This window comes from Acyrthosiphon pisum, chromosome X, assembly GCF_005508785.2.
Source record: "Acyrthosiphon pisum isolate AL4f chromosome X, pea_aphid_22Mar2018_4r6ur, whole genome shotgun sequence".
NCBI lineage: Eukaryota > Metazoa > Arthropoda > Insecta > Hemiptera > Aphididae > Acyrthosiphon > Acyrthosiphon pisum.
In genome coordinates, this window is record NC_042493.1 from 74,738,966 (window position 1) to 74,801,122 (window position 62,157).

The window sequence follows — 62,157 nt, forward strand, 5'->3', positions numbered from 1 at the left end:
TAATTTATAAATTCCTTCTTGGTATGTGTCTGTGTAATAAATATAGTTACGAGGAAAAGTTTAGTGCACAATACACAGCACATATATATATAGTCTTATAATTATAGAATATATCATGTGCACTAACTAATTATTGTTAAGAATATATGCAAATTTAGTTCATATACCTATATACCATATTATTTATATATAAATGTTATTATCATACTTGTTTTGCACAAAACTTTTTTGACAGAATATATTCCCCAAGATGGATCATTTGGCCTCGGCATAACTTGGCTTGATACCATTTTTGAATAAATCATTTTGTTCTCAATTAATGGCCAATGACATTTTCTGTGGTCCGCAGTTAGCCAAATTGTAGGGACTAGATTGACTCCATCAGTAAACTCAACAACACTGTACTCCATAATTATATTGTTTATTGTACTGTTATAGGTAATACCTATTATAATATAATTATTAAACACAATTAAAATAGTATAGGTATTAAATATTTACAATTGTTTAAGATATTCCTTTTGGATATGGTATATAATGTATTTACAGTTTAATTAATTTTTCATATTAGATATGTATAGTTGTACACACAATATTATATATAGTAGCATGAATAGCACAAGATTTAAATTATACATATTATAACTAATAACTATATATATATATATATATGTTTATAGTTATAATATGTATAAGTTAAAACTTGTAAAAAGTTAAAATTAAAAATTTTATTTATTAATAGAATGAATAATAGGAAAATGCAAATATTTATTTTTATAAGGCATTAACCAAGACTTGCATTCTATATCGTTAATATTAAATGAAAATAACCCACAAGACCAGTCAGAAGTATTCTGTACTTTACTACAATAAATGCCTAATTTATCAGATTTGCAGGGAGAAGTATACAAGTCATAGTTAACATTTGTTAAATTTTTGCCAATAAAACTAGTTTCATTATTAAACAATATTATATTTTTAATTTGAACAATCTTCTTGTTTTTCAATATACAAAAACAATTTTTAAACTGATCCCGCAAAGAGAAATACAATCTGTCATTTGAAAAAGTTTTATACTGTTTAATATTCAAGTCAACAAAATCAAAGGTTACTGGTCCATCACTATACTCATTTTTATGAATTATTTTTGACTGACATTCCTGTTCATAATTAATTAAAGAATTTTCTCTTTCAATGTAACGTTTAGTTAGTTGCTGCAAAGGATGTTGTGATTTTTGTAATAGTTTCTTGACAAACATCATATTATTTTCAAACTTAAATGCTGAAAATACATCTAAAGCACCATATTTTTTAACATCATTAGACAAATGAAGTAAATTATGGACATTATGAGAAACTAAGTATTCTCCATATAGATTTTGAAACTTGAAAACAAACATCTGTAATAATTTATGAGAATATGTAATAAAATGTTCTGATTTTATTAGTTCAGGATTTACTAAAATAGATATGGCTACATGTAAAATTATAAAATGATCATAATAATCAGATTTTAAAACTGACTTTAAAACAACAGGCCCTGTATATAAAAGAAACTGTCGAAATTCAGTAGCTTTCCAGTTTAAAAACTATATGATATGAATGTAAGCTTTGAATGAAAGTTTTGTTTTCATTGCAAGTTTTAATTGCAAGTTCATTGCAATCTATTATAACACTCAATAATTTAAATAATATTTTTAAACAAATACATTGTATAATATAAATTATAGTTTCGTACTCAATATTGCAATAACTATTTCTACACGACTATACCTGCAGCTTATAGGCTATATTACTATACACATTTTAAACATATTTTATCATCACAATGATACAAATAGGTAAAGCCGTATGCCCGTATAGGTTACTAAAATAAACTAGTCTATGAAGAAATACAATTTTACGAAGATTTACAGGTAATATTTTATTATAATATATTATGTTTATGCACCTAATTTTTAAGAATGTATGCTAAAATATTTATCATAATTTTGAAATGTTAAAAATAATAAAATGTCTATTTTGTAATATTATTGTGAATTGTAATGCATTTTAGTTTTATCATATTATTTTAATATTTTATAATAAGTTTTTCTAAATATAAAGTATTTCCATTTAATTTTTTTATTAAGAAATTAGCCTTTAAAAAAAATGTCGTTAGTCCTAAAATGTATGTACATATATAAATAATTATAAAATTTGAGTTAAAATATAGATAATTACTATTATTACTGTTGTAAATAATGTAAGCCAATAACCGCTATGGCGCTATTAGTTGTAGTCGAGGCTCTAATAAATGAAAATCCTTAGTAATATAAATAAATAAATCATAAAATTCTTAAAAATAACTAAATATTATAAAATTCTATTTAACATTTTCAATTTTTCTTTCATTCTTAGCGCCCCCAAAATTCATATTAACACCTACAAATTTTTGATAATATCATCGAATTTTTATTGACTATACCTAATATTATGCCATAGGCATTTGGATAAAATTATTTCTAAGACCTTATCATTTTCATAATAATAATTATATCAGAAGTCAGAACAATAATAATATAGATCATAATGTATTGTGATTATTTAAAACATTGATTAATATAATATTATACCCAATAAAAATTATAATTATTTTAAGAGTAGGTACGCCACACCCGCATTTGTTGTCTCAGTCTTACAAGTGCGTAACATAGTAAATTTAAGCTCAGAATATCACATATATACATAGATTCTTATTTTTGTATTTTTACACATACATTACTACTAGGCTAACCTATCCTATTACAGATATATTTTTTTAATCAATCATACATAGGTACATTGAAATATTGTATGAGATTACATTAGACTAAAATCATATCTTATATACACATACCTACTTGGATTATAGGTATATAAAATAAAAAATAAATCTCTTTAACTGTTATAATTATTGTACCTACTATTAATCATCAAGTGCAGTGGGAATTATTTATATATGTATAGTATAGAATAGATATATGTATTGATAAGTAAAAACTATTATGGAGCCATCACTATTAGTTCTTCAGCTACATGAACATGTGAAATATAGTATGATATGCAAACCTACATTAAATCATATAACTATACATATTCGACATTACAAACACCTAAAAATATTATATACCTAGATTACATAAATATATTATACATATAAACATATTCATATATACACATTGATAAGTACACACAGATATACCTACTTTTATATATTCTTATATATTTAAACAGTATTCTTACATACAACAATTGAATGCTAATCATATATAATTTACTCATTTTTTCGTTAAATACATAGGTAGAATTTATGTTGAAACCTAAAAATATACTCATCAATGTGAATTTACGTTAAAATTTTGATAAAAACATAGCTATCTGTGTGTAAATACAGAAATCTTGCTAAAATAAGTTCCGATGGCTACCATTAAATACCAATGTGGATTGAATGTTGACTTTCTTTAAAAAAATTGACTAATATTTCTGATTTTTCTTTGAGGGTTGGCTGTCTTCATTTTGAAATTTTGAAGATTTTTTTGTCTAAAATATACATGACACTCAATACCAGTGTGGATTGAATGTGAATGTTGACCTTCTATTACACTAGTCCAATCAAAAGAAGAAATTTAAACCATAAATATTGGATAATATTTCAGATTTTTCACTTCAATAGAAATTTTGAAGAATTTAGCTTTTATTTTCTGATGGCTACCATTAAATACCAATGTGGATCAAATGTTGACCTTCTATTACACTAATTTTACCAAAAGTAGAAATTCAAACTACAAAAATCGGATATTTCTGATTTTATTATTGGGGTAGGCTGTCTTTAATTGAAATTAACAAGTACTATGCTTTTTTCCGATGGCTAACATTAAATAACAATATGAATCGATGTTGGCTTTCTGGTATACTAGTGTTTACTTTAGAAACACAAAAATAAACTTATATTAACAATTTTCCTCTGGGGGTAGACGTTCTCCATTTTTAAATGAGGAAGAATTTTTTAAAATATAGATAACACACAATACCAGGTTGGATCTAATGTAAACCTTCTGTGACACTAGTTTTTAGTTAAAGTAGAAATTTAAACCACAAAAATTGGATAATGTTTCTGGTTTTCCACTTGAATGTCTTCAATTGATATTTTGAGGATTTAATTTTTTGACTGGATATCAAATAACATGTTCCCTAGTATAAATAAATGTCAAAGCATTTCCTTTTCTAAAAACTGAAATTTTTTTTCCAATATTTAACCATTTTCATCTTGTCAGAATTTGTTTTGATCCACTATAATTGAAAATTTTGGAGTAATCTTTGATTCAAAAACTTTTATTTAATTCACATGTAAACACAATGAATAAAAAAAATGTCTCCTTAATTTGGATAGCCAAGTCAAATTTCTCCTATTTTAATGACACTTTCATTTTATAAATATGATTTCTATCTTCTATTATTCTTTGTTTTAAATGCAATTTGTATATACTCAGTCACAATGGCAATGAAGATATTCTCAATTATTATAATTTAAAATCTTTAAAGAATAAAAGAAACTTTCATTCTATTAATTTACTTGATAAGAATATTGATAACTCCTTTCCACTATTCCCTTTAAAATAAATAGGTAGCCATAATATCCAAAATAATACCTTATTCAAAACTAATATTTAATATTATTCATAAAGCTATATGGCATGTTCACCTGTCAACATTTTATTATCCATTGGAGATAAAACTAATGATGAAGAATTCCTTAAATGATAAATGTATATTTATTATATTTATAAATTATTTATCTATCGTAATTGTTTAAAAAAAATAGGTATGTTAGTTATTTAGTTAATATATCTATTGTATCTATAACATATCTATTGTCCACATTGTATATTGGACTAACTGTCCATTAAGTGAAAATAAAATAATATTTATATGAATTGTTTATTATTATTTATTATTTATTCTTATACAATAATTAAAACATGATTACAGAATAAGCATATTTGTGATGTAAGATAAAAAAAAAAATAATAATGGGAATGCTTATGATGTTGAAATCTAATAAATAAAATTTGAGTTGCCTCTTTGAACCAAGTAAACCTGAATTATCTTTTACATTCCTATATATGTTTAGTAAACAAAAAATAACTTCATAAAGTTTAATGATTGTTTGGCTACTTTATTTATTGCAAAAAAAATAAAAATTTGATCACTTAAAATAATAAAGCTAAACATAATGCATTTACAAAACCAGTGTGTTCATATACACAATTTTCATATGAGGTAATATTAAAATGATAAATATAAATATTATAATTTTAATGTAATGAAAGTGTATTTATTTTCATAAATGTTCTATGACATGAGAAAAATCACAAAAACAATATTCTGTGAATTATATTTGAGTAATCCTAGTGCAAAACTAATAGTTTGAAAATTACTACAAAAGCAAAAACAAAAAAAGATAAATAATAATAGTCTCCAAGCTCTTATTAACATTTCAATAAATTAAAGAAAAAAATACATTTCTGATCCATCAGTCAAATGCTAGTAGCTTATGTCTAAACAGTACAATTTAATGTAATTTAAATGTTTCTTTTTACATTTCAACAACAATTTAATGTTTTTTTTTATTAAATAAAGCTATAAAATTAAAATTATAAAAGATAAAATCCTGCAAAAAGTTTTGTGGTGGATAATTAATTAGTTTCTTCTATATTCTAATTGTAACTATTAGTTTAAATAAAAAAAGAAAAACACCAACCAGTTAAAAAAAAAATTAAATTAAACTAGTTGATTAGAAGCACCACAGTGACACAATAAATTACTAAATTTGTTTAATAAAAATGACTAGGTTTCTTGGTAATTATACATTATTACATCTTATAAGAAATAGAAAAAACAAAAATCGATAACATAGTTATTAATTGCAAATAGTTTTCAATAGTGTATACAATTATTTCTTGATTAACAATTTAATAGATTATTACACATACATAATTGTATAAATATTTCTAAAATTGGTGTGAATCTAAATAATACAATTAACTAATACATTTTTTAGCTTATATTAAAGACTGTAAACAAGATTGTCAAACTCAAAATTCAAGTCTTATTGGCTATTTATTTTAATTTAAATTTTTTTTGTGTAAGACTTGTAGTGATTTATGTAGTTGTGAATTACTTACATTATTCACATTTTTGGTTTGAATATTAATAACACATTCAGTTTTCTTAACCGATTATTTCCTAGCAATTATATTCTATTTAACAGTAAAACGAACAAAAAGTATTATGAATTATATAGCAAGTATCCAAATATGACATAAACACATTTAACCTTACTAATTTTTTCGAATAACTTAAATGTAAAAAAAAAATATACGGTGGTAACCAATAATCTGATTAACGAGTTTGACGTCTTTATTTAGTAGCATCATAGGTACTGACAAATACACTAATATAAGTAAAGGTCGAGTAACAAATAGGAACTTGACAATAGTGCGTTTATAGGAGCAGCTTTTAAATGGATTTTCTATGTATTAACTTATTAGTAGGTATGCGTACAGGTCAGAGATCTTTTAAATGTAGAACTATTTTTTTTTCTCATAAACAAATGTGTATAATCAAAAACATGTTATCACCGTGCGCCGTTCGAAATATTTATAGAGCAGGTTAAAACCTTAGAATACTACTTTTATCACAGCCTTTAGGGGTTGTTGACAATATTTGAATAAATTATGTATGTACTAAATAAATAAACAAATTAACACAATGACATATAAGCTGTTTAAGATGTGAAAAAAAAAAATAAAACCGTATACAACACACAAAAAATACCAATGAGATGCAATGGTGTACGTACAACAATTTAGACTTTAGACTAAATTATAAATTCCATTAACAATATTTTATTTAAAAAAATTGAATGAATAAAGTTTTACGATTATTAGATTAATGTTGTTTTCAATGATATATGTATGTAAATAGATTTAAATTTAAGATACTAATACAATAGAATATTGTTAATATTTAATTTAATTAAATTGATAAATTATTATTTTACATTTTGTATAATGCACGTGTGAAATATAATCACCTGGTAAAAAAAAGTTCAAGAACTGTGGTTAAATTAAATTCAAGTTTAGAAAAATAGGTAGTTGCAGAAAGTAATTAAATTAACCGAGTTAAATGGAAAATTGTAGTATGAAAATAAGCCACAGAGAAAATTTGGTCTTTTTTGGATTTGGGTTTAAAAACTCAATTGGCATCTCTTAAATAAAAAACAAAATTATAATATTATATAATTACGTTAAATTAAATAAAATACAATATATGATTCATAAACACGATTTATGCGAGATTAAAAGTTTAAACTAATTATTCAAATACGTTGAAAATAGTTTAAATACCTTCAATGAAAATGAATATAATAATATAATCTATAAATTTATAATATACTATTTTAATCTCTTGCAAGCTCAGTAGGTTTAAAAATTTGGTACCGGCGACATCTGTAAAAAATAATTAATATTTAAATCATAATTTCATACATTATACAAATATATACATATATATACAAGTAAATAAAAATAAAAGTTATTTAACATACCTAGCATTATTTTCAACAAGAGTTTGGACATCCGACGAATACATACTCGGTGGTGGTATCAAGGTAGGAGATGATAAAATATCAGACTCATAATTACGTTCAAGACTTCTACTAGATGAACCAGATACAGGTCTATAATTTGAAAATAATCCAGTATTATCATCTTGACTACCAGAAAATCTATAAAAATATAAAATATGATAATTTCTAATTTACTATTAAACAGTTTAAACATGTATCAAAAGATAGTAACAATAATAATAATAATAATAATAATAATTAACTATCATGTAATAATATTATATTATAAAATATTGATTAATGATTACCCAATTTGTGAAATTCAAAATAAAACATTTTAAATCAGGTAAAAATAATTATTTAATAAAAATGGTTGCATCCAAAAACCGCACATTTTTAATTTTGACCCTAAAAAGGTCGATAGCCAAAAACCGCACAGCTTATCGGTCGTTGTATAACAAATTACCGTACATTTATAGTGGGTTAAAACCGCACACTATTTTTAGTGAAAATAGTGAAAAGGTAAGATTATAAGATATGTACTATTCAATAATCAAGTATTTAGTTGTCACTCGTTATTAGTCAGTCTCGATTCGGTTAGTGTACCTACGTCCATAATTTAGTGTTAAAACGTTAATATCTTAAATTTTTATAATGGATTTTAAAATAATTGAAAGTAACAAAGAGGGCAAGTGCTTATTACTATATAGAGATCATATAAAGTTTTTAAAAACCGTCGGCAGTCGGTTTCAGCCAATCAAACTTTGAAAGTTTTAAATTTTTGAAATACCTATAAATTTTTTGGTTTTACATTTTTTTTTTTTAATTAACATTTTAAATTATTGAATATATACATTTTTTTTTGATGAACTATGAGAATAATGAGAACAAATAATTAATTATACATATACATGTGCGTTTTTTGTTTATCAACCTTTTTGGGGTCAAAATCATAACTTGGATACAATTTTTAAAATTGTGCGGTTTTAACCTATTAAATGTGTGCGGTTTTAACCTATTAAATGTGTGCGGTTTTAACCTACCAAAAGAGTGCGATTTTGTCCTGTATTTTATCAAAAGTGTGCGGTTTTTGGAGTCAACGATAAAAATTACTAAAATAAGTACATTTCAAAAAATTATTGGTATTGTTAAGAGATAATGAAATAAAAAACAATTCTTAACTCAATGACTACTTAATATATTGTAAAATGTAGACATATTTATATTTACCTAGATCTATAGTATGATTCTCTTGACCTTCGCATTTGAGGTCTTTGAAATCGTAAATTTAATTGGGATGGGTCAGTTACATATTTATCTTGAAGTTGTCGTCGTCTTCTAAGACCAGGAGTATACTGATCATCAATTTCTTCAGAAGTTGGTGGTTTACTACGCACTTCTGTAAGTAAATTTTGGCCACGACATTTTAAAAGTGCTTCTGGTAATTGTTTTCCACTATTACTAGTTGCACTAGACTTTGATTCGTCACTAAAAAATAAATAATTTTACAACCAAAAACTTAATTATGTATACTAAAATTAGTTATAAAAATATATTTATTATATTATATACCTGAACATTGTTGAATTTATTTCATTTGATTCTGATAATTTTTGGTTGACGGGTAATGGAATTTTACTGTTTTTGTTAAGAATTATAGGTTGAGGTGGTTTTTTACTTCTAGAATGACACATTTTTGAATGAGTTTTATAATTATTTCATCAGTAAACAAACAAACATGAAAGGTATTTATATTCATTGTACAAATAATAATACTATGACTAAAAATAAAATATTTAAAAAAGAAATAATTAATTGATAAATGTAAGGTAAAACAAATATAAGAATTTGTTCAATAATCAACATATTTTGTAACCACCAATATTAATAATACAATTAAAACAAAATATTAATTGCCTTTAATCAATTAAATGAATCATTAAATATTTTATGTTTATTTTAGTTAATTTAGATATACCTGCTATGATCTGAGATTTTGTTATTTTGATCGGAAGAGGAAAATGATTTTAAACTAATGTTAGATAATTCGTTTTCATCAAAATGTTTCCCATTTATATTCATAATATCACTACTATTTCTGTTTCTAGCCCATTTTCGGTGAGCTGTAAACAAATAAAACAGATTTATTTTATAGTTTTGTATAGTTGTTACATAATTTACAACAAAATTAAAAGTAAAAACAGTTAATTATAACAAAAAAACAATTTTAATATCCAGGCATATAATGGTGTTAAATTTGTTAACAAAACTCATTTCATGGCAATATTAATCAAAAATTAGAATATGGTAAACTACAACATATTAAATTCATAAATTGCTGTTAGGTATTTGTTAATAATTTTCAATTGTTAGAACGGACCTTCATCATCTTTCTCGGTACACACATTTGGTTTTGAGCTGGTTGTGTCACAGTAATTATCATTATCATTTAGATGTCGATCAACGACTCTTATTTCCAATTTTCCAGATACCGTTTCCATTGGACAATTTTCAGATACATCATTCCCTATTTTTGCCGTAATTTATACAAATGATTTCAATTTGACCAAAGGATGTATTATATAAAAAATTATATTTTTATGTCAAAAGAAGAATTTTTACATAGCAACATTGGTTTTCCAAAATACCAAGTAGGACTTCTAGAATTTATAAATACTAAAATAGTTTAGATACTTTAGAGAGTAAAAGAAATCAAAAGATATCGTTAACACTATACTAAAATAAATTATTTGATAAACAATACTTGATAAGAATAAACTACTGTTTAACAAACAAAAACATTTAATTTTAATTAATTTATGTTTTAATTCTTATTTAAATTATTCTAAGGAAGTTTTGAAAAAAGGATTGATTTAATGTATATTAAATTATTATAATAGTAAATTGAAAATAATAAAATATTTTATGAAATAATAAATATAATATTCATTGAAACATGTTTTATTTACAGCTACCAACAATTTATATCAATACACAAATAATATAAATTTAAAATTTATTTATTTTTGATCGAAATATTTTTTAACTGAACATTTCCTAAACATGGGAAGAACATTCATGAAGCACTCACCATTTTTTAGTGATTCATCGGCAAATAATTTTCCCGATAATTCATCACCGTCATTGGAAGATCTGGTTGTGTTAGTGGTAACTTGTAGAGAAGGAACTTTTAATTTCATTTTTGTTTGTTGTATGAATTGAGTTTGAAATTCTTTTTTAGGAATAATGCTCAAACTAATGTTCTATAAACCACAAACAAATACAAACTTTATTTTTTGCCACTATAACATCAAGCTTGGCACATGCTACTGAGTAAACTTACAGCTAGACTAATAGATCTTTGTAATTTCTTTGTAATACTTTTTTCCGTGTTCCTTACAGCTATATTTCTACTTGTATCAAGTTCATACACAATATCATCAAAGACGGCTTCTTGTAACCAGGGTGGTTCAAGGTTTGTTCTAATTAAAAACATAATATAGATATTTATAAAAATATATTAAAAATTAAGACATTTTAAAATGTATTTTTTATGTTAACTTACCTTATTTTTGTAGCGATTTGTATTTCACTCCAAGCTCGTGATAAGAGTGAATTATGTATCAGGTTATCAGTGCATTTTGAAAAACATTGTGCTAACTGATCTCTGCCAGATGTCTTATCTGGTGTCTTACAATTGTTAGGGTATTGAGGATAAATATTATCTTTTCCACTCTGTATATATACAATTAAAACAATTTTATTTTATTAAAAAATAAAAAAAAAATGTTCTTGCAACTATGTGAAAATACATACCAAAGAGACGCCATGCAAACTTAATCTATGTTCAGGGCTTTGAAGATTTTCTGCCTTCCACTCATTATCAGTTTCTTCAGAGTCATCGAATTGTGATTTCCATTGTGACATAAGAGTTAGCCCTACATAAAAACATTAATTTATAATTAAAATGCCATGTTGCATAAACAATTATTCAAGGTTTAATAAATTAATATTTTGCTTAAGGTTTTTAAACATTATTTAGTGGCCGATGATTGGTCCATTACATTTTAGTGAGTCATTACATTTATTAATTTTTTATGCAACTTGGCATAAATAATTTGAATAATATTGTCAAATCAAATGTGTGTACCTCCTCCACCACGTGTCACTTGTTGCATTGCAGATAAATTATCATCATCAATCACTGCAAATTGAGTATATGTAACATCCCTAGCAGTAGTGGCAGAAGATTTTAAGATTTGCCTATTAGGAGTAGCTTGTCTCCTAGCAAAATGTAAACTGCGTTGTTCTTTTTTTATTTGATTTACAATACTATCTGCTTCAACCACAGGAGAACTAGCTGTTGTAACTAAGACAAAATTAAAATATAAAATCTTGTTATATAGTTTTTTTTAAATTTAAATTTAAATTTTACCTTTATTAGCTTCTTGAGTTGCAATAACTGAAGTATTCAAATTACCCAGATCTGAATTAGGAACACCTTCAATATTTAATGGCGTTGGTGGAAAACCAGAATCAACAGTACAGTTAGTTTGGGAAGAATTGCGCTTAGCAGCATTTAACATTTCTGTTTCTCTTTCCAAACCAGGCATAGAAACAGCTCTTCGCTGAACTACTTTCTTAGGGGAACCTGCAATAAATAAAAATGATAGTTACATCAAAATCTATTTTTTTATGATTAAAAAAAGTAGTACTTTTTGGAATTGGTAAATGATCTAATGGTGTGCTAGATGTAGCATTACAATTTTTATCAGTAGAAATAATTTTATTAGAACCTGAATTATTTGCATCAGATTCAAGTTTTTGGGCACGTCGGTAAATTATATTATTATCACATTGTATTTGCTCCTGTGAACAGGAAAAATTCAAAACAGTTAAATTTTTAACTGCTGATTTAATGACATATTTAGTAAAAAATATTTACCTCTGGAGTATTTTTTTTATTGTCTGGTTCTTCTTCTTGTCCATTATCTACAGTAGAAGTGACTAGTTGATTGTTGATGTCTGCACCATAGGATGTGCAAGTGATTGGCCTAGAAATAACTGGTGTGGTATTATTTGTAATAACACTAACAGTAACTGCCGGTTGAACTGTTTCAGTAGTTTTCTCCCAGTCAAAATGGTCACATTCTTTAACACCGCGTCTTTTCATACATCGTTCAAAAAGACCCGTTAACATATTATAATCTGGTTTGTCAGCATATTCAAGAGACTAAAGGAAAAAAATTAATTAAAATGTTATCAACTTTGCAAAGTTTAAGACAACTTTTCAGATTTTTTTTTAATGTTGTAAGGTTTTTCTTAACTATCAATTGTATACTTGAACATTTAAGAAATGGAGCACATATGAATAAAAAGTTACTTGCGTTTAACACTTTTTAATAAATTATTATTTGACAATATAGGGTTTTAATAATAACAGTATGATGTTTTAATAATATGAGAATCTAAAAGAACCATTATAGTTCTAATTGACTAAAAAAAATTGTATTTTAATATAAACAAGTTTACACGTTACGAAAAGATGAAAACAAAAAGTAGCTTTTGGCTGGGTGTCCCATGACCCACACAGCTTTTTCTAATCCATGGCAATTTGTGTTAAGTTAAAAAAATAATTTACAAACAAGAAATTTACAATTAACAATTAAACAGTACTAAATAAATTAGGTACCTAATATATATATTTAATATTTTACCTGAATATGCTCAAGAAACTGACGCAGATCTGATGGTAGATGTTTAAGAAGTGAGCGATGATCATAATTTTCTTTCATAACACCAACTTGCTCTTTATCTTTAATCTTCCGCCAAGGTAACTGACCATTAACAAACTCCGCCAACATATAAAACAATGACCATAGGTCGTCATGCCTTCCCATTTCCTAAACAAAACAAATGCTAGGAATTAAAATTAAAATTTTTTTTTTTTTTGTAAAATATCTTATCGTTAGCATTTAAAATTTATAATATAAATAATATATAAAAAATAATTGCTATAATTCTTAGATTCTGATAAAATAACAATCAACTTCGTAAATTGTAATAAATCCTAATTAAGATTACAGAGGGATGGCGTTATTGATATATCAATACCGGTATGTTGTTATTTATGTTAATACTGGCATTTCAATATTTTTGAAACTTCTATACTCTCAAATAAAAGTAGCTTCAAGGAGTAACCAATGTTCGTCTGGTTTGGTTAAAGCACAACCATCAATTAAATTACTTTTTGCTACCCACTTTTGTTCCCCATGATTGGCAGTATTGGTAAATAATTACTAAACCGTACTTTTTGATATACTAAAATATTGATAATCAAAAAAGAAGTATACTAAATATACCACCAGCCCTAGATCATACTATACAGTATTACTATTTAATTTTGTGAATGGGGTTTTATGATTTAGGTAGATAGGTACAAACAAATAAATGATACTTACTTTATTTTTGTGGGCATTCAATGAAGCATATCTTACAGTACCACGGAAGCCAGCTGCAGTTCTAGGAGTTCTTACTTCTCCATTAGCAGTTGTGAATTGTCTAGCTAGACCATAATCCAACATGAAAACACAACGGGAATTTTGATAAAGTCTTCCAATAGCAAAATTTGACTAATTATAAAAATTATACAATAATTAAATAAAATTTGTAAAAATTATTTTATTATTTCTTAAAAGTTATAAAGTAATCTTACAGGTTTTATGTCTCTGTGTAAAAATCCAACTTCATGGATACTTTCTATTGCTTTTAAAATTTGTACACCTAATCTTAAAGTGGTAGATAGAGAAAAAGCGCCTCTCGGCTGCGCTCTTCTCAGCTCAGCTAAATTTTTTCCTTGTAGCTGCATTACAACATAATTGAAACGTTCATTTCTTCCACAGCCAATAAAACGACATACGTGTTCTTTACCTAAAATAATATTAAATAATTATTGTATTAATATTAGTATTATGCGTTTGTATAAGAGAAAGTTTTTTTTTAAGCGCCCTGTGCCAATATAATTTTGTTCATAAAAATATGTTCTCTCGGAATAATGATCCTGTTCTATAGAATCAACAAAATTTGAAAATTTGTTTTAACTAATACAGGGTAATATTCAACAAGCCGAATTTAACTCCGTTTTTCAATATTTTAATCTCAAACTTTATAATATTTCTTCAAAAATAATACAATTTTAAGCTTTTTTCTACAAATTATACTATACCATTATTTAAAATAAAATAAAAAATCAGAGATTGATGCGTCCTGTAAGAAGACTTCTTCTTTTCTTTCTTCTTTTAGATAAAAAAAATAGTTATCAAAATCCTACAATTCTACAAGGCTTGAAAATTATTCAGTAATTTTTCTTTAGATATAATACTCAGTATCAACCCCTTCCAATAAATGGGTATCAGGAAGTGAAAAAGTATTATAATTTAAGTGGCAACTAAAATATAAAATATAATTTTCAAACTGTATAGAACTGTAGAAAATTTGAAAAACTGGCATAAGGTGCCCGGTGCCAGTCTCTATATTATATTATAATGTTTTAGGAATTGGATTAATAGAATGAAAAAAAGCTACATTAATAAGAATATATATTGATATATTACATATATATATATATATATTGATGACATTTGATATTATAAGAATACAAATAATCAAATTATCAAGTATACCTATTATATTAAAAACAAATCTAGGTTAAATTAATATAAATTGAGTTATATTTTTCAACAAAATATGAAAAGTAAGGCCTTAGTTATGGCTGATCCGTACAAATTAAAACAATGCAAATTATATTTAAATGGATTAACAATTATAACAAAAAAATATTTAAATGTTTTTAAACAGGAATAAAGAACTAATAAGATCTAGTTTGGCAAAAATATATACAAGCACTTCAAACACAGGACTAGATATTGAACAGTGGCACAGTTAAGACTCATATCTGAAATATTTTTGTATATTATTATTATTAATAGAGCAGAAGAATTTAAGCATTTTTATATTTCTTTTGCACAACTGTAAAAAAGACCAATTAGAAACAAATGAGTTTCATGTTAAGACAAAACAATATTTGTAATTGTATGTCGCATACTTAGATTTTTTTGAGACATACATGTCTTGAGGTCAGTTTTTTATGTTTCAGGCATATTTCTATTTTTTGCAAATTTTCTATTTAACAACATTTAAAACATCAAACAGTTATTAGGTAATTAGGGCACAAGACTCATAGCATTTGAATATTATTTTTTAGAACTTGACACTATAACAGAGTAAACTACTAATTAAGTTTATACTAAAATTAGTTCAGAAACAAACATCTTTAATGCATAATTTTAGGGTTTAATTCATTCTTTTTAAATATTTTTATGAAAATGTTGCAGTTTTTTTCTAAATTAGGCCATTCCATTAGATACTACCATTTGTTATGATCATGCCTTGAAAAAGTTTGTTTTGCACAGTTATGCGGCGACCTTCCGATGTAAATGTACACATGCCATGCGACTAAATTATTTCAGTGTGAAAGTATATTTTATGTGATTGCCGTATTGGGTTTTTTCCTAATTACTAACATATATCTAATCATATTGTGTCTAATAAAATCCAATTGCAAGTATTTACAACTATACAAGTGTGTACTAATTTTATATTATAGAATTACATTATTTAGCAGTGTTATGGTTTAATTTTTTTATGCCTAAAGAAAAGGAGTTAGACATCTTAGAAATTATGTAAATGAGTTTGGTATAAATACATTTTCATATGATTCTTTAATGGTTTATTAGTAAATATTGTGACATTAAAATAAATTGTGATTAATGATTTAAAGTGATCCAACATCTAACAACAAAAAATCAATTAAATGTCAACAAACAAAAACATGGTAGCAGCTTCTTACAAATTCAAGTAGGTAACAATCTATTTTCAATTAAGATATTTTATAATGCTTTAATATCTTCTAATATAGGTACCCTAAAAAAGTTTCACATGATAGATTTAATAATTTTTTAACTACATATAAAGGAAAAAAATTACGATGGGGTCCACTCTAAGGCAGGGTTAGCCACTATCTGACTCAATTCAAATAATTAAGAATGTTGGAACAACATTTAAAATACAAGGTTAGTCAAAAAAGGAATAAAAAGTTGAAAACAGTTTTGGGAATAAATGTTGGTCTATCACTTCTGAAAAAGATATTTAATATTTTATTGAGCAACATAGAAAATAAAACTATAATGGCTTCCCAGAATACATTTCCAGTGAAGACAATATAATAAATTTTAAGTATGTTCCCATTGCTTTAGTTGAAGTAGAACATTAATTTTCTAAATACATGGAAATATTAAGCAGTAACAGAAGACCAATCAAATTTTAAAATATTAACTGATATGTAATTACTAATTATATAATGAGGAATTGTGAAGGTACGAATTGTTTGATTAGATTATAAATAATTCGAATAATTTGATTATATTTTTCAGTAACATATTTAAATACTTAAAAAAATTCATACATTAGGTATACACTTTTTCAATAAATTGTCTTTTTTATTGCATATTAAAACACATTATTTATGGTTTTTCAAGCATATTTAGTTGCTGTTTATGGTTCATCAAGTCCCTAGTACTGCTTATTATAAAATTTGAAGATATCAAAGACTCAACATTATTATTGTTGGCTGTCACAGTATAGGTTATTATAAAAACATTGTCATAATATAAATAAAATACAAAAATATGACCATTTTTATTACAATATAATTTGTTTATTAGTTTGAAAATAAATATAGCAAAATTAATAGTAATTAATAAATGTTGCTGTTCATTAGATGGTATAATTATTTTTGTTTTATATATATAAAAATATTGAATATATAAAATTCACTGCTAATTATTATTTTTATTTGCCTACAAATAGATCATTATTTTTATTATTAACCTTAATATTTTGGAATCAATAATTTGTAAGACATGTAAATATGTATACTTAAATAAGATATTTACCTTGTAATTTTTTCAACACAGCTACTTCCATTTTTAAGACTTGTTTAGGTTGACGAGCTGATTCTACTTTCAAAGCTATAAGTTCTTTTGTTATAAGATCTTGACCTTCATATATTTCTCCAAATCCACCACCGCCAATTTTTCTTGCCTAAACATGTATAGTTAATTGGTAGGTACAATAGGAATAAAAAAAAATTAGATACAGAATCATGTTAAACCTAAAAAATGTATGGATAAAATGGTTAATTTATTCAACAAATAGTTATATTTCATCTAGAAATATTTTATTAGAAGTATTTGATATAATTTAGGAATGTCAATAAACTTTAAATTATTTACCTCATTAAAACAAGATGACATTGTAATAATTTATATTGTAAATTGTCAAATTTCTTATAGGTATGAGTCAGTGGCGTAGCCAGGGGGTGGCTATGGGGGCTATAGTAGGGCGACCTTAGTTCCTGTTTTATACAGGATTGTTCTTTATTTCAGCTTTGTGTCCTGTTGTCCTGACAAACTTCTCTCAGGACGCTTTTTGTCCCGTAATTTCAAGTCTGTTCCATATTAATCCCGTTTTTTGCCTTACTGTTAATTTATAATTTTTGAAATTTTTGAAATGACATTATTGAATACATAATATAAAAATCTATACTTTTCAATTTATTTTTGGATTTTTGTTCCATTATTATTGTTGCATTATATAATAATATTATAATATTTTAGTCCTGTATTTAATTTTTTTAAATATGGTCACCCTTTGCTATACCCCCCTCTCCCCCATTGATTGTGCTGACCTTAGAATTGTATCAAGATTAATAAAATAAATAAAAAGAGTAAATAACACATATTGTATTTGTATTTGTATTTATTTCATTTTTTTGTGAGACAGCCCCCCCTCCATACCAAAATGCCTACACCACTGGTATGAGTGTATGACATTTTTTATAACAATAAAATAAATTATTATAATTGATGATACTTAATTACCTACTGACAAGACTATGTAACAAAATAAATATCTTAAAAATAAATGATACATATATTATTACAAAATAAGTGTTATTGACACTAATAGGCTATTATACTTTCTTCATATAATGTTTTCTGTAATGAAGGAGAGCTATAACAATAATTTGGACTTTGTCCAAAATTTAAGTATATCAGTATTTGTTAAATATTTAAATGGTAATAATTTTATCAACAATTCTATATAATTCTTAGACTTTTTTATTTATTATGTTAATTAACTTTTTTTATAAGTATATTTAATGCATGGATATATTTTATTTATATCAGGTATATCCATATTCAAATATGGTTGAGTTTCATTAATTTCACATTTTATACCTAACATTAGTTATTATTTTTATATAATTATAAAATGAATAAGGTATACTGTAATAAATGTAAATAATTTGGTTGGTCACAAATTTAGAATAAAACCACTTATTCAAAGGATAATTAATTTAGAAAATTAATCAAGATATAAAAAAAATATCAATGAAGTACTAACATTAAAATATATATATATTAACTGTTTTTAATTCCATGAAAAAAACAAATATATTTTTAAATTATTTTGTAATTGTATATTCTTGTATTTAAAATAAAAACATGTACGTTCTATACATTCCTAAACATTTATTTTGATGAAATTAACATCATTGCACTATAGTTTATTATAGACAATTTATATTTTAAGTTTGTTTTATATAAGTGGGTTAAAATAAATTTCTAGTTTGAATTATGAAAAAAAAAATAATAATACCAACATTATTTAGAATAAAAAATAATAGAGTAGTGTTGACAAGATGGACAATGAAAATTATAAATAGAGACAGAAAATAAGTGGGAGACAAAATGTTTACTTACAACTTTCCACCTTTCTTTAACTATATGTCCTGGTTGTAACAGATCTTCGGAAGACATCTTAACTTATATATGCTCAAGTTACACTATGATTTGTTACTCGCCGTTTTTTACCAATGATATTTGGTCATTACTGAAAGAGACAGAAATATAATAATTACACAAGGTTAAAAAATGGTATCAAGTTACATTTGTCTAAAAATACAAATAATTGGTGTATGATTCCACAAAAAAATATACAAATATACAATTAATGGTATTATGGTTTTAAAAGACTTTTAGAATATTAAATTACATTTTTAATTTTCAAACATTATTTTTTTTATTCCAAATTAAATGTTATCTAAAAATTAATTTATCAAATAAAATAGATACCTATATAATACCTAAATTATTTTAATTTTAAAATAACCTACCTATAATAGCTGTAAAGAATATTTTTGTAATGCTTCTAAATTATATGAATATTTTTTTCTTGAATATGAATATGAATATAATAACTATAATATAATAATATAATAAAGAAATGTTTTTCTTCGTTCTCAATACATCTTCAAAAAAAATTTATTCTCAGACATTCTCATTTTAACAGTACTATGAATTTATAACCTATTGACTATATTATTTCTTTAAATAACTGTCAATAACTAAAAAAAAAATCTAAAGCATTTATATTTAAAATTTATAATATGAATGTATGAAAAAGTCCCGGAAAAAGTATATTGAACATTTTTATTTACCTAATATCTGAAATAATATATGGTTTAAACATTTTAAAACCTCCATTTAAATTTTTTTAGGATACAAAAATAATAAATTTTAAATTTATTGTTATTACTTACCTACATACCTGTTTAACCTCAAACCCAATACGGGTAGGATAAGTTATATTGTTTATTACTTTAATTCAATCACCATTATTATGAGGAAACTTAATTTATCATGGTATATTATGACACTATAGACGTATTAGAATAAAAGTAAATTTTCTAGGTAATTATAGAAGAATGAAATAATTTTATTTTTAGTATAGATAAATCTTATATAAGTATAAAAATAACTGAAGTAAGAAATTCTGCAAGTGTGTAAGGTAATTTACATTATTATTTACTTAAGTATTAATAATAAGTATACCTACAAGTATCCTGTAAGAATAACCTCTTTAAAAATAACATACCTACCCAAAATAAGAATGAAGAAAAAGAATTAGGTACACAGAGCATGTTCCATACAATATATCAATATCATAATATAGTAGATATACTAATACAGTTTTAACTATTTACAAATAATTCAATTTGAGTTGAATTTTTGTTTTTTTTTAATTTTAATTGATATTTAATGTGTTATTGTAATTATTTATAACATATTGCACTTATGTGTTATTAAATTTAACTATTAGATTATAACTTCATAAGAGAAAAAACAATTGTAATCATATATTATGTACCTAAAATAATTTATTACATAATAATAGGTAATTTAATAATGCTAATATAACTGTCTGATATTGATATACATTAATACTGGATTCATCTCACAAATATTTTTATTGCTGTGAAATATAAGATGTCTATAATAATATTATTGTCATTAATGTTATGACAGATAAATATGATATTTAATAACATTGAAAAGGCAAATATTGCAAAAAAAAAAATGTTATTTCTTAAGATTAGTTTCACAAAGTTTCTAGGATTTCTATGATACTGAGCTTAAAGAAATATAATAATTTGTTGGTATAGGTACTAGTTGAAGCATAACTATGCCATAAAGAATGTCATAAAAAAAAGAATAGATACCTGTAGTGGTCGATTGGCGACATTGTGGGGTCAATAGGACAAATGTATTGAATTTTAGTTCAACCAAAAATAAAACTATCATTTAAAATATATACGACAGACCTAAAATATAATTAAATACTTTAACAGATTCACAAAGTAAGTACTTATTTTCAAAACAAATTATTAAGTTAAATTTAATAATTTGTTTGTAGATCATCGATAGGTACTTAATATATAATATTTTCTTAACTGTCAAAAATGTATTGTCATTGATAGCTTAAGTTTAATAAAGATGAATTATTTGAATTGACTACCTAAGTAACAAAAAACCTTTTAAAGTAATACATTATATGACTTGATAAAATTAATAACAAAATAATTGGTGCTAAAATAAATTAAATATTATAAAATGTATTACCTACCCGTACCTACCTAATCTATCAACACATTTAAAGTCAATAAAGTATTTAAATTAATTAAGACCATATTAGTTACAATAGGTAATATAATTTAAAATTAATTTTATACCTATTCTACTATTAAACCTATAAGGTTGGTATAGGTACACAGTTCAATATTTTACAACTAAATTGTATGTCTTTTATTTCTACATAAATAATAAATATTAAATGCATAGGTTCACAAATTAAAATTAAAAAAGTGATACAAAATTTGAAAGAAAAATTGTTCAGTAACTTTAGCATGGCCTTATTATAAAAGATTCCTTTAAATAGGTATCATATGCTTAATATTAAAGAATTGAATTCCATGACTTTTTTAAATTATTACTTTGGGTTGCATCATTTTATAACTTTATAAGTTATGTTTACCTAACTTTATAATAATGCAATATGTAGTTATTGTATTTCATAATTTGTATGTAAAATTAAATATATTTTCTAAAAGAAAATTACATTAATTAAAATCATTATTCTTTACTCATAACTGTAAATGTATTTAATAAAAATATATATAAATTAAATCAAGTGTTATTAGTACTGAAATACTGAATAATTTAGATCCTTAATCCATAGTCAATTATTATTTTTTAAGAATCTTAGGAATTGTGACTGCATTTACCTAGACCATGACATGCCAATAGTGTCTCAGTACACTTATGTTATCTAATATTATATATTATAAACAATAGAACCTCACTAGGCAGACTTAAATGGGACCCGGTGTAGTTGGATTATAGAGGGTTTGACCAAAAAAAAGCAACATATTATTAATGCAAAATGTATACCTATATCTATGTACGTATATTAAATTTATTGGATAAACTCATCAATTTTTATTTTTTACTTTTTAAAAAATATTTAAGGTAAAATAAAATGTCGAATTACTGAGATTGTCGGATTAATGAGAGTAGTATTAGCGAGGTCCTACTATACTATGCAATAACTGGGTTTCATTTACCAGCCAATATCTATAAAAATCGAATAGAGCTATTGGCTCAGCCTTAAACTGGATTAAAAAATGCAGTATAACTGTAAGCATGAGTTGTACCTAATGGATATTTGGAAAAAAAGAATCAATAATAATGAAGGTACCTATATGTATAGTGTACTATACAAATTATGTAGCCGAAAAACCAATTCATATGTTAATGGGTTATTATCTTTAAGTCTGGTTGACACAATTTTTTTTGGTGCATATAAAACTGATGCAAAACTTTTCCTGAGCAAAACAAAAATTTAATAAAAAAGATATATTCATATTGTATAGAGTACCTAATCCATAGTAGTATGTATATTGTATATGTAGGTAGGTAGAAAACCATTAATTACATCAGTTACACAATAAACTAAGTACCTACCTAAATACAGTTTTAAACTAAAGGTGCGATTAAAAAATTGCATCTATAAATTCTTAAGTAACAACAAATTATTGTCATAATTTCCACCTAAATAAAACAATATACACAGGTATGTAAATATGAGGTACCTATTATACTTCTACGGAGAGCATATATTTTATCATAAATCCTCCTGGAGTCAGCAAGCAAACATATTGGATGTTTGTTTATTGTCTTCAGCGGTAACAACACAAATCCAATGGAACCCGAACCCGTAGGACAAGGTATTGTTCAGTGCTCGGGTGGAATGGAATGCGGCATCACTATTCTCAACCCACAGCAGCCGGCTACATATTATGGGCTTAACTGCCTATTAATCTAACTACACAGCACACAATTTTTCCACCGGTGCACACACGACAACTGACAAGTCAAACTATTATGAAATCCAAACTAGGTATGTACAATAGTATTACAGATCGGACTATGGTCGTTGTCGTGCGAAATGATAAATTGATAACGTATGATCGTCGGTGGGCTGAGGATCGGTAGGACGGATGGCGAAGACGGATCAGGGCGGGTTAGATAAATATTACCCTATGTTGTATGAAATATTAATACTTACAGGGGAACAGCGGACAGCGACTACGTGCGGGACTGACCGGTCGCCGCGACCGCGGGCAGCTGCTGTCGGTCTGCGGATCCGACCGGCACGAAGAGACTCAGTGAGACGGCCGTTGGGCAGCCACGACCGACGTACGACCAACGCTGTTGGTAATAATGACAACAGTGACGGTATCGATACGGCTGCGTAACGTCGTCGCCGACGTAACAGCCGTCATGATAAGACGCGGAAGAGATACGGTGGTGGGCCGACGGAACACCCTCGGCGGCGGCGGAACGAATATAATATCGATAATATTATTATTATTATTATTATTATATATCGTCGGGAGCGTTGTTGGGGAGTTGCTAGGCGAGGGTGAAACGGGTTGGCGGGCGGCGGTACGCAACGTTACACGGTGAAAAACAACGGACGACGACGACGACCGCGGTTGTTGTGATGTACGACGCGACGCTACTACGCTAGGCGCCCGGTGGTATTGATCGACCCGTCCGTCCGTATCGTCGCGTCGTTAGTTACTGCGTGATCGGAGCGCGCGACTTAACGACGTGCGTCGACGGTCGCGTAGTCGGCACGGCGGCGGCAGCTTTGGCCGTCGGACACGCGCGCGCGGGTGTCAGATTGCACTCGGCGGGCGGATTATGTTATTATGATATTATTATTAAAATTGTTTCGCACGCCGACCGATTACCGCCGCACCTGGCCAGCAGCACTATGTTGGCACGGTGTGGTCGTTGAAACGGAAAGCGTAGCTCGACGGCCGGTCTGGAAGACGGCAGATGTGACGATCATTGATTGTGCCTTGAGCGCGATTTTTTTTTCCACTCGTTTCCCTATTTCCTCGGTTCCTCCCGGCCGGACGGGTTATCAGGCACGGACACGCAGGCGCGATCCCTAACCCTTGGGCGCGTGCGCGCCGAATCCACGCGAATAAAATACGATCAGCTGTTGCCCCAATTTCGCTACTCCTCGACAATAGTTAAACGGGTGAAGTGTATAATATTATATATATATATATATATTATATATATATTACTATAATATAACATAGTGTCTGTGTGGGTGTACGTGGGCTAACGAAACGGCGGACGATAAATCGATTGTCCAAAACATCCCCAGACCATAATAATCGTTTCGATCGTCTTGATGGAGGACGACGCATTTGCCCATCTGAAGCACCGCCAATGGTGGAGGGGATGATTTATAGTTTTTAATACAACTCCTACGCATTACAACAGAGAGGGACGCTCCACGCCCAACATAAATCAACTTTTTTGAAATTTGTATTATTCAGCAGTTAAATTAATTTTCATTTTATCTATAAATTATAATGCTAATCCAACAATTTTATACCTTTTGTTATAAATATAAAAATTATAATAAAGGTAATTTGAATAAAATAAAGGTACCTACTAGCCACTAGGTACCTACAAATAAAAATATCAAGCCTTGACCTCAAGTGGTGGGAGAAGGGTGATCCATTCATCGTCCGCTAGGCGCTGGCAAGTACGCCACTGCACACTGTCATGATGAACATGGATTTGTCGTTGCATTGGCGTTATTATTTTATAATACGTATTGCTTACTGCTTAGGTCTTACAATCTTATGCAATATCACTGATATCGACTATACAACAGTAGATATAGATTAAAAATGTACTGTCATTTAAGACTATATAATATAGGTATTCAGCATTCATATGATAAAATTTAAAACGTTTCGTAGCAATGTGGGTGGGCTCCGGGTGGTGGACGTAACCCAGTGCTGTGCAGCGATTAATCCATTCACAAAGGACTTATAGCTTTATTAATAAAAATATATTATAATTTATAAAAAATAATAATTCATTCTAACTATTCATAATCTTTATGAAGATGATGTATTCTTAAAATTATATAGTAAGTATAGCAATGACCCGGGAACTCGGGGGCCTCACATTTTTTAATTTGCACAACTATATACAGCACAAAGCCTGCTGCCGTGGTCTATTCAAATTTCTAGCAAACCCTCTCACGTTCACATTTATTATAAAACATTATAATATTATATTATATAATTTTAACAGTTATATGTGAGGGATTTTATAAAATGCATATTTTGAAGTGTGAAAATTCACCCCTTTTTCAGTTTTATAGTCTCGAGAAGTGAGAACTAAGAACGACAGATAAGTAGGGAACACTCTACGAAAATGTATTTTTCAAATATTTTATGCTGCATTTTGTGGTCACGTCATGATGATTTCCCACATGATGAAAGAAATAAAACCAAATATCGATTTGATCAGCTTATAGGCGTCCACAAAACCCCCTATTAGATTTTTTTTTATTTATGACTTTATGAACATTTAAAATTATAAATTTTTTTTTTAAATACTCATGACTTGCTTCAAAACTAAAATACGTGGAGCTCTAAATAATATACTTAGCTTTATATTTGATAATAATAGTCAATAGATAAATTTAACTTTAGCATTAAGAAACAAACAGAGTAAAATTGATCATGGATGATTCTGAACGTACCTAATATTTCAAATATTTGACGATCGTATAGGTTGTAAGACGGATACAGCGCGTTAGGGTATGACGACGACCTCTCAAAATATACTTATAATACAATTATAACGAACATATAATTCATAATGAGCCATTTAATATTATATATTATACAAAGACCTAGTTCAAACCTTTAATTTTTGTCTCCTCCCCCCCTCCCCACCACAATACAAACGGGTCTAGGGACGCCCCTGACGCAGTCTTGATATCGTTGGCACGTCGCGACCATTCAGACTGACTACGGTCCCGCAGGCCTTTTGGCGTCGCTGTCGCCTGTCGCGGTGAAGGGATGACCGTTGGCCGTGCAGTCCGTGTGTGTCATTGGCACACGGCACACAAGTGGCATACAGAGCGAGCGAGAGGTTTCTACGCCGACTGGTCGGTTGGCGCGTATGCCGGTGGTATATTATTTCGAGAGAGTGTATAAAAATAATAATATACAAATACGAAACACCGTTTTCGCTCGGACGACCAATGCGTATAATAATAATACGCGTGTAAGGAGAATTTTTTTTCGTCGCTCGCAGTGTTACATATTATAGCGCGGTCATACGCGCACTTATAAATAACCCTACCGGCGGTACCGTTTGTGTACAGTTTATTGCCGTTTCTTTAATATAATATTATATTATTAAAAAAAAAAACGCACCACTGCCTGTCTGCCTCTATACCGTCTTTGTCGTTATTATATTAGGTATTATATTATGTATTATTATTTTAATATTGTAGTAGGTAGCTACTATTATGAAGTCAATTACGAATTGAACCGTTTTAAATTGCTGCGTTCCCTACGATCTATACGTACAATATTAAACGTAATATATCTATTCGTCGCGAAAATAAATAATAATCAAAACTCAAAAGCATTTACATATTATAATATTATTCTATAGCACTATAGCAAGTAGCGACAACAATAATAGTCACTGCAAAACTCCATATTAGTGCATCAATATATACGGGCCGCGGTGTACCTATATTATTACAATGTATATAATATGTATATATATTATATCATATAATATATAGCAATGAGATTAAGTCTCTTTACCGCTCGACCTAAATATTAATATGCGTTATAACCATAGGCGAAAATATATAGGGGCTTTAGAGGCCAAGCTCTCCCAAAACTTTTCCTACATTTTTTTTAAAAAATTATTCAATAATAATATTATTGTAATAAGGTTCAGCCCCTCCCCTAAATCTCAAATGTTATTATAGCACCTATGGTTACAATCAAAGTGTATTAACGGAAAGAGACGAGGAGATGATGTATCAGCTACCATAGGCACTATTTTTTTATGAATTTTCTGCTTTGTTGGCCATGCAGCCACGTAGGTATAATAAACATACATTCTTAATTCTCGGTAATAATTTGGTTCAGATTTAATATAATAGGTATAGTGACTAAAATAAATTGTGATGTAGGTACTGATGTGGCCGGTCCTCTTGTGTCCATGGTTCTCGTATGTCACGTATAAATTATTTTAAAACAAATAGGATTGACAATTTAAAACAACGATTCTCATAAATAGTTCATACCGTAACCAAAAAATATATATGAACACAAAATTTTTTAAATGTTTTAAGTACAAATTTGAGCGAAATTACCTACATATATTAAGACCAAGAATAACTATAATTTTAGTTATTTTGTTGTAATTTAAAAATATTATTGGTCGGTATCTGAAACTTTTAAAATATATTTTTATATTTTATAGACACAAAGGACAAAGCCATTTTCAAATTCAATTTTTTCGAAAAAAAAAATGATTTTAACCTACTGCCTATACCTACTAATTCCTAATAGTAAAATAAATTACTTTAGTCACAATAATATTATCAAATTTACGCATTCATTAAATTCAAATTTACCACCATCTATTATAGTGGTCAGTACTTGACACTTGTAACCTACGCTGTACAGCAGAGTGACAGTGTGACACCCACTTTTCTACTTTTTTTAAAGTTAATATTTCAAAACAGAATAATTGTTTGAAAGTTATTATAGTATTATACAATGTAAAAATCTAGTTTTTAACAAGTTATTAATTAGTTATAAGTTATAACTTATAACTAAATAAATTTATAAATATTTGAAGTTTTGATGAGCGGATTTTGATAGCAAAGGGATATCTACCATAAATAACCATGCCAATTGTTGTCCACTTCTCCGCTAATCAACATAGGTACCTACTTCAGATAATACTTACAAGCAAATTAATTGCCCACTCGTTCGGAACTATGCATCAAATTTAAAAAAAAAATCTGTTTAGAAATATTCAATTAAAATGCATCAGGCATTTGTCATTTAAAAAAGGAAATATATTTTGTTGTTGTTGTAATTTAAAAATATTATTCGGGTATATGAAACTTTTAGAGTATATTATTATATCCTAGATAGCAAAGAATTATGCATATTTTATACACAAAATTACATTTTCAAATGTTTTATTTTTTTTTTTGGCAAAAATTAATTTAATACCTAAAGCCTAATAGTAAAATAAATTAGTTTAATCACAATATAATATCATAAAATATATTTAGCAATATATAGGTACACATACTACATACATATATATGGGCTGACTGGTATTCGCTCACAATCGTTTTTTATATACGTACAATGATTTTATATCATTGAATTTAAATTTAACACCATCCATTAGGTATAGCGACCCCCTTGTAACCTACTGTACAGGCGTACAGCAGAGTGACTTCCACTTACCAAATTTTTTTTATTTTACTTTTACGTATTTGTTTTCTTAGAAATTGTTGAAATAACTAGATGAAAAACTAGATATTGGAACGGAGACAGTTATTAGCTCCTAAGCAAATTTTGTAACAATTTTTTTTCAAAATGTGCGTTTTTGCATGCTTAATATGGTGGCTTAAAAAAAGCCGGTCGAATTTTCTTTGGAAGTTATAATCAACAAATTTGAAATTTGTGTTTTTGAGTTTAAAAAATGCGGACACGTTGGTCTAGCCCACACGATAAATTAAACTATATCCACAAAGTTTCACGTTTATAATAAATTTTTAAAAATACCAAAAATAGGATTTAATAAAAAGAAATGCCAACGGCACGTAGTGTTCCCAAGCGGTCACCCATCCAAGTACTAACTACGCCCGACGTTGCTTAACTCCAGTGATCGGACGAGAACTGGTGTATTCAACGTGGTATGGTCGTTGACGGGTGGTTCGTAACAATACAAAATATTTATATTTAATACCCACTACTTTTCTCATAATATATTAATATTTTTACGTCTTTTAATTTATATATCATAGTGGCATAGACTTTATCAGTTATAATTGCTATAACATCTAGTTTGTTATCCCACAGAACGCTTAATAATTATTTTTTAGGTAGATAACTCAATACAATTCTCTCTGAGCTCTGATAGTCCGATTGCAATTATTAAATTATTATACATTTTTATTTAGAATCTACCAAATTAAATTGAATACCCATCTACCTATTTTAAATACTTCCAAACAATTTATAGTGTACACAAAATTAAATATTGTTTAGTACCTATCTAGGGGAAGTCAGGGAAAGTAGGCGCACTTAAGGTGAACTATTTTTTTTAATACTTTTTACGAATACAAGAACAGCAATTGTACTTAAAATATCTTCTTAGTTCTTACACATACCTATAATGATTATATAAAATTAATACAAAAGTTTATTTTTAAGTCTTCAAGTGTTCAAACTTTAAAAGAACTTTCAATTTAAAATGCGTCAACTTGCCCAATTCTTAACCCTAAGAATAAAAAATAAAAAAATTTAAAATGTCAAATGTCTATATAATAGCTGACATAAAACGTTTTTGACTCTTGTCTCTTAATGAAGTTTTACTGTTAAAGTATAGGTACCTACCTATAAATAATAAATTATAGTTATTGGCTTAACTGGGAGTAAATTTCTGAAGGGACAGAATTCCGCATGCGAAGTCGAGTATTTCCTGATTTTGAACTTATTTTTAAATATATATCTCTCGATCTTTTGCTTCCTATGTGAGTGATCAGAATTTAATTAATGCCTATTGGCTACCTATATTATGTTTAAAATGTCTGAGAGAAAATTAGTTTAAAGTGTTTTAACTATTGACCGGCTCGGTTTATGCTTTCCTGTATTAGTTTATTATAACTTTATAAGTATTAAGTATTAAATGTTAATTATTAATTAATAATATTGTTTATAGTTATATTAGGTAATGTACAAGAAAAATATTATTAATGGTCTAATATAATACAATATATATAGGTAGTACCTACTTATCTATAATATATATACGACGACTGACGAGTAACATATAGGGTTTAACTGTTGCTAAGGCAACACCTTAATACCTATGGGTGGTTGGTTATTAAAAGAAAAAAATAGGACATTTTATAGGTAAGTATAAAAAGGCGGGTAAGTCGTGGATGTCGCTCTGCTGTACAGTAGGTTACAAGTGGGTTACTGTAATGGATGGAATTAAATTTGAATCCAATGATATTATATCATTGTATACGAAAAACGATTCTGAACGGAGATGATTTGTCAGTCTAGGATATATTATTTTTAAAGAAAAACTTATGGAGAACCTTGTACCAAATTTTAAAAACTTAGTTATAAAAGAAAAAATTTTTACGATTTTTCAACCACTAAATTACTTGCAAATTTTCGCAATTTTGACATATTTCGTATAAATTTGAACTTTAAATGCTTATAAATAAAAATTGTGACAATGTATTCCTTTTATTTTGCAACTGCTATTGTAAAAATATGTTAGGAGCCTTGTATTAAATTTCCAAATCTTAGAATTAAAAAGAAAAACTTTTATGAATTTCTGTCTAAGATAATTTGAACATTGCCGTAATTTTTACGTATTTAGTCAAAATTTGAACTTTAAATGCTTATAAAAAAAAAATCGTGACTATATATTTCTTTTATTTTTCAATTGCTATTGTAAAAATATATTATGAGCCTTGTATTAAATTTTGAAATCTTAGATATAAAAGGAAAATTTTTTATGAATTTCTAGCATAAAATAATTTACGAATTTTCGTGATTTTTACATAATATGTTGTCAAAATTTGAACTTTAAATGCTTATAAATAAAAATTGTGACAATGTATTCCTTTTATTTTGCAACTGCTATTGTAAAAATATGTTAGGAGCCTTGTATTAAATTTCCCAAATCTTAGAATTAAAAAGAAAAACTTTTATGAATTTCTGTTTAAGATTATTTGAACATTGCCGTAATTTTTACGTATTTAGTCAAAATTTGAACTTTAAATGCTTATAAAAAAAAATTGTGCCTATGTATTTTTATAATTTTTGAATGGGAGTTAGAACAACATATGTGGACCCTTCTATTAAATTTTCAAGTATTTTGTCCCAGCTAATTTTTTTTTATCAACATTTATAAAAAAAAAATCAAAAAAAATCGATTATTTCAATTGCCTATAAATAGATTAAAAATTAGTGAAATATTTTGAAAATAAAACTATATAAAGAAAATGTCAATTTAAACAATTGGTAAAATTTTCAAGTGTCTACGACTCATACTTTTTGAATAATAACAAATATCAAAAATCGTTTGAGGCTAAACCGTTATTTAATGCGGTTTTGTAAAAATTTAAATTTCAAACACTCCTAAAAATTTTTTGTCTTAGTCCGGTTGAGTTTTTTTTACAGATATTTAAAGAAAAACTTATGGAGAACCTTGTACCAAATTTTAAAAGCTTAGTTATAAAAGAAAAAAATTTTACGATTTTTCAACCACAAAATTACTTGCAAATGTTCGCAATTTTGACATATTTCGTATAAATTTAAACTTTAAGCACTTATAAAAAAAAATTGTGACTAACGATTTTGGATTTTTTTTTATCACTGTGAGAACAACTTATAAGAAACCTTGTATTAAATTTTCAAAGTTTTCTATCCAACCAAAAATTTTTTATCGTTATTTTAAAAAAAAATACTTAGAAAAATTGAAAATTTCATTTGTCTATAAATAGCTCAAAAAAAGTCGAAACACTTTGAAAATTTAACCCTGTATAGACAACGCTAATATAAACATCTGTTGCAAATTTCAAGTGCTTACAATAATTATTTTTTGAGTTACAGTAAAATTAAGTTTTCGTTTTTGTCAAAAATTGGTTTTGCGTAAAAATTCGCGTTTTTCCGTTATTTTTTTAAGGTTTTTCCTGCCGCTTTTGAAAAGTATTGGGAAATTTTCACTTTTGACCCCCCAAAGTACCAACTAGATTCACTTTCCTTTCAGAAAAGGTACAACTTTTGAAAATCGAAGCATTTTTACTGCTCCAAAAGTTGTCGTCAGACACAAAAAAAAAAAAAACACACATCATTGTAAAATCAATACATTCATCACTTCGTTCAGAATCTAAAATATTAATTATTATGAGGGGCAAGACACCTAAAATTATTTGAGCAACACCAATTTTGTTATGATGCACGCCAATGATAGTCACCATATTATTATCTATATCTCATATTTTTTTTAATAATACCTAAGTATTTATAACTACTACCTAATTATGTTGAAATCATTTTAATTATAAATATAATAAATAGGTAGGTATATAATGCACTTTGCAGTTTTAAGAATAATAATTATTTTATAGTCTACCTTGCACGCAATGCAATTGTGCAATATGATAAGTACATTATAATATGTATACAGGGGTGGATAAACCCATAGGGAAAAGGGATTTCCCCTGTGGGTCCCTGTCTATATTTTAATGTTTATGTTGGGGGGCCCCACTCGGGTGTACCTACACATTGTTTTTTTGCAAAATAAAATATTCACCAAATAGAAATAATTTAAATTTAAAACTATTTTTTTTTTATATAAATTATTATTACTGTTACTTTTAACAATATAAATATATAATAATACCACAAGTCAACAATTTGCTTACGAATCTTTAACATAGTATTTTAAATTGTTATCGTTAATCGAAGACCAAAATATCCGACCGACTGTCGACCGCGAACACTGCACGTTCTATCCCGATACGGGCGATACGCCGAAACGAAATTCAAATTTGTCGGAAATGATTGGGTATTTAATAGTGGCGTACGCAGGGGTAGGGTTTTAGGGTTTTAACCCCCCCCCCAAAAAAAAAAAAAAATTCTTTCTCATCTCAAAATGTATTTATTTGTTAAACACTTAAATAATATGTCTATTATCTATAGATTATAGTATTTTTAATAAACAACTAGCTGACTCGAAATTATCACTCAAGTATAAAATTGATAAAGCATAGCTGCAGTGTTATTGATGTTTTCATCTGAAGTGCGGGACGTTATGAAACTTGCTGTAGTCAGTGCGTTGGAAATATTATCTTATAATTCAAGTACTGGATCTATTGAAGAATGTTCTTGGATTTCTAGTAATATATCATCTCAGACAGATCAATTATTATGTGCTATTAAAAAATTACAATTTCAAGTTTCTCTTTACGTTTTAACTAAAGACCTATATATTAGTATTGGTTTAAGTCGTAGTTTGCAACTTGAAAATTCAGATTAAAAAACTGCATTAGATGCTGCTTCATGTGTTGAGAATTTAATTGAACAAATTGAAAGAATTATTTTGTGTTATATAATGTTGGTGATATTTACTAGTTCAGCTATATAGCGGTGGGGGGAGGCGAAGCCCCCCCCCACGAGTCACTGATCAACCTATATTGAAAACCCTAACCGAACTAAAATCCTGCGTACGCCACTGGTATTTAATATCTATTTAACCTAACCTACATATATAATTTTTTAACACATTAAGGGGGCTGGAGCGCGAAAACATAGCTCACGACTTCAATCACTACACCCGATATAATGATCTGATATTAATTTTGAAAGCAGATTTGAATTCGTTACAAAATTATCTATGCTTTAACAATTTAATTTTTCTGATTTTTATTTTTTTACTTAGAAATTGACTAATAAAAAGAGTAAAAAAAAAAGGAGGGTAAGTGGATGTCGCTCTGCTGTACAGTATAGATTACAAGTGGGTCACTGTATAATGGATGGTATTAAATTTGAATTCAATGATATAATATCATTGTATGAGAAAAACGATTCTGAGTGGAGACGGTATGTCAGTCTAGGTATAAGACATATTATATACTAATATCTATGGTATTAAAAAAAAAATTGACCTATAATAGGTACCTATAATAAATTCCAAATTAATCATATCGCAATATCCATAAGGTACTTATAAAGCGTTATACATCAACAACAAACCGTGACTATCATATAGGTATATAATAGTATACTTTAGAAGTTTCATGTACCCACGAATAATATTATACAATCGCAACAAAATAACTAAAATAGTTATTCTAGGTATTTTAATATGTAATTTCGTCCAAATGTTGAACTTAAAATGAGTATAAAAATAAACTGTGCTTATGTATTTTTAGATTTTTTGGTAACAGAATTAACTACTTACATGGAATCTTGTTTTAAATTTTCAATCCTTAGATATAAAAGTTGACCAATTTATAAATTTTTAACTACAAAATAATTATTGAATCTTATATTTGATAAATTTTGTCAAAATTCGATCCTTAAATGCTTATAAAAAAAAATTGTGCCTATATATTTTAATATTTTTCAACTGCTATTGTAACAATATATCAGGAGCCTTGCATTAAATTTTCACGCTTTTTTACCCAACAAGCAACATTTTATTGATATTTATAGAAAAAAAACTAAACAAATTGAAAACTGAGAATGTCCTTAAACAGCTCAAAAAAAGTCAAAATATTTTCAAAATTTTATGGTATATAAAAAATGAAAATATTAACATTCAGTCAAATTTTCAAATATATACAGTCATTTGTTTTTTAATTACAATTAAATAAAAAAATCGTCATGAGATAAATCGAGCGAATATATCAAATGTTGTAAAAATATGAATTTCAAACGCTCATAAAAATGTAATTTGACTTTTTTGTAGACATTTTTTTTTGATAAAGATAGACAATATTATAAGGAATCTTGTATTACATTTTCAAATCTTAGATTTAAAAAGAAAAATTTTTACGAATTTTTAACTAAAAATAATTTGCCAATTTTCGTGATTTTTACATATTTTGTCAATTTTTAAACTTTAAATGCTAATAAAAAAAAACTGTGACTAAGGATTTTTAATATTTTTCAAATGTCATTGTAACAATATAGTAGGAGCCTTGTATTAAATTTTCAAGTATTTTTACTCAACAAATAAAGTTTTATAGAAAAAAAACGAATAATATTGGAAACTGAAAACGTTCCTAAACAGTTCAAAACAAATCAAAATATTTTGAAAATTTTATCATATTATATAGAAAATGGAAATATAAACAACCAGTGAAATTTGCATGTACCTATAGGTACGGTTATTTGTTTTAAAGTTACATCAAAACCAAAATCAATTTTATCGAAAACAGATTTTGCGTAAAAATCCCCATTTAACCTTAATTTTTCTTTTGTTTTTCATGGCGCTTTTGAAAAGTACTGGACATTTTTACTTTTGACCCCCCCAAAGTACAAACTAGATTCACTTTCCTATCAGAAAAGATACTGTTGAAGAAAATCTAAGCACTTTTACTGTCCTAAAAGGTGATGACAGACACAAAAAAAAAATTTAAAAAAAAACACACATCATTGTAAAATCAATACATTCATCGTTTCACTCAGAATCTAAAATTGATTATATTTAACACATTTATAAGACCTATTTAACTTGAAATATAAAATGCCTAGTTTTTCCTCCTTAGAATGGATTACGCTCCAGCCCCCTTAAGGCTTTAAGAGATGAGTTCACAGACTTTATGTCTGAGTGGGGTGAATTCAAAAAGATAATTTTTCGTGAAAATTATGACTACATTAAATATAATTCTGGTAACAAATATGAAGGCGATGACAAAGAAAAATGTTCCCATACTAGTATACTACAGCTGGTAACAAATACTGTGTAGTTTGCGATTTCTTATTAAAGTATAATGTATACACCAACGCTTATCCTGGTCTCTACAACTGCTGCATATTACTATACTTAGTACTTACTCAGCTGTCAGTCACTCAAGTAAGATGTGAACGTGGATTTTCAAAATTAAAATATATAAAAAATTATTTAACGAGCACCTTGTCACAAGATTTATTAGAACGTTTTATGCTCATGCCAATAGAAAAAGAATTGTTGGTTGGAATTGACTCTGGTCAAATTATTAATTAAGTGGCTTTTAAAAGCAAAGTGTTAAGACTGTTAAGAGGACGCCACACCTGTATGTGTTGTCTCCGTCTTACAAATGCGTAACATACCAAATTTATGCTTAGAAATTCAAGTTGTATGCCGTTAGCTTAAAAATTAGAGTGAATGACCTATTATGAAATTTGATGATAAGAATATTATCATTGTTTTGTTGGAAGTTTTTTTACGATTATGCAGTTTTTAAATGAGTTATAGCGTGTATAATAAATGTAAATTAATAATGCTCATAACTCACTTAAAAACTGAATTACGGCCTACAACTTAAATTTCTGAGCGTACATTTGGTATGTTACACGTTTGTAAGACGGAGACAACACATGCGTGTGTTGCGCGGCCCTCTTAACAAAATTATTAATGTATTGAAAATATGATGAAATTGTAAATGATTTATATGATTTGAATAGTTCTTATAACAATATTTAATTTGTAAGTTAAGTTAAGTTGTTAGGTTGAACATGTAATGCGAGCGAAGCGAGCAAATTTTGCTTATGTTAGTGGGCCCCTTAAAATATTTCCCTGTAACAAAAATACTACCTATCCACCCCTGTATGTATATTATAGGCAGGGATGGGCAGTAATCAGTAACATGTATCAAAGTTACGTAACCTGGTTACTTTTGTAACTTGTAACTTGTAATCGAATACACAATTGTCAAGCAACTTTAAAATGTAACGAGTTACAATTCGTTTTGTAACTTGTAAGTTGTAACAATAAATACACTTAACTTCAGTTAAAAGTATCGTCTTGTATCATTATTTTATATTTTGTATCATGGCTGGTTTTGTAAAATACTAAACAATATTATTTCAATTTTTGTTTAGAGCGGAATAATGCGTGTCAAATCACTTATCAGTTATCACTTACAGTTACTAGTTATGTTAGCATTATAATTTATATTATATAATTGTTATACCTACTTATAAATTATAATATATAATATACCTAATACCTATTATACCTTATATTATATAAATTACACGAACTTATTTTAATATTTGTCATGGATTAAGATAATATAGTGATATACTGTCATAAATATATTATCTTATTAACTTGTGGTGTTTATAAATTAAATTATAACGGATTATAAAAAACGAATAAAATAAGATTGAAAATAAACATCATATATGATTAATAGTAATACGTAATAATATTATGATCATCGTAGAAATCAAATCGTAGCCTGGAAAACCATAGATACGATAATAATATAGTCTATAGACTATATAGTAATTGATAGTAATCAAATTTTTACTATGGCCATTTAATTCCTATACTTTATTTTCATTGAAAAGTCGATTGCAATTATTAAAGGAACAACATTTGCGTTTTACTTTCAAGTTAATCGATCCATTAATAACCTCGCTAGAAAAACGATTCAAACTATATTTTGATCTCTCCCCTGAAGTTGATGAAGCAATATTGGCATCTTGTTTTCATCCTACATTTAAATTCAGACGGATTCCTGAACACGATGAAATTATGAAAAATAGAGTTAAAAATCTTTGTATCAATATTGCTGAAAAATATATAGAGAATTCTTCTCACACTGAGTCATCAGTAGATAATGTATACGATGAGAACTTTTTAATATTTTCTTCTCAGGAACAATGTTTTGATTCTAGGGCTAATTTAGAAGTAGTTTAGTTTTTTAATAATAAAAATAAGGCATTAACATGTTTAGACAGTTACCCTACTATAAAAAAATTATTCATCAGATACAATACAAGTTTGCCATCATCAGCTCCAGTTGAAAGATTGTTTTCATTTGCTGGATTTATTCATGCTCCAAATATAAGTAATTTATCGAACGCTAATTTCGAAAAACTTGTGTTTCTTAAAGGAAATTATATTTATAGGTAATATTATTAAAATAATTTGTAAGTTATAGTGCTAATAATATGGACAATATGGTCAGTATGATTGACTCGTTTTTAATTGATTTTTAAAATTTTTTAGGCGATCGCTTAAATATACTTATGTGACCATTAATGATCATTTAAAATTTTAATTATCAGAATATTCCTGACCTTAGTTGTCCTAACTATAGTAAATAATAATATAATATATAATATAACTAACCAAGATAATTTCAATTTTTGATGTAAATTGTGTTTTGTGCATTTAAAATATTATGTATAAGTATATATGTAATGTAAGTAATTATTTAATATATTGTAATTAACAAATAATATATAATTTTAAATACTTGCATAGAATAGTAAACATATATTATATTAGCTTAACATATTGTAAAAATAAATTTTATTGACTGAAAACTATATTATTTTTTTTACAAAAATTTAATTAATTATGTGTAACTTGTAACTTATAATGTACCTAAGTTACAGTAACTGTAACTTGTAACCAGTTACTCAGGGTATATATAACATTTAACTTGTAATCAGTTACCCAAAATTAAAGTAACATGAACTTGTATCCAGTTACACTGTGTAGTGTAACTTGCCCATCCCTGATTATAGGTACACATTAATATATTACACAAATACACAATATATTATGTACTATACATATATGTATTACAATAATTTATATCGAATGATATTGTATTATTGTGACTTGTGACTATAGTTGTGAGGCTATATCAATTTTCACTCTAAATGGTTTATGGTACAATGTAATCTACACGACTACATAGCTACAATTAAGTTAATTAACACACGCCTGTCGGCTGCGGGTTATGATATAAGTATTATAGGTTACAAGTTAATACTTTACTAGGCATGTCGAGGAAAATAGGTATAGGTTATTAGCTATAAGCTATAACTTATTAAATATTAATAATAACCTATTTTACCAACTTATTATTGTTGTTTTTATTATGTTAGTTGGTAGTAACAATACCTACATGTTTGAATGTTATAACAGTGAAGCGAACGCGGTAGAAGGTTACTATATCTTGTTGGGTTTTCAATAAGTATTGGTTTTCTTTAAATATATTTTATATTTCCATTTTTTTATAAATAGGTAATATTATTATTTATTATCATACTATTACTATATCATTATCTCGTGTCGGTGCTAGTTTTTCCAATTTTCCGAAATCCTATACAATTTGAAAATTCTATTTTATATTTTAGTTACTACCTTAATTATAATTTATAATATAATATAATACAATACTTTCACACTAATCTACAGCTCTATACCTATTTAGGGGGGGGCCCCGGGGGGGGGGGGTGATAGATGTATACAATGAAAATCACTTAACAGGAAAACCTCTCACACCCTGTAGAATAGTCGGATTTCATTATTTTTTTTTTTTTATTTTAAAGAAGGGAACATTTTTCCGGTCAGATCAAAGGCTGAATTTTTATTTTACTTTCAGTATTGGTAGAAAAAAACGTTTAGAAAAAGAACAAATATTGTACCTACATCATTCAAATGCATATTTTAGCTTCAATAATTATAATTTTCAAAATCGGGTTTTAATCCGACCTAAATATGTTCTCTTCTTTTAAACAAAAAAAATTAATGAAACACGATACTAATCTACAGGGCGTGAGAGTTTTTCAGGTTGGACATGTTTTTGTAGTAAAACACGCATCGGCTCCGACGCCCTTAAGAAAATCGTGTGTAGCATAGATAACATTTGTGAATATCATAAGAACCTATACGGAACTTTGAACAATTATTGAGCTATTCAACTATTCATATCAAAATTAAAAATATTAACTTCATATTAGGTACTTATCTCTTCCCGAAATTGTTGTTGAAATACAATAATTTAATTAAATAAATAATAATGTATTTCACGAAATATCTGAAATATATACATCACTGTACCGGGTCAACAGAGCACCATATTTTGCGTCAATTTGGACAAAAAGAGTTGACTATAGCTGGTACCTAGTATAACTCAGTAGGTATAAGAATTATTTATGACAGATAATTATTTTATATTTCTATAGGTACGCATGTTGCAAATTTCACACTATATATTTTTCGCACAACATTTTAAAGTACCTACCTATTTGTTTTTATAATTAACACGAAACTCTTAACTCATTAAAAAGGTTTATTAAAGCTTGACTAAATATAATATTTCTAAAAATGCGATACTTCTACTATGTCTGTAAAACATCTCACCTACCCAGTGGCCAACCTTTATGAAAAAAATGTAAATATAGGAAGGTACTTATATAGTATGTGATATGTGGTACGTGGTATGCATACACTATTAAGATGCAATCACACATGCAGAGTACCTACATATTGTATAGGTACATACATTTATATATTTTAACTCAAGTACATAATATATTATAATCACATGTTGTCATATTGAATACTGATTCAGAAAAGTAAAGTACTAAGGGTGCTTATAAGTCGTTGATTTCTACATTATTTACATTATTTAGGTATAGGTATATAATAATTATTAATAAGTAATAACATAAATTCATTACCTATATCTCACATTGTTAAAATATTTTTATCATATATTTTAGATTCTGATCGGAGATTCAAACTTTTTTATGTCTTTCGTCACTTTTTAAGACAGTAAAAGTGCTTAGATTATCTTCAACAGTATCTTTTCCGATAGGAAAGTGAATCTAGTTGTTACTTTGGGAGGGTCAAAAGTAAAAATGTACAGTACTTTTCAAAAGCGCCGTAAAAAACAAAAGAAAAATTAAGGTTAAGTGGGGATTTTTACGCAAGATCGATTTTTGACTAAATCGATTTTGATTTTTGGTATAACTCAAAAAAAACGACCGTAGAATGTAGATACATGTAATTTTGACTGAATGTTTATTAATATTTGTATTTTTTATACACCATAACATATTTTTCAAAATATTTTGAGTTTTGACTTATTTTGAGCTGCTTACAAATATTTCAGTTTCTATTTTTTTAAGTTTTTTTTTTTTCTATAAATATCAATAAAATGTTATTTGTTGGTTAAAAAGGATTGAAAATTTAATACAAGATTCCTGATATATTGTTACAATAGCAGTTGAAAATTATTAAAAATACATATGCACAATTTTTTTTTAATTAGTAGGTATTTAAAGTTCAAATTTTGACAAAGTTATCAAATTTAAAATTTAATAATTATTTTGTAGTTAAAAATGTATGAAATGTTTATTTTTTATATCTAAGGATTTAAAATTTAAAACAAGGTTCCACGTAAATAGGTTATATGTAAATTACTTTATTCACAAGAATATCATTAGATATACTTAGTAATACGCGCTGTCTGACTGTCTTCGCTCAGAATTGTTTTTCTTATATAATGATAATATATCATTGAATTCAAATTATTTAACACCAACCATTATAGTGATCCATTAGTAACCTACTGTACAGCAGAGCGACATCCACTTGCCCATAGGTGCAAATAGGGGGTGGGGGCTTTAGGGGCTAGGCCCCCTCAAAAATGTCCATAGCCCCCCAAACATTTCCTACATTTTGTTTTAAGCTTATTCATATATTATCAAAGTAAGGCTTTAGCCCCCCCCCCCAAAAAAAAAAATCCCAAACTCTATTTGCGCCTATGCAACTTGCTCGCCTTTTTAAGATTCATAATACGAATTTTGCAAACAATTCAATGATCAACAAATCTGTTTAACTGATTTTTAGCCTGTGGGTCTGAATATTTTCTAAAGACATTATTATTTCTATTTTTTTATATGGTTCTTATAAGATATAGCTATAAGTAATTAATTATTATGAATTTTCAAAAATTAACTTTTTATACTGACAGTGGCAAACAGCTAGTGGGACATACTGTACCTATGCGTGTTAATAGGTATAGGTACAGTGCCTGCAAAACTAGGTTTTGTGTGGCTCTGATGCTAAAAATGTTATGGGGCCCCTGTACAATATAATGAAAAAAAGTTAGTGCCACATATAACCTTTGGCAAACCCCTAATACAAAACAAAATGTATGGCCCACAATTTTTAAAACTTTTCAAGCATTATACGTCTATACTGCTTGTCAATCAGTATAGTATAGACGTATAGTTATGCTAATGTTGGTTATATTAAGCTCATCATATTTTTAAGCACATCTCCAACAATACATCAGTTATCAGTTTTCAAATAATCAAATTAATAAAAACCAATTCATTTATTAAACGATATTATATTCACATTTAAATAACAAAAAATAAACAATCAATATAGGTACCTATTATAAAGGATTTTATTTCATAAAGTTTTTTTTCTTGACTTCATATTTGTAGTCATTTATCAATTTTTCAATATCAAGTTCTTTTGTCCTTGATTTTTCTATGTTCAGTATACTTATGCCAGTTAACAGAAGCGTGCACTACAGGTCACAATCTTCTCATAATAACTTTAATGCTTAATGTTATATAAAAAAAAATTGTGACTATGGATTTTCAATATTTTTCATCTGTCTTTGAAACATTATATTATGAGCCTTCTATTAAATTTTCAAGTTTTTTAACTCAACAAATTTTTTTTTTTGATATTTATTGAATAAAAACCTAAAAAAAATTGGAAATTGAAGATGTCCGTAAACAACTCAAAATAAGTCAAAATATTTTGAAAATGTTATGGTGTATAGAAAATGCTAATATAAACATTCAGTCAAAATGTCATATATCTATAGTAATTTGTTTTAGAGTTACGCCAAAAACCAAAATATATGTATTTATATATATAGAATATGTGATGGTGTGTCTATGGCCCGAGCGCGTGTTTGTGTGTGTACTATGTTGAGAGCTATAAATAAATCTATTTTTAATTTTCAAATGTGAGTTACCATCATACATGTAAACAAAGATTATCAGTTATCAGTGGTCTCAATTTTTATCGGATATTTATTATTTTATTCATCATTTGGCGTTTGATTTTAATGTCAATCTATTATAAAAATATAGGTATATTATAATGTACATTTTCCATTTTTTTTTTAATAAAAACTTGCTTAATTTTTCCTTTTGATGATGCCCCCCCCCCTTAACATAAAACCTGGCCAGGGAATGCGTTGCATACCCTACCTCCCCTATTGTTGCAGCACTGGGTAGGTACCTTTTAATATTAATATAATAAATTTAACTAAAAAACAAAATATAATAATAGTTGGTTAATAGTATTTTGAATTTGTTATAAATGAGTAGGCAGGTAGATACGTAGAGTTCAGTTTATAAGAGGATGTCAGCATAAAATGTGTTTTATCTCTCGTAGACTCATGCACAACATACAGATAAATTGCTTTCACGTAAAATCATTTTTATGATTTTTGAGAACCTAATCTTAGAGTAAAATCACCTAGTACAAAAATTATAGGTACCTAGTTACTAGTTAGATGATAATATTTTTGAGGGTGTGGCATATCAGTTTTGCATTTAATTACAATTTGACATTGTATTCGACTTTCAAAATAAAAAACAATGTTTGTAAATATAAATTAAGTTTAAATATTTTTGATACCATATATTTAGACAAATCTATATGTTAATATGTTATACCTTCAAAAATATTGTTCCCTATCATTTTTGTAATCGATTTGTACCCTAATATTACTCAAAAACATAATAAAGAGTTTGCGTAAATACGTTTTGTGTATGTTTAATGGGCCAAAGAGAGAAAACCATCAGTGCAGTAGTGCACTAACATCCTCTTAACCTCAAGAAATTAAAATCATTTATAATAAAAACTATAGTAAAAATTAATTATAATGAATTAAAATTAATATAAATTACAATCTCTTACATCGAGTTAGTAGTTACATAGCATTGTATCAATAATTCAAAATAGCACAATATACTGTTGACAGAAAAACAATAAACCAAATAACAATTGGATTATGTCTGGTATTATTAGTACAATAACAGCTACATCATTTAATTAGACAACAGTAATTCAACGCAACACTAATCAATAAAAACTGTAACGTATAAAACGTACAATAAAGAAATATATATAAGTTTATAACATACATGCTATACTGTATATAAGCCATATAGGTAATAAGTATACAACGTAAACAATCTAACAAATATTGTGAATAAACAATAAATAAAAAAATATAAAATCCTATATAGACATCGTTATTTAATTATTAACTAATTTAATATTTACTGTGTAGAAAAAATTAAAAACTATATTATAAAGAACAAACAATAAGAAACAAAGAACTTTATATTATATTATTTATAAAACAAATCAGGTGAATAGTGATATATTTTGTAATATAATAAACTTTTATAAACTAGTAGGTACCTATATAATAGAAAAATATCGGAACAGAATACAAATGAATAATATATAATATATATGGTATATTCCTATACCTACATATAAAATATTAAAATATGTAGATAATATAAAATTTTGTTGGTACCTAATAATATATTATATATATAATAATTAATAAACCTATATAACATAATATGTTATAATATTATACATACCAGTTTCATTAAATAATAATATAGGTATTATCAGTGGCGCAATTTGGGAAAAATCAGGAAAATGGAAATGTTTACGCAGGATTGGTTTTTGATAAAATCGATTTTGGTTATTGGTGTACCTAACTCTAAAATAAATTTGCAATGAATGTTTATATTAGAATTTTCTATACACCATACAATTTTCAAAATATTTTGAATCATGTTAAGCTGTCATGGTAAAATGCTCTAAGTTACACGCTGCCCATATAACCAGTATACCAATCCGACAAATTGGGGCTCAATAACAGTCCATACTGTACAGTGTACACAGTACACTAATTAACTGTGGTGGGGCCACATTTAACTTTCAACATCTACTCACTCATACAAGGTTCCTCGTAAGTTATTGTTAATGAAAAATAAAAAAGAGTTGAGTGTAAATCCACAGTAGTTTGTTATGAGCGTCTGAAGTTAGAATTTTGATAAAGCTCGTAAAAATCACGAACATTTTTTAATTACTTTGAGTTAAGAACTCATAAAATTTTTTTTTTTAAATCTAATATATGAAAAATTAATACAAGAATCTTCATAAGTTTGTCTACCTTTATCAAAAAAAAAAAAAAAAATGTGTAATGGAAAGTTAAATTACATTTTTATGAGCGTTTGAAGTTATATTTTTACAAAATTGGATATTCACTCGATTTCTCATGTAGCGATTTTTTTATTTTGTTGTTATTCAAAAAGCTATATAGTTAGTTACTTGAAATGTACACCATATGTTTATTATATAAATTTCTATACCTACTTGATAAAATTTTCAAAATATTTTGACTCGTTTGAAGCTGTTTACAGACATTTAAAATTTTTTATTTCTTCTATAAACGTCAATAAAATGTTATTTGTTGAGTTAAAAAGCGTGAAAATTTAATACAAGCAGGCCCCTGATATATTGTTACAATAGCAGTTGAAAAATATTAAAAATACACAGGCACAAAAATGTATAAAATATTCAACTTTTATAGCTATGGAATAAAAATTTAAAACAAGGTTCAACGTAAGTAGGTTATTCTGTACCCAAAAAATCTAAAAGATTGTTACATTTTTTTTATAGTTATCGTATGTTCAAATTTGGACTAAATGACATATTAAATATTACCTGCAAGAATAACGATTTTAATTATTTTATTGTAATTAAAAATTTTATTCATGGATACTTGAAAATTCTATAGTATATTGTTATATACAAATATAATAATATGCAAATAAAATTAATTCAACTTATTGCCTACCGGCGAGGTTAATATAAAATAGCTTAGGCCGACAAACCGTCTCCGCTCAGAATCGTTTTTCGTTTACAATGATATTAGATCATTGATTTCAAATCGGTGGTGGATCTAGAATTTTTCAGTGAAATGTTCATGTATCTTTATTTTTTCGTTTTTGAATTACAACAAAATAACAAAAATCGCTCTACATGAGTAATCGAGGGAATATCCAATCTTGTAAAAATATGAATTTCAAACGCTCATAAAAATTTAATTTAATTCGTTTGTAGACATTTTTTTGTTGGTAAAAGTAGACAAACTTATGAGGAATCTTGTATTACATTTTAAAATCTTAGTTTTAAATATGAACATTTTTATGAATTTCCAACTCAAAATAGTTTGCAAATTTTCATGAATTTTACGTATTTTGTCAATATTTTAACTTCAGATGCTTATAAAAAAAAAATTGTGACTGGATTTTTATATTTTTCATCTATGTTTGAAACAATATATTAGGACTATAAATTGGTCTGTCTTTTTCACCTAACAAATAGACATTTATTGATATTTAGGTATATGTGATGAAAAATGATTCTGAACGGAGACGATCTGTCAGCACACCTACATAATATGTATTATATGTCTAATTATATGTCTTCATTCTCCAAGATAGTTTTTATGATTTTGACAATAGTTCCATCGACATTTAAAATTCGAACATTCATATAGAAATGTGATATATTTTTAAAGAAACTTTTATTATATTTTTACATTACAAATTATTTTTCCTGTGGATACTGATATCAGCAGGGCAGAAAATAATAGTTGTGTCGCGGGAACAGGAGAAGTACACACCATGGCGAACATTTCCGTTATATTTTTATATATGCTCTTCAACGCCCCAGTCATACAGCGACAAAAGTCGAGTTGACGACAACAACAGCATTTGGCCTTTATTATAGTGAGCGCCGCCATTCAACTACGAAAGTACAAGATGTTATCCGACGGTATAGGTACAAAGAAGACTATACACTATATATTATTAATATGATGGTAAACCACCTGAACCGTCACAAGCGAGAGGGAGACACCACCCGTTCTATATATAAATAAATTATTATTCGTGTAATAAAATTATAATATTATGCACCTACCTACCTATTATTCATAATTCAGAGAAAAAAGTTCCGAGTATTTGCCGTAGATGGCGCTACCCCGTACGTTTGCTTTCATATAATATTAATATTAATAATATTATGCTCCATAACACCTGTTTGGAGTAATGGCCCTCGACCATTCACATGACATTTCTTTTTTCTAAACCTATAACACAATAATGCAATAATGAATAATATAATAATGTACTAAAATCTAAAAGTACTAAACGCTAAGCTTTTGTAATAGGTATAGTAAATTCCTTCTTCAATATATTTTTATATAGGTACCATATGGTTTTTTACAGGCTCATATTATGTTGATTTTGGTAGTCAGCATGAAATTTTTTTTTAATGTCGCCCAGTGATAATTCCTTAAAAAATCTACTGTTACAATGTTTATTTTAATTTGTATAGTAAAAAAAATATTTGAAATCTCCATAATATATTAATATATATTATAAAACCATTGAACTATTTATATATATTTTTGTAATTATTATACAAGTGAACAACTGAACTACCGAATCAGAATTTTCTACAAATTGTTATTAGTTGATTAAATATTTTTTATGACATTTTTAACTTAAAACCATTATTTTTACAATAATCAAGAAAATTGTTTAAACTAAAATAAGGGGGTGGGGCTTCGCCCTACGGGTTTGTTTGTTATAAATATGCACAGTCTTCACCACCTGTCTTAAATTTAAAATTTTAAATATGAAATTGCTTTTATTATATTTTCCCGAGTATTTTCATTTTTCCTATATGGCTATATGTCACTACTCACATATATTGAATATTGATATTCGTTAAACAGTGCGGGATAATGAACCATGTAAACATCCTGGTGCATTATTTTTCACACCGGTTTAATCTAGCGAATTTGTAGCTAGTTTATGGTATGGTGATATCTATCGAAAACAAATTTATCATATTGGTATATTTTAAAATAGGTAACTATGTTTAAAAGCAGAGACAGGTATCACTGTAGCAGTATAGGTATAGCTGGTAGTTATCTAGTCAATATATTAAACAATATAACAACTTACACAACGTTTCAACACCATATCGTATATTTGTGTAATCGTATTCATCAATATCAGTTGTTATTTATTTGGTACTTAATTTATTGTATTTAAGTAATCGTGGTGACGTGGTGTAGTGAATGGCAATTTATACATAGGTGGCTAGGTCCTAGGTACGAGGTGCAGGCGCTTATAAATTATAATGCTTATTCGTATTTCGGGAGACTGATAAACTTTGATGAAGTCGTCACACTGTTAAATTGTTATTATACTTATTAATTATTACTTAGGTGCCTATTAGTTATTAATTGTCTACGGGTTACGGTTACGGGATTACGCCATTACGGCGTTTAATAATTTTGTTGTTTAAATATTACATTAGTTAGTTTGTATTACACCCGCTGAACGTTTTTTGCGCCCAATTCCATGATGTAAGCAACATGATCGTTAAAATCCGGATTTGGTTCAAGTTCGCGCAAACGTCACCCGCCTGCGGAAGATCTGACCGCGAAAAGTTGTAATATCACCGTACATATTGTTGTTTACAATAATAATAATATGCCTGCACCGGTTTATCTATTCGTTCGAATAATATTATTAGGTTAGGTCGCGCTGATGGTTGGTTACCTACTCATTAATAATAATAATAATTATTATTATTATTTTCATTTTTCGCTTTAAACGTAATTATTACTTTTGAATGAATTAAATCGTAGCGTGCGACGTGCGATACTGTGCAAGCTCTGCAAGCATTACAATACGTATCTATACCTTGACAATCAGTGGCGATCGCTGTACGTCGTTGTTACTTTTAATCGTTATTATTATATTATTTTGAATTTTAAACGTAATGGTGGAGTGCCGAGCGGCTCAGTGACCATGTTTGTCGACGATCTGGTGAAAGGGTTTTACGACGTCGTTTCAAGTAATGTAAGTAAATCGTTCGTATAGTCTTGCGCACGATCACGATTTATGATATACCTTAAATCGTGCTTACGATAGCACACGGTAATACTGTAACACCATGCACGTGCGATCGTATTATTTTATTATTTTTTTTTTTTTTGGCAGGGAAACATGCGACGCTTTTATTCGCTTTTAAATGACAAATAAAAGGCATTTTTGATTTTAGTTTAAATTCATAGGCATAAGAATTACATAGGATTAAAGTTTTTTCTGCCTATTTAGTGCAAAAAAAAAATTACAACATGTTGTCGGAACAGATAGGTAGTCTAGACTCTAGATAACCTAAACTACCCTGGGGTCCATCTATACGATGTGTGTGAGTTCTAAGTAAAGGTATCTGGGTCCCTATAGGCAGTTTTCAGTTGCTTGTAAGTCTGATCTAGCATCAAATATCAATTCTTAAAGATCAAAATAAATATGACATATTTATAATAGTATATACATTAGTAATTACGAGGTTTCTAGTTAACTGATTTCTTTCCAAATGTCTTTAAGTAGACATTTTTAAAATCTGTCTGTGTTTGACTTGTTAACTATAACTACATTAGCAGATACCTACTAGGTACCTACCTATATTGCTTTGATAAAGATAAAAATTAACCTATACCATGTGGTTTTGAATTGTTAGATTAACCATACATTTTAATATTATATTATTATACATTTACATTTTACCTATAGTTTATACACAAATTAATAATATAGGGCATATCATATTAACTTCACTCTTCACATTATACTTAATATTATATTGTGTGTTCATAGAAACAGGAAACACTGTTATAACTAGATCACTCGACCATCAATTAATCTAATTTATAATTTTTTCAACCTATGATTCTAGGTAGGTATCTGAAGTTATCTTATTTTTTTTAGTAATTTTGACGTATCAACCTTCCTGTCAGTTTAAATCAAAAATTATTAAACTAAATATATGTTCTTTTCAGTTCTAAACACTACGATGATTAAAATTCATCAATCTGACTTAAGTCAAGTATTATACAAAAATGTATCATTCATTAATTTCAAATTATAAAATTTAATTAGATAGATACATAAAGATAATTTAAAAAATAATATTTTTGCTGTCAAGGAAAGTTAAATTAAATATTCAATGTTTATGATAATTTTTAACAATACCTACATTAATTTAATTTATTTTTCATAATATGGCGAAAGGTTGACGTTTAATGATTAGCTCTTTCAGTTAGCAATTTTGGATTAAAATTACACTATTTATCCACTGCAACCTGGATATGGTAGGTAAAATAAAGTACCTATTAATTGTTTTTTTTTTAAATTTATTTTAAGATTTTAATTTTAAGATCTATATTATGATCTAATTATTTAAGTTTAAAATAATGCAAAGCATTTTTTTCCAAAATATTTACGGTCACTGGAAAATGAGATTATGCTAAAATACAAGGAAGTAATAGTATGTCTGGAAAAGTAAAAGGGTTAATGCTAATGCCTAACATACATAAAAAGATTGTACATATTTTGACTAAAAACGATATTATTATCTACTGTGTCTATTACAAAACAAATTAAGAATAACACATCAAAAGCTCCTTGAATATGGTTTTGTACTTTTGATAAAAGTCAATTTTTAAAATAGGAATTTATTATTATTGTTTAATTGTTTTTATTTATTATGTTTAGAAAATTTTAATTTTGGTAAATTATGATGTGGATGCAATATGTGCTGCTAAAATATTTCAATATATATTACGTTTCGATAATGTTATTTACGTACTTGTGCCTGTAAAAACTACTACTGAATTGAAAAAAGTTTACAAGGAACAGAAAGCAGATGTAAATGATTCAATTTGATTATACTTTATTAGTTTACTTTACTTTCAGTCAGGAAATAAAAACTATTTAATTACTGTATATATTTTTTCCAATTTGTAGGTAAAGCACATAGTGTTAATAAACTGTGGTGGTTCATTAGATATAATAGATATTTTAGAACCAGAAGAAGATATAATTTTTTTTGTTATCGATAGTCATAGACCTACAGACATCTGCAATGTATACAGTAGTTCACAAGTAAATATCACTTCTTTATGTTTACTGAATAGTTTAATAGGTACCTATATTTTTGTATTTCAGATAAGAATTCTCGCTACTCCTGAAAACGATGAAAAGATACCTAAGTTTGATGATATATTTATTGATGAAGAGGTAAAATAAAAAGTATTCTTAAAAAATTAAAACTCATCTAGGTAACATTTAATTTTTTTTAAATATATAATTCTAGTCATCTGAAGAAGAAGATTCTAATTCTGATGATCTAAATGAAGACTCAGGTAACGATGCTATTGAGAAACGTCAAAATAAAAGGAGAATTCTTCAACAAAATGCATTCATAAAAAGAAAAGAAAGAAGAAATTGGGAAGAAAAAAGAAAAAAGCTTTTATTTGATTACACTCAATTTTCATATTATGGAAGATCGGTTTGTTATAATTTTTTTTTTAAGAAAGGTACAACGAAGATTCTATATATTATTCAATTTTTGCTGTTTAGACTGCTATATTAATGTATGATCTGGCCTGGAAATTACATAGAGAATCTGTTGATGTATTATGGTAAGCTTAACATTATTAGAGGTTGTGGAATGGGAAGAAATAATAATTTTTTAATTACTTATTCATTTACAAAAAAATTATTAAATTTTAGTCAAATATAGACTAATTATTAATATGAATATTTAAAATAAAAAATGTTTAGGTGGGGTATTATTGGTGTAACTGAGCAATTCATTTTTGGTAAAACTGAAAATATGCTTTACTTAAAAGAAGTTGAGTTGATTGGTGATCACATTGGTCGTATTTGTGAATCTGCTGTTAATCATAACGAGTTAAATTCTCTGTCACAAACAGTACCTTCAAACGATTCATCAAATTTAAGGATTGAATCTGGAAAAGAGTGAGAAATACTGAACTATTAATATCCTTCAATACAGATATTAAAATAATGATATAATTCACAGTTTGTTATTAGCCTTATACAGACATTGGACAATTGAATCAAGCCTTCGATACTCAATGTTTACATCTGTATCTTTAAAACTTTGGACTGTAAAAGGAGAAAAAAGATTGAAACAAATTTTAGCAGAGATGGGGTGATTATAATTAGTATACTGAAATAGTTTTAATAAAATCTACTGCTGTAGTTTTATTTAATAAACTATTAGCTATAGTAACTTTAATTTCCAGTTAAAAAAAAAAATCTATGTTATAATTAATTATAATAGGTTACCTTTATCGGAAAGTCGTCAAATGTACCGTTCTATGGACTTAAATTTGCGAAAACAATTTTTTGAGATGATGGAAAAAATTTCCAATACTCATAATTTGTTAAACTTAACTTATCCTTCATTCATATTACATCAAGGCTTTAAAACCCGATACCAAAGTGCTGATTATGTTTACTCAATGATTGCTACTTTGGAAAGTAATGTAAGTTATGAAGAAATGTTATAAATACTGTATTATATTGAACTACATTAATATTTAAAAAAATTAGATTCACGGAAAATCATCTGCAGAGTGTTTTTACAATACAATGGATTCATTATCTCGGTATTTATTTTTAATAAATACAATTTTGATTTTTCAAATTATAATAAATTTAAATTTAAATATGATAAATTATTATAGCTCCAAAAAAAATTTATTAGACGAAGGAATTGAAAGAGCCAAATGGATATTGACTAATATGTTTAGGCACATACAAGCAGCATTGGATATGAGACAAGTGATATTAGCTGGTCCATTTTATTATTTAATTGTTCAAGAGGTAATAAATTTGCTGTAACTAAATAACTTAATTAATATAATTTCTAAATTTTTTTTTAATAATTTTAGATTCTGAGCGGAATAATTTATTGATCTTACAATGATATAGGTTTCTTTTATTATTTTTGGAGGAGTAAAAATGCTTTGATTTTTAACTTCAGCATCTTTTCTGGTAGAAAAGTGAATAGAGTTGCTATTTTAGGGAGTTTTACATAAACAAAAAACCTCAGTAGTTTTCAAAAGCGCCAGAAAATACAAATATATATTTATGGAATATTTTATTCATTTGTATTAATTGGGTTAAAAAGATTAAAAATTGAATACAAGGTTCCTATGTTTTTATTATAGCCATTTAAAAATAATAAAGGTACATAGGCAAGGTTTTCTTTTTCATAAGCTTGTGAATTTCAAATTTTGACAAAATTACAAATCTAAACAAAAAATAATAATGTTAGTTATTTTATTGTAATTTCAAAACATTACTACCGTGGGGACTTACAATTTTTACAAATATTATAAATTTTACTAGGTAGATATACGTAATGATATCAAAATTGATTATTCAAATTGTTTACATTTTCAAAATATTTAGATAAATGTTAAGCTATTGCCTATTTATATCATGGGAAATTCACACTTTTCTATGGTAAGGCGGTATTTACTCAAAAGTTAATTTAAATTTTAAATTATATAATATGATATAAATATATACTATTATAATAACTAAATATTAGTAATATAATGCAATGTTTTCGACAACAATTATATACTTTAATATACTACTTTAATACTAAAATAAATTCATTTTACAGCAATATCAAAAACATATGAAATATACTTGATAAAAGCTGAGTGACTGTCTCTGCTCAGAATTGTTTTTTGTATACAATTATAATATTGAATTAGAATTTACAGTGACTACTCGATACCTTTTGTACAGCTTAGCAGTATTCACTTGCCCAAATTTTAAGCAAAATTAATTTATTGTTGCAGGGTACATTAAATTCACAGCATTATTCCGATCCCCAGTTATTAATTATGTTAGCATCATTTGCATTGAGGGCTCAAGTTGCATCATCACATAAAAATAGAAATACTCATTTACCATTAATTGCTTCAGCAGTTCTTGATTCAGACCAAGATACTTGTATTATAGTTGGTATTCCTCCTATTACAGAATCATTGCCTAGAAGGTAACATTTAAAAATTGTATTTTTTTTATAAGTATCATTATAATTCTGAATTACAGCAGTGATAACTAATATTATTTGATATCCAATTTTATACAAGTATATATATCGTTACAAAACATTAAAGTAAGTTGTAGAACAATGTTAAAATATTAAACACTTATGTTTGTAATAAGATAGTTGTCCTGGCAATTATTACTTATGATCTCATTATTGATTATTCCCATATATTTAGTAGTGACAATTTTATTTACCTATTTACCATAAAATGTATGTATCATAATTTTTTAATTAATAGGTAATTAAATGCTAATTTGAAAAAAAAATATTTTAATTAATACATTAAACTATTTCCTGACAAACTAAAAGTAAATGTCATTTATTTATAAATATTTAAAGTTTTAATATTATTTATCACTCATGTAATTTACAATTTAAAAGTTCTGCTTATTATAATTATTTTAAATGTTTCAGTTTTTTTGGAAAAGCATTTGAGCAAGTAGCCAATAAAACGAATATTGATGTCTCACTAGATTATTTTGATTCATCCATTGCTAAAATGCAGATTAAAGACCGGCCAAAATTTTTCGATGCATTAACAGCATTATTAAGTTGACAGTCTACATTTATCAAATTCTAATTTAACTAAAGTAAATTAAGGAAAGTATGTTAATTAATAATAAGTAATATTTGTCATTTATTTTGGAAGTTTTTAAATATTTTAAGTAATACAATTTTAATAAAGATACAAGAATTATGTATATTATAAAATAACTAATTACAAAAATCCTATAGTGTTTATGAATATGTATTTAAGCATCATGTAAGTGTTTAACAATTTAATATTATTATAGTATAAATAGTTGCAATAAACTCTGCCATATTTTAAAATAAATTTCTATGTGATAGGTTTTTACTAGTAGTTAGTACTATTAATTAATTTTATTTGTTTGAGCATTTTTTTTTTTTAATAATTAAAAGCCACATCTTTCAGTCTAATGATTTTTAAAGTAATATTAGTTACACCTCAAGTATAATTAAATTTAAATAAAAACATACATTATCTCGCTAAAAATACTAGTTTCATTTTAACCCATCATTAATATCTAGTATATTTTTTTCAAATAACTGATCTTTTAGATTTTACTAGGTTAAGTAAATAAAATATTGGTATTGTTATAATTACTGAGTTAATTAAGAATATTAAAAATATTTATTAAAATTACCATAACTATGTATGTTTTAAAAACTTGTATTGTTCAGCTTAGTGTTGTAAAATAATATTCTACCAAAAACTTACATCATATTTAATTTAAAAATGCCAGTAATTCCTCTGTATTTTCTATAATTGACTAATATTTATATTAGTATATTACTTACCGAATAAAAGCGTGCTCAAGATACAAAATAAGAATATGCCATTTTTTATTTGTAGTGGTTTTTAATCAATGAACAATGAGAAAAGGTATACAACATTTATATCTAAGAAATAAATGATACATGAATTTAATTTTTATTTTATAGGACCTACGCATTATTACATTTACAGTCTTCATAATTCTATTTTATAAAATGTTTTCTTTTTTTTAACAATTGCAGATAAAAATGTTTACTCTGTCAAAAATACTTTAAGTTTATACCTAGGTTCATCATAAATATATAAATAATTGATGTTACTGGAAAATTAACAAAAGAAGTTAAGTGTAAAATTTTGTAAAAATCACAACAATTTTGAATTTTTTTTAAATAAGAACATTATTGTGTTGTTAGAAATTCATAACATTTTTTCATATTCATACTTAGGAAAGAGGTATCTCCTTCTAACCTAACTTTAAGGTTTAAAATTCAGTACAAGGTAGCTTATAAGTTTTTTTTACTGAAATTTAAAAATTAAGTTGAGCGTAAAGGTAAAGCCATTTACATTTTTTATGAGTAATTTAATTTTATATTTTGACAAAATTTACGAGTAAAATAACGATTTATGATATTTTGTTCAAGTTTTTTTTAGTTTGACTAAAAGATTTTGGACAATTTAATAAGGTACATACGCCAATATTAACTTATAACTTATAAGCAGGGTATGAATTTAATACATTTACATGTGTTTTTGCCACAATTCCGCATTGTATAAGATGATGAATTTGTCCAAAATTGATCTTGTCTTATTTATAGTTAAAAATAAATATAAATTATTCACATTTTTAGTAATAGCTTACAAGATAATAGGTAACAGCTAGTAGTATTAAATGAAATTATATTATAATAATAATATAATATAGGTATGTGATTTATTTTTTGCAATTATTAGTCCAATCTACTGTACTATTAATGTAAAAATAAACTAATTAAAAAATATCTTTAGAACAGTGGTTCCCAATATTTTTGACACTGCGACTACTTAGAGAACTTTTGATGCGTTAAGGACCACCTCAATTAAATTAGATCTTATTTTTTTTATAAATAAGAATCATTTTATTTCAGAGATTTTAGAATTTAGATTAAGAATAAATAAAAAACAATGAAATAGTAGGCTTATAATAATGTTTATAATTGATAAATTTTAAGTAAAAGTTTAAAACTATTAACAATTTAACACAAATAACTATTATAAAAAAATGTACATCATATTATTATATGCATACTATAGGTTGGGAACCACTGCTTTAGAAGAATAGGCTGTCAGACAGTCTTCACACTCAATGATTTTGTTTATATATATCGACATATTATGCAACAAATAAAAAAAAAATTTGGAAAATTGAGTTACTGCCTTATTTGTTGTGTATGTCGATATAATGATTTAACCATTAAATTGAATTTAACATACAATAGTATCACTAACAGTGACCTACTCAATGACGAAAACAAAGGCAAAGACAAAAACAAACACAAAGACTTTACTGATCCTGTTTTCTCAAAAACCATATTTTCTACATGAGTTTAAGAGAAATTGGAATACAATTATAATAACAGTAAATATTTCGATCACGTGACCTTGAATTTGATTTGGGGTTTTTATACTGCCTATACGACTTATAAATACATCTGTTTTTGATATATACTAATTTTTAATTATTTTTATCAGCGCATGCGCAATAAAAATACAATTTTTTTAAATAGGAATCACTATTTTGAAGAGCGGATTTCGTTCCTTTATTTTTTCTGAACAACTTTAATCTTTACAGTTTTGTTGATATTTTCAAAATTGCCATTTTTATGATGGCAGAAAGTTTTAAATTAGTTAATTCGAAAATATCGCACTTTTAAACTCTCTATCTTAATTACACATTATATAGGTATATTGAATAAATTGTAATGATATTTTTTTATAAATTCGGTGTAATAATAAATACACCTTGTAGTTATAATAAAAATAAATTGTTATAATAATACCTATAAATGTGTAATTAAGATAGAGAGTTGAAAAATACAATATTTTCGAATAACAATTTAAAATTTCTGCTGTCATAAAAATGGCAATTTTGAAAATATCAACAAACTGTAAAGATCAAAGTTGTTCAGAAAAAATAAAGCAATCAAAATCCGGTCTTTAAAATAGTGGTTCCTATTTAAAATTTTTTTATTTTACTGCACATGCGCTGATAAAAATAATTAAAAATTAGAATTTATCAAAAACAGATGTATTTATAAGTCGTATAGGCAATATAAAAACCCCGAATCAAATTTAATGTCACGTGATCGAAGTATTTACTGTTACCTTTAAAATTGAACACACCGTATTGTTTGGTTTCCATGCTTAAAATATTAAATTGAATGTAAAGATATTATCCATAATTGTATACTTTACATTATGTGGCCCTCAAATGTAACATTACTCATGAGTTGTATTCTCATTATCAGCCAATATTAAATATATTTAATATTATTAGTTTATCGAATAGAAAAACAAATGACATTCCATTTTTTTTTAAACTTTAAATGATGATATAGATTGTTGTAAACTAAGTTTTCTTAATTTTAGTGTCACCAAGTATAAAACTGGGTCAATTTATGTTTTCACAAAAACCAAATTATGTTTTACCTATCAATACAACTAATATCATGACATTACCTATTAAAATAAAAATGTGTTTATTTAATTTTAATATTTGTTTACGGGGTGACACCACTGGGTGACTTCCCCCTCCCGCTAATCAACCACAACCCATTTACTTATTGTACTACACATAAATACAGATTGTAAATATAAAGTTTTGTTCAATAAAAAAAAAAAAAATATTTGTGTGAAAATGATACAAAATTATTGTTTAAATGCATTGTAATTGGATTATATAATCATTTGAAACTTAAATAAAGAAATTAATTGGTATATAAAAAAACAAATGAAGTATTTATTGGTAAGAAACCTTTATATTGTGTAACAAACAATAATTTTAACATTGCTGAAGTGTTTACTTATTAGGAAAATAGTAAGAATACGTAAATATATATATATATATATAATTATTATTTTATCAATTAAAACACACCAAAAACATAAGAATGCATATAAGAAAATTCCATTAGGATTAAGGTAACATAATTATTATAAAAAAAACAAAAATTATGTAGGTATCTACTTTTGTCAACAGTGTTTCAAGGAATGGTTACTTTTATATATTAAAATATTATTACACCATTATGGGCAGTAATAGTTTTTATATAAGCTATATAAGTAAGACAAAAAATAAGTGCAGGCTGTACAATTATACCATGTGTAAATTAGCAAAATTTAAAAAATATTTACTATCAAAATAATTCTGGCATTAAATTTAATGTAGTTAAACCTAGTTCCTAGGTTCTTAGAAAAAAAATATTTTGTGTTCCCTGTAACATAATGGTACATTTTGAATTAATCAGGTAACACTAAAAGATAGAAACGACTACAATATTAATTATACTTATTATTTAGTTATAAAAAATAAAAATGTAATTCCTTCAATTGTATTCAACAAAAATTGAATAAAGGAACAAAACCAGATTATTCTTCATTCAAAATTTTTAAATACTAACACTGATTATTTTGAACATGAATAGATATTTTTATCTTCAATTTTGTTCAAATAATGAAGATCCAGAGAAAAAAAAGAATTAAAATTGTTGATTTCAGTCATATTATTAAGTACAAAAACAAAAAACTTTTAACACCCTTACAGTATATAATGAATCCCATCACCGTAACGGATGTAACCGTTCAAAGTCCCCCATAGTTGAAAATAAATACCGATGATTATTTAAATAATTTGTACTATTTTTCTAAGGTATCAATTTCATCTTGTTTGGTTGGGTTATTCAATATTTTAGTGGCCTCAGGTTTCTCATCATTACTATCTGAAGATAGACTACCAATGCTATTGTTGTCGACAGTTTCCTTATTGTTATCTTTGGTTTCAGTTTTTGGTAATTCATTTATATTTGTAGAATCTCCTCCGGCATAGTTTTTAGGTTTTTCAGATTCACACTGTTTTGGATTTTCTAGATGGAGTTTATTGGTAGGGGTTTCTTCTTCGTCAGTATAGTAACTGTGAGATTCTCCAGGCTTCAATAGACGTCCAACATAATCATATTTTTCTAAATAAAATAAAAATATACAAAAATCAAAAAGAATATTATAATAAATAAATACAAAGTATAAAAAATACAGTGATAGTAAAATTCTTATTAAAAATGAACTACATAGAGTTCATCAAATTGATTAAAGAGTAGATTATTTATTGTATATAATATTGTTATTTATAAAAGCTATACTTAATATAATATGAATACAGGGATATTACCATAACAGAAACAAAATTGAAAATAGATTAGTTACTTTCACAAAGTAACTGGAAAAACAGAAATTTTTAGTCGAAACTAATTTTTGGCTAAATCAATCATGTATTTTTGTTGTAACTTAAAAATAATATACCTTAGATACCAAATTAGTTATATATAAATTTAGATATTCTACAGTTTAATCTAGTAAAGTGCTTCTCAAATTTTTTTGTCACGAGGCTCCCTAAAGTTAATGTAAAATTGTCAAGGCCCCCTTAATCGAAATTATTAATTTTTTTTTCTAAATTGGGTATATTCTAAAATTACATGTACTATTTCACACAGATGAATTATTAAAATGTATAGTAAATCAATGTTTTAATAAACTATTGAAAAATATTAATAATAGTATTAAAATTTAACTCTTTAAACTTTTTTCATAAAAGCTTAGTCTAAAGAAAATAAGCACTGATCTAGGATGACCATATAAATCAATCAATCATTTAGCATATAAATATGTTTCTATCCCCAGGATCTCGGTTTATATATAATAATATATATGTAATAGCATTGATTTTATCTATATATATAAATGTGAAAATGAAAACCTTTGAGTGATATGTTCTCGGAAACTACTGAACCGATTGTTACGGTTTTTTTTTAAAATTGAAGAGCCCATTTCGGAGAAGGTTTATGGCATTTGATAGATTCTCTAACTTAATAAACAAAGGAGTTATCAATTATTATAAATAATGGCCTGTTACGTTGCAATTACGTATATACAGCGGCCTGCGGGTTTCCAGCTATCTGCAACCAATCTTTTTTATCCGAAGGTCAAGAATAAGAATTGTTCCGAGAAGTTTATCGATAAAAATAATCTTATGCATCGCGCGTACACCAATAATCCAATTATATTTTAAACAATAAAATAACCCCCTAAAATATATTAATATAATATAAATACTCCTAAAAATCCGGGATGATCAATTATGAGTTCAATCATATTTTAGGTACACTGTATACAATTTTTTTTTCAACTACAAAGCTGTACTAATATATAGGCTATATTTTATCTCTCATCTCACTGTGTCCGCAATGTACCGCAGGTAGATTCCCTACCTGATAATATACTGTTCTCATAACTATACGCGAAACTCATGGGCAACGCCACGCGGGATGGCTAAAAATTAAAATATAATATGATTTTGCTTCCATACCTATGCAGGGCGAATTGCATCCAAAAGGAGTTAATTAATCACAATTTTTTTCCTGGGCAATATTGGGTTATTAAGCTGGTAATATACTATAAATACAATGAATAGATTATAAAATCAATGGTGATAGGTACAACCAAGTAATAAATGCTTATAAAAAGGTATTAAAAATATATGCATTTTGGTAGCACATAGGTAATATGAATACTAGTATTAATCTCAACATCAAGATATTATGAATTGTATTTAAAATCAATATATTAAGTAATAATTAATAATAATTATTTGTTAATTGCAACACTTTAAAAGCATTATGTATGATAATTAAGTGTAATACTCTTACATTTTACATATATTTATTTGTAATAGGAAATTTAAACATGACAGTATTTAATAATATTAATAAATATATTTTTAAAGAAGGAAACATTTAAATACTCGCATACAAATAATTTAGAACATAAATGTACTAACCTATGACATTTTGAATTTTATTCCTTAAATCATAATATATTTTCAATTTTCTATGCATTTAACGTACAATACTTTTCAATTATAGGCCTCTATAGGACATATAGCGCTCTCAGTAGTGACAACTGTCTGTAGTAAAATTTTCTATTGGATACAATTTTGAAAATATTTTGACTCTTTTTGAGCTGTTTACGGACATTTTCAGTTTTAAATTTTTTTAGTTTTTTTTCTATGAATATCAATAAAGTTTTATCTGTTGGGCCAAAAAGTGTATAAATTTAATACAAAGCTCCTGATATATTGTTACAATATCAGTTGAAAATATTAAAAATACATTGGCACAATTTTTTTT

General features: G+C 26.6%; 3 protein-coding genes and 1 non-coding gene across 7 annotated transcripts in view; 1 reads left to right on the forward strand and 3 right to left on the reverse strand.

The window, feature by feature from the left end:
* Positions 1–5,487: 5,487 nt before the first annotated feature.
* On the reverse strand, positions 5,488–24,524 carry LOC100165398 (tau-tubulin kinase homolog Asator). Of its 3 annotated transcripts, none has more exons than XM_029489142.1 (20): positions 23,741–24,524; positions 19,537–19,666; positions 17,665–17,812; positions 14,367–14,581; positions 14,113–14,283; positions 13,369–13,554; positions 12,597–12,884; positions 12,367–12,520; positions 12,087–12,302; positions 11,802–12,020; positions 11,468–11,589; positions 11,217–11,386; positions 10,995–11,133; positions 10,743–10,914; positions 10,032–10,178; positions 9,630–9,774; positions 9,224–9,331; positions 8,882–9,139; positions 7,631–7,762; positions 5,488–7,532 (listed from the first exon to the last, which is right to left on the reverse strand). In XM_029489142.1, the coding sequence occupies exons 2-20, from the start codon at positions 19,591–19,593 to the stop codon at positions 7,484–7,486; spliced, it is 3,096 nt and encodes a 1,031-aa protein (XP_029345002.1). In that variant the 5' UTR covers positions 19,594–19,666; positions 23,741–24,524; the 3' UTR covers positions 5,488–7,483. The 3 variants fall into 3 exon arrangements, with proteins under 3 accessions (XP_029345002.1, XP_001943496.2, XP_008189365.1); XM_001943461.5 differs by having other exon boundaries at positions 7,631–7,810; positions 23,741–24,521; XM_008191143.3 differs by lacking the exon at positions 10,032–10,178 and having other exon boundaries at positions 7,631–7,810; positions 23,741–24,517.
* A 4,844-nt stretch (positions 24,525–29,368) lies between these two features.
* Positions 29,369–29,487, reverse strand: LOC115033459. Its single transcript, XR_003838816.1, has one exon. It is a non-coding gene; the product is annotated as a 5S ribosomal RNA (ribosomal RNA).
* Positions 29,488–49,047: 19,560 nt separating this feature from the next.
* Positions 49,048–55,092, forward strand: LOC100167433 (cell division control protein 45 homolog). Its single transcript, XM_008191144.3, has 13 exons — positions 49,048–49,337; positions 51,036–51,188; positions 51,288–51,425; positions 51,489–51,560; positions 51,637–51,831; positions 51,903–51,964; positions 52,107–52,304; positions 52,369–52,500; positions 52,633–52,837; positions 52,905–52,960; positions 53,039–53,177; positions 54,170–54,369; positions 54,841–55,092. Exons 1-13 carry the CDS (start codon positions 49,287–49,289, stop codon positions 54,980–54,982), a joined length of 1,743 nt encoding a protein of 580 aa, XP_008189366.2. The 5' UTR covers positions 49,048–49,286; the 3' UTR covers positions 54,983–55,092.
* A 3,618-nt stretch (positions 55,093–58,710) lies between these two features.
* MSBP (membrane steroid binding protein) overlaps positions 58,711–62,157 on the reverse strand; it is a 9,777-nt gene continuing 6,330 nt past the window's right edge. Inside the window, exon 4 of one of the 2 annotated variants that reach the window (XM_029489798.1) lies at positions 58,711–59,937. In XM_029489798.1, coding sequence (XP_029345658.1) covers positions 59,615–59,937 — 323 coding nt within the window. In that variant the 3' untranslated portion in view covers positions 58,711–59,614. The remainder of the gene's footprint in view (positions 59,938–62,157) is intronic. The other variant, NM_001168673.1, reaches the window with a different exon arrangement.

Excerpts from the sequence above, each read along its gene's own strand:
- LOC100165398 (XM_001943461.5), bottom strand. The coding sequence starts at position 19,593 with ATGTCTTCCGAAGATCTGTTACAACCAGGACATATAGTTAAAGAAAGG. Across the intron at positions 12,521-12,596 it reads ATAAAAAAAATACTCCAGAG|GAGCAAATACAATGTGATAA; the intron begins GTAAATATTTTT and ends TCCTGTTCACAG. Across the intron at positions 10,915-10,994 it reads AAAGATCTATTAGTCTAGCT|AACATTAGTTTGAGCATTAT; the intron begins GTAAGTTTACTC and ends TGTGGTTTATAG.
- LOC100167433 (XM_008191144.3), top strand. The coding sequence starts at position 49,287 with ATGTTTGTCGACGATCTGGTGAAAGGGTTTTACGACGTCGTTTCAAGT. Across the intron at positions 51,426-51,488 it reads ATGTATACAGTAGTTCACAA|ATAAGAATTCTCGCTACTCC; the intron begins GTAAATATCACT and ends TTTGTATTTCAG. Across the intron at positions 52,961-53,038 it reads ACAATGGATTCATTATCTCG|CTCCAAAAAAAATTTATTAG; the intron begins GTATTTATTTTT and ends AAATTATTATAG.